Source organism: Amblyraja radiata, chromosome 31 (genome assembly GCF_010909765.2).
Source record: "Amblyraja radiata isolate CabotCenter1 chromosome 31, sAmbRad1.1.pri, whole genome shotgun sequence".
In the NCBI taxonomy this organism is placed as follows: domain Eukaryota; kingdom Metazoa; phylum Chordata; class Chondrichthyes; order Rajiformes; family Rajidae; genus Amblyraja; species Amblyraja radiata.
In genome coordinates, this window is record NC_045986.1 from 610,980 (window position 1) to 683,068 (window position 72,089).

The 72,089-nt window shown below is 48.5% G+C and overlaps 1 long non-coding RNA gene across 1 annotated transcript; it reads right to left on the reverse strand.

Moving 5' to 3' along the window:
• Positions 1–35,551: 35,551 nt before the first annotated feature.
• LOC116990582 lies at positions 35,552–46,436 on the reverse strand. The gene is made up of 3 exons (XR_004416576.1): positions 46,321–46,436; positions 42,530–42,534; positions 35,552–35,562 (listed from the first exon to the last, which is right to left on the reverse strand). It is a non-coding gene; the product is annotated as an uncharacterized LOC116990582 (long non-coding RNA).
• Between the last annotated feature and the right edge of the window lie 25,653 nt (positions 46,437–72,089).

The window sequence follows — 72,089 nt, forward strand, 5'->3', positions numbered from 1 at the left end:
GAATTTATGGTTTACATCAGTGTAATAGTCATACAGAACAGACAGGGGTCAGCAGGCCTAAAACACAGAATTCAGGGTCTACCCTACAGATGGTCGTCTCTGTATTATAACACACTTACTATCATACTTGATGTATACTAAGATCATCAGAGGGGAGGAATGTCACTTTAATCAGCTACTAACAGCCATTTAAAACAGTGACAGTCCAGACCATCTCTGGATGGCTAAAACAAGTCCTAAATGGGCTGGAGTGGGAACTAGCATTTCAAATCTCACTCCACCAGGGCTGCAGCTACATTAGCAGCTATGAAGTTGGACGTACCAATGGACCAAATCCTCAAGACAGCAGGATGGCCAACGGAGGAATTTTCCAACGACTTTATAACAAACCAGTCATTGAACCTGAAACATTTACAGAAACAAATTTAAGTTCTGTAATATAATAGACCCATAAATAGGGGCAATAATTGGTGTTCATAATTTTACTGTTGGATTTCAATATCGTATTGATGTCTAATGTTGTTAACTCTCTCTCCCCAAAGATCAAGGCAGATGTGATGCATGGACTCGTTCCACGGCATGAAATCACAGAGCTTTAAAATCTTCACGTAGTCACTCACGTGACTCCGAAGTAAAATAGTAAGATTAAACGAGAACCTACCAGTTTGAAGTTTGATCCTTATTTTATGAGGAGGAACGTTGAGAGACTACGTGCCCTCCGCTCCCACCCTTGATCATAGTCTGAACTGGTATCTGTTGTCTAATCTTACTATGTTTAGTCATTATAGTTATCTGTGATTCCACACTGCTGCTTTGAAGAATGACACGCATGCGTCGTAAGCGGGTTCTTCACGTAGTCCCTCAACGTTCCTCCTCATAAAATAAGGATCAAACTTCAAACTGGTAAGTTCTCGTTTAATCTTACTATTCTATACTCCTTTGCGCCTATACTCAACTGCTCTTGTAATAAAGGCCAGCATGCCATTCACTTTCTTCACTGCGTGATATACCTGAATGCTTACTTTCATTGACTGAGGAACATGGACCCTAAAATATCGTGTACTTCCCCCTTTCCCAACGTGATACCATTTAGATAATAATGTACCTTCCTGTTTTTTCTATCAATGCACTTACAGTTAGATATACAGTATATTAGTAACGAATAAAATCCGCCAAGCCTTACGCAGCAAGCTCGGGACTGAGGACAGTCCTGACCCCGAGATGGATAACAGGAGAAAATCCGTAATTTTACTCTTCAGAATATCCGAAAACATTATATTATTTTGGTTTAACTTCACGATACATTACTTGTATTTCAGAATTACTAAGACTCTTTCTTAGACAGGTCATGGCGACCCGATTTTCATCCCTGAGGAATCCGGATATATGTTTTTGCTTCTGAGCTGTTGCACAAATACATTAAATAATTACGTGTCCCGGAGGTAATTACGGGAAGAGATAACGACAATGCTTACATTTCAGGCACATCTGATTGATAAATATGTCCACAGGTAGATGGAAAATCATTCAATTATATTTTATCGACACACGTATCTAAGTACAGTGAAATTATTTGTTTTGCATAAGACCCGGACAATCTAACAATAGGTCGAATTTTTGTATATCGACGTGGCACAGTTGCGTTCTTTCACCGTTGCATGATGAGTCTGACCACTCCAACGCAGATCGTTCTGCAATTTGATGCCAAGATACTTGATTTGTTTGGATTCTTCAAGGGTGGCACAAAGTCCATTGTAAGATGTTTCGCATGGATTCCTCTTTCTGGTGACACGCATGGTTTAACATTTGGAAGGGTTGTACTGCATGCCCCATTGTTGTGATCACTCAACCATGGTATGGAGATCCTTTTGAAGAGCTTCTTCATCATAATGACTTAATTGGACGGTACAGCGAACAATCATCAGCGAATAGTCTGGTCGTACTTGTGACTTTTTCATGGATGACATTTAGTTTAAACAAAAACAGATGTGGGCCAGATACTGTGTCCTAAGGTGTACCACTCAACACAGGATGCCAATTGGAGCTCTTTCCGTTCACGCACACGCGCTGAAGACATTTTGTCAGGAAACTGAAAATCCATCGGTCCGTGTTAGATTAGATTAGATTAGATTAGATCCTTTATTTGGCATTCAGACCTTTCGGTATGAACGCAATGTCGTTGCCTGCAGCCATGCATATAATAATAAACAACAAAACACAAAATAAACACAAATTAACATCCACCACAGCGAGTTCACCAGGCACTTCCTCACTGTGATGGAGGCAAAAGTCTTAAAGCAACTGTCTCTTCCCACCTCATTCTACCTCTGCGCTGAGGCGGTATATTGTTACCCCACCGGGCGATGGTAGTCAGTCCCGCGGCTCAACCGAGATCCGCGAACGGGCCGGTTGACGCTCCGCGGCCCGGGGTGGTCGATGCTGCCGCCCTCCAGTCCAGCGGACGCAGCTGTTGCCGCGGGAGCACCGGAAAACTGGCACCAGCCTGTGACCTGCGAGCCCCGGATTCAGGTCGCCGCCGCTAGAACGCCAGAACGCCGCCTCAGCCATCGGAGCGCCGTCTCAGCCCCGAGCCGGGCCGCCCTCACCGGAGTACCGTCTCAGCACCGCGCCGGGTCGCCCTCACCGGAGCACCGTCTCAGCCCCGGGTCGTGCCGTTGCCACTGGAACGTCGGAACGCCGCTGCAGCTCCGAAGACGGCCAGCCTCACGTTGGTAAGTCCTGGCTGGCTCTGCTACCGGAGCCTCGAGGTCGGTCGCAGTTGGAGACCGCCAGCTCCGCCATTAGGTCTCAGCGAAGACGGAGGCAGAGAAGGGGGATACGACGAAGGATTCCCCCGAAGGAAGAGACAGAAAAACGTGTCTCACCCCCCCCCCCCAACACGCACACACACACACACACATAACACAACCTGATAACCAAAATGTAACTAAAACAAGACAAAAAAAACAACAACAAAAAAGTAAAGACCGACGGACTGCAGGCGAGCCGCAGCCGTTCAACAGCGCCGTCACTTCCGGATTGTTGGAAAGAATACCATAGAAGTCAAGCTTCCGAAGCAGTCTCTGGTGTGGGATGACATCAAATGCTTTAGAAAAGTCCAGAACTATTAATCCGCGATGACGTTATTATCAAGGTGCTTAGCCATGTCATTTGTCGTCGGGATAAGCAGAGACTCACATGATCTATGCCTCTTAAATGCATGTTGGTTGTCAGCAAGAATGTTATGTTTGCTCACGTGTCTCATCAGATTACTATCGATTAAATGCTCCAGCAATTTGCAGCAAGTACTTGTTAATGCAACAGGACGACAATTCGCTGGGTTGGTGGTTGAACCCTTCTTAAAGAGAGGAGTGATGTTAGCCTCCCTCCAATCCAGCGGAACATCACCTGAGTCAAGCGATTGTTGGAAAATGAACTGCAAAACTGGAGCCAGTTCTTCGGCCGCGATCTTGATTCTGTATCTGATCTGGTTCAATTGCTTTTGTTGTATTGATGCTGAGCAATATCTTCTTGACACCTTCAATCTACCTTCAACCAACCTAAATGTGCTGTCAGTATGGAGTTTGCAGGTTAATTGGATTGGTATCATTGTCATTGTAAATTGTCCCTAGTGTGAGTAGGACAGTGTGAATGTGCGTGGGTCGCTGGACGGCGCGGAATCAGTAAGCCGGATGGCCTGTTTCTGGGCTGTATCTCTCAACTAAATTAAACTAAACTAAACTAAACTAATCTAAACAAAACTAAACTAAACTGATATATAAGCACTATCATAGATAAGTCCAAAAGTGCAACGATTACATAGAAACATAGAAATTAGGTGCAGGTGTAGGCCATTCGGCCCTTGTAGCCTGCACCGCCATTCAATATGATCATGGCTGATCATCCAACTCAGTATCCTGTACCTGCCTTCTCTCCATACCCCCTGATCCATTTAGCCACAAGGGCTACATCTAACTCCCTCTTAAATATAGCCAATGAACTGGCTTCAACTACCTTCTGTGGCAGAGAATTCCAGAAATTCACCACTCTCTGTGTGAAAAATATTTTTCTCATCTCGGTCCTTAAAGATTTCCCCCTTATCCTTAAACTGTGACCCCTTGTTCTGGACTTCCCAACATCGGGAACAATCTTCCTGCATCTAGCCTGTCCAACCTCTTAAGCATTGTGTAAGTTTCTATAAGATTGTTGTATGATTGTGGATTTCACCGAGGCAGTACACAAAGAGTCGCCAAGTTTTTGACGCCAACGACGTTTCAAAGTCCTTAGCAGCACAGTCTTATCTTGGCTTTAAAGTACAGTTGTCCTGGAGGCACCGACACTCTCATCCGTCGGGTATAATTTTGAAATCGGCCCTTTGTTCACCGTCCGCCGCCGTCGCCGACTCCTTCGACCCTCCTCATCTGTTCCCGGTCTTCGGGGTCGAGCAGGAGACGAGCCTCGGAGATCTCCAGGCGGCTCCCCTCTTCCGCAGCGGCCCAGCCAAGCCTGCTGTATTACGGCACCGGGCCTGTAGTCGCTGGAATTTATAATGAGGGAAGACCTCATTGAAACGTACCGAATCATGAAATACTTGGATAGAGTGCTTGTGGAGAGGATGTTTCCACCAGTGGGAGAACCTAGGAATAGAGGACATACCCTCATATTTGACGGACGTTCCTTTCGGAAGGAGATGAGATGGAATTTATTTAGTTAGAGTGTGGTTAATCTGTGGAATTCTTTGCCAAAGAAGGCTGTGGAGGACGTCAATGGATATTTCTAAGGCAGAGATAGATGGATTCTAGTATGAGTGTCAAGGATTATGTGGAGAAGTTGGAGAATCTGGTTAGGAGGGAGAGATATATCAATCATGATTGAATACGAAGTCGACTTCATGAGCCGATTAGCCTAATTTTGTTCCTATCACTTCTGATCTTATGACCTGTCGGGATATGGCGAGGCTTGCTGGCAAAACAATTCAATTTTAACAAAACAACGTTGAAGTAAATTATTAAAACGCAATCGAACTCTCGTATCATTTTGGTGGATATTGCACGACAGCTTCAGTGCCGTTTCCCTACCATTATCCATCTGATCTATACAATGTGCATAATATATCGCAATTATAGATTGTACAATGATCCTGATACAAGTATGGGACATTATGAGAAACATATATTCGGTGGCTTGTTAGAACGGATATTCCCCTAGGGCACAAATGTCAAAGACATTTTACTTTAATGTCAGATGGGGAAAGTTGAAATGATGTATGAGGGGAAGATTTGTTACACAGGAAGTAATGTGTGCCTGGAACACACTGCCAGGGGTTGTGGTGGAAGCAGATGCATCGTTATAGGGGCTTTAAGATAAACATATCCATACGCAGGGCATAGTGGGATGTGGATCACGTGCCGGTAGATTGGAATAGTCGCAATTGGTATTATGTTCAGCAGAGACATTGTGGGCCAAATGGCATGTTCTTGCGCTGTACCATTTCATGGTCTATGAAGGATGATAGATATTTGGAATAAATTATTTAATGTGTTGGATGCGAGGGATAGAAGGAGAGCGCTATTCTTTGGAGGCGCTGGTGCCAGCAGCCTCCACCTACAGTCCGGTATCTTTTTGTTTTTTTGTTTATTTAGTTATGTAAAAGTGTGTTTTTGTGTGGGTTTTTTGTGTTTTTATGTGGGGGAAGAGGGTACGGCGCGGGGGATACCGTCATTCAGCCGCATCCTGGTGAAGACGCGACTATTATTCGAGTCGCGTCCTCCCCCCCCCCCCCCCCCCCCCCTCAGCGGCCTACCTACTGGATTGGCGTGGCCTTTCCTGCCGGGATCGACCAGAGCTCCAGCAGCGGCGGGACATCGCTGATACATCGCGGGGCTGGCGATGCCTTACCGGGGATCGCCGTCTGGAGTCCGGAGTGCTGGACCTGTGGCACCGACATCATGGAGCTGCGGTTTGCGGAGCTCCCGACGCGGGCGGCGCTGATGGACAGCGCGGGGTCCTGCGACTCTGCCCGGCTCGGCCTGTGGACTCGGGAGCTGCGGACTCCGGCTGCGGGAGGCGGCTGATCAGGAGGTCCGGGCCGCTGAGGAGGATGTTCACCGTCAGGGTTCGGCGTCGGCGTTCCACCAGCCCGGCGTGAGGGCCTGAACATCGGGCCACCCAGGGCGGCGACTGCGGGTGCTAGGAAGGCCTCGACCACGAGTGAACATCTGGGAAGTACGGAGTGGAGGCTGGCTGGACTATGGTGCCTTCCTCACTTTGGTGCCACTGTGTTATCTTGTGTCGTGGACTTTCACTGTTTGTGCTTTTTTTTAAATTCTATTTTATTTTTAATATGTTTTATTATTTATTATTTTTTATTTATTTTTATTTTTATGATACTGCTTGTAAGGGAAATTCATTTCGTTGTCTCTAACTGAGACAATGACAATAAATTTGAATACAATACAAGAATACAATACAATAAGGGGTGATCTTATAGAGATGTACAATATCAGGAGAGGAATAGCTCCGGTAGACGGATAGAATAGCTTGTCCAATGTGCGGGAATGGAGAACCAGAAGACAAATGTTCAAGGTGAAGGGCGAATGATTTAGAAATATGAAGACTAATGTTTCTCACAAATTGTGATGGGTGTATGGAGCGAGCTGCAGAGGAGGTAAATGAAGCACGGACTATAGCAGCGTCCATGAAACAATTGGCGCATGGACAGGACAGGTTCGAAAGTAATTGGGCCAAACACAGACAGAAGGGATTAGCGTAGATGGGGCATATTGGTCGGTGTGGACAAATTGGTCCGAAGGGCTTTTGTTCCACGTCGTATGACTCTACGATTTTATAACTCGCAGGTTTGGTCATATTTAGAATCGCTGCAGACTTGGCTTGGCTCTTCCTGTCCACCACGAATTTCGTGTTTCTGAGGAAAGGGGAATTGAATGTTCTGCGTATCATCGATTTACACAGCCACCTCCCGCCACCAGGTCAGTGGCGGCATCACGTTCGTTCAAAGTTGGATCCAGGTTTAGACATATTTCATCGTCCATTTTCGGGTTGATTGCCCCTTGAAATAACAAAGTTGTATTGTGCATGTATCAAGTGCCAACAAACTGAACAATTCGTAGTTGTGGGAATTTTGGCTCTCCCAATTTGATTGTGTAAACGGGCAGAACTGTCGACACTAATTATTCAATCCATTGTTATCAACGGGGATTTTATGAGAGATATATAAACTGCTTTCCAGATCATACAGTTTCCAGAATCTTTCCAGATTCCAACTTTCGGATACCGCCTCCTACTTACCCCTGGACCATGACCCCACTGACTAGCACCAGGCCACGATCTCTAGCACCGTCACTTACTTCATCAACTGCGGCTCCCTGCCCCCCCCCCCCCCCCCCCCCCCCAAGCCTCCAACCTCATCGTTCCCCAGCCCCGCACGGCCACGTCCAGTCACTCTACACCTCCATCCCCCACCAGGATGGTCTCAAAGCCCTCCGGTTCTTCCTCGACCGGAGAACCAACCAATCCCCGTCTACAGATATCTCCTCCGCCTAGCGGAGTTGGTCTTTCAATAACTTTTCGTTTGACTCCTCCCATTTCCTCCAAATAAAAGGCGTAGCTATGGGCACGCGCATGGGCCCCAGCTACGCCTGCCTCTTTGTAGGGTACGTCGAACAATCCTTGTTTGATACGTACCAGGCCCCCATCCCCGACTACCTCCGCTACATCGACGACTGCTTTGGTGCTACCACCTGCACCCGCACAAAACTCACTAACTTCATCAACTTCGCCACTAAATTCAATCCGACACTCAAATGCACCTGGACCATTTCCGACCCTTCCCTATCATTTCTTGACCGCACCATCTCCATCGCAGGTGATAGACTTTTGACCGACATCCACTATAAACCTACTGACTCCCATTGTTATCTTGACTACTCTTCCTCCCAACCCGCTTCCTGTAAGGACTCCATCCCCTACTCCCAATTCCTCCGTCTACGCCGCATCTGCTCCCAGGAAGAGGTGTTCCACACCAGGGCATCTGAAATGCCCTCATTCTTCAGGGAACGGGTGATCCCCTCCCCTACCATAGACAAGGCTCTCACCAGGGTCTCTTCAATACCCCGCAACACGGCTCTCTCTCCCCATCCCCCCACTCGGAACAAGGGCTGAGTCCCCCTAGACCTCACCTTGCACCCCACTAGCCGTCACATACAACAGATAGTCATCCATCAGTTTCGCCCCCTCAAAAGCGACCCCACCACTCGCCACATCTTTCCATCTCCCCCATGTCTGCTTTCCGCAAAGACCGCTCCCTCCGTAACTCCCTGGTCAATTATTATCTTCTCTCCCGCACCACCCCCTCCCCGGGCACGTTCCCTTGTAACCGCAAGAGATGCTACACTTTTCGCTTTACCTCCCCCCTCGACTCCATTCAAGGACCCAAGCAATCGTTCCAGGTGCGACAGGGGTTTACATGCACCACCTCCAATCTCATATATTGCATCCACTGATCTAGATGTCAGCTGATCTACATCCGTGAGACCAAGCGTAGGCTTGGCGATCGTTTCGCCGAACACCGCTCGGTCCGACTAACCAACCTGATCTCCCTGTGGCTCAGCACTTCAACTCCCCCTCCCATTCCGAATCAGAGCCTTGCGGCACTACACTCGCCACTGCATACCATTCTGAAAACTATCCGTTCACTCCTACTTTTTGCTTCCGGTCTGCCAACCAATTTTCTATCCATGTCAACACTCTACCCCCAATACCATGTGCTCTAATTTTAATCACCACTCCCGTGCGGGACCTTATCAAAGGCTTTCTGAAAGTCTAGATACACTACATCCCCTGGCACCCCTTCATCCATTTTAATTGTCACCGGAGGGGGGGATCACCCTGGGGTGGGGGTTGGGGGTCCGATGGCGGTGCATCGAGGTCAGTGATTCTGGGTGGGCGGAGGGATCACCCTGTCGCACACCTACGCTCCACCCGACCCACAGCCGGTCACACGGCCGCACGGGTGAGATGAGGCGGAGGGTGGCCGTGGAAGAGTGGGGACTGTCCCGAAGAATGCGCACCTACGGCAGCTTACAACTTGGTGCTTGGGTTCAGATTGCCCAGTCAGCTATGGCGTGTGCGGGAAAATGTCACCAAACCCTTCCGCGATGGAGACGGAGCGGAGAGAAGGGGGAGAGAGGGAAGTGAAAGATAAAGAGAGATGGGGAGAGAGAGAAGGGAGTGAGAGGCGGGATAGAGTGAGGAGAGGGATAGAGAGGAAGAGAGAGAGAAGGGGGAAAGGAAGAAGGGAGAGAGGGGGAGAGAGAGAGAGTGAGAGAGAAGGGAGAAAGAGAAGGAAGAGAAAGGGGGGAACATGGAAACATAGAAATAGGTGCAGGAGGAAGCCATTCGGCCCTTCCAGCCAGCACCGCCATTCATTGTGATCATGACTGATCGTCCCAAATCAAAAAGAGAGAGAGGGGGAGAGAGGGAAGAGGTAGAGGGAAGGGGGAAACGTTAGGGTGGGCGTCATTTCTCCCCATATCCCTTGATTCCACCAGCCCCTGGAGCCCTATCTAACTGTCTGTTAAAACCATCCAGTGACTTGGCCTCCACTGCCCTCTGTGGCAGGGATATCCACAAATTCACAACTCTCTGTGTGAAAGGGGTTTTTTCTCACCTCAGTCTTAAATGCCTTCCACTTTATTCTAAGAATGTGACCCCTGGTTCTGGACTCGCCCAACATTGGAAACATTTTACTGCGTCTAGCTTATCAGTATCAGTATTTCTTTAATATCATTTCATTGAGTACTTTTCATTGAGTACTCCCTTCATCCATTTGACTTGTCACATCCTCAGAAAAATCCAGAAGATTAGTCAAGCATTATTTCCCTTTCATAAATCCATGTTGACTTGGACTAATCCTTTTATTGCTATCCAAATGCCCCATTAATACCTCTTTAATAATTGACCTGCATCTTTCCCATCGAACGAAGCCAGGCTAACTGGTCTGTAATTCCTCGTTTTATCTCTCGCTCCTTACTTGAAAAGTGGGATAACATTAGCTAAGCTCCAATCCACAAGAACTGATCCCGAATCTATTGAGCATTGGAAAATGATCACCAAAGCGTCCACTATTTCTAGAGCCACCTCCCTGAGGACCCTGGGATGCAGACCATCAGGTCCAGGGGATTTATCATCCTTCAGTCCCATTAGCCTATCCAATACTATTTCTCGCCTGATGAAGATTTCTTTCAGTTCCTCCACCTACTTAGATCCTCTGTCCTCCAGTACATCTGAGAGATTGTTTGTGTCTTCCTTAGCAAAGACAGATCCGAAGTACCTGTTCAATTCTTCTGCCATGTCCTTGTTGCCCATAATAATTTCATCCGTGTCTGTCTTCAAGGGACCCACATTTGACTTTGCTACTGTTTTCCCTTAACATATCTAAAAAAGCTTTTACTGTCCTTCTATATATTCCTGGCCAGCTTCCCTTCGCACTTAATCTTGTCAGCCCATATTCCCCGTTTTATTTCCTTCTGTTGTCCTATGAAAATGTCCCAATTCTCTGGCTTCCGGCTACCCTTTGCTGTGTTATGCAACTTCTCTTTTATTTTTATGCTATCCCTAACTTCTCTTGTCAGCCTCCCACTCCCCTGAGAATTGTTCTTCTTTTTTGGAATGATATGATTCTGCGTCTTCCGGATTATTCCCAGAAATTCCTGTCATTGCTGTTCCACCGTCATTCCTGCTAGGATCCCTTTCCAGTTTGCCATGGCCAGCTCCTCTCTCGTGCCTTCATAGTCCACGTTGTTCAACTGCATCACTGACATTTAACCTTCTCGTTTTCAAATTGCAGATTAAAACGAATCATATTATGATCACTACTCAAAGCGGTACCTTTACCTTGAGTTCTCTTATCATATCTGGTTCATTGGTCAACACTAGGGAGAGAGAGAAGAGGGGAGAGAGAAGGGGGAGACATGAGGGTGGGGGTCATTTTCCCACACAAGCCATAGGTAACCGGGCAATCTGAACCCAAGTACCAAGTTGTAAGCGGCCGAAGCTGCGCATTCCTCTGGACAGCCCCCACTCTTCCACGGCCGCCCACCCATGTTCTTCCCACCACCGTGATGTGATTGACATGGGGGTCCGGACCAATCGCTGACAAGTCCCGCCCCCGGCAACGTCATGTCCGTTATTTGGCTTTTCTGTTGAGCGGCATTCGGTTCGCTGGCCTGTAGACGACGCGTAGGCTGTGGGCCGATGAGCTTTATTCCAGTGTTTCGTGACCCAAGTCACAGAACTACATGACATTTTCACATATTGTGTAAAAATGTTATATAAATCACCCCTGAAACTCATCATGAACGAGACTTGCACCTTTTAATTAAATTAGAGAAAACCCGGAAAAATGTCGGGTATTGTTAGTCCAATCAAATTACGTTTAATATTGAGTTATATGCCAGTTGTCCAATCACGCGTTTTACTTCAGGCTAGCACACAACATGGCTGAGAGGAATTCACTGATGCCTGTTTTATTGGAGATTCCGATGAAGGTTCTTTCTAGTTCTGTGGAATACATGTCGTGGAAAGTTGCAGCAGGTTAATTGAATTTATTGAGAAAAGCATTAGGAAGGCTGAAGAATGTGCTGCTAAGTGGATAGAAGAGGAAGACAGTCTTGAAAGCAAAGTCGATGCTGAGGTGCTGCAATCAAACTTCGTGCATCAACTGGAACTGCAAGGTAAAATCTAAAGTCTGAATTAATGAAAATCTATCTGTATGGACTTTAATTAATTTAATTGCACCCTTTCATAATGCGAAAATGAGATTTGGAAGCTGTACATTCACTCATTCATTCATTCACTCATTCATTCACCACCTCGCGCATTCACTCATTCACTCACTCATTCACTCATCCACTCACTCATTCACTCACTCATTCACTCATCCACTCACTCATTCACTCACTTATTCACTCATTCACTCACTCATTCATTCACTCACTCATTCATTCACCTATTCACTCACTCATTCATTCATTCACTCATTCATTCACTCACTCATTCACTCACTCACTCACTCACTCACTCACTCACTCACTCACTCACTCACTCACTCACTCACTCACTCACTCACTCACTCACTCGCTCACTCACTCGCTCACTCACTCACTCACTCACTCACTCACTCACTCACGCACTCACTCACTCACTCACTCACACACTCACTCACTCACTCACTCACTCACTCACTCACTCACTCAATCATTCATTCACTCATTCACTCACTCATTCATTCACTCATTCACTCACTCATTCATTCACTCACTCATCCATCTATTCATTCATTCATTCATTCATTCATTCATTCATTCATTCATTCATTCATTCATTCATTCATTCATTCATTCATTCTTTCATTCACTCACTGATTCATGACGTTGATGGCCTAAACTATGTGCATCCATAAGAAAGTAAATTAAACATTATCACTAATGCCAGCTTATTGTAGTCTAATAAGTCTTTAACATCTAATCTCGGAGCTGCCTGCGATAACTTACCGGGAAAAAGTGCTCTGACCGCGGGGCCTAGGTACTTAATATAGTGAAGCCGCGGTCTCAATTAAGAAGCGGCCGATTCGCGTACGCGGTAGCGCGGGGTGTGTTTGGATCATCTCCGCAGGCGGGGGGGGGGGGGGGGGGGTGAGGCTGTACATAGTGCTGTCCGCAGCAGCCAAGTTCCAGGCCCCGACCACGGGAGAAAAACGGATGGATATTGATCGCACTTTATAGGCTTTCATTGGAGTGAGAAATGGTCAGAAATGGTTGATGTTTCTGTAGAAATGAATTGGTGTATGTGAACTTGAAGTAATTTTTCTATGGTAGTAACCTATTGTTATATATCTTTAACATTAAGAAGAGGTTGAAATGTTATGAATTGAAGTCCATGTAGACCTAGGTACTATGAGATGTTTCTTTCTCTAGATTTCTGCAGCCTCTGCTCCAGTGTCATTAAAAAATCACACTCACAATCATATTCATCATATTATTTTTCTATAATATAATTACACTTAATTATATATGATTACTGTCATATTTACAAGTTATATATATATATTGGTATAATAATATATAGTTTAAATGGACTGCAACACGGAAATAGGCTGCCCATGGAATAATATAGGCATTGGCCACTAGATGACGCTTACTTTCCCGATCTCATTTTCTAATTAGTTTAATTAATTAATGTGCAACGTTTGGCAATTATAAGTTATGACATCCTTCTGAATTATATGTCATCTAAATCTGTAGAAAATGTCATGTAGTTCGGTGACTTGGGTCACGAAACCCGATTTCCAGACACATTTTTGATGCTCGGCCCATATCCTAGCGACCTTTCGGGTAGGTGGCGGTTCGGCCGAGCGGCCATTCGATGAGTTTAATTTTAGCCGACGCAGCCTTTCGGTTAGTTGGCTGTTAGGTGTCCTGCCCTTTCGGTTAGTTTGCATTGATACGTCCGACCCTTTCGATTAGTTGGCGTCTCGGCTTCGTTTCAATTCGGTTATTTGGCATTTCGGCTTTGTTTCCATTCGGTTACTTGGCTTCCACTTATATGCTTCGGCTTCTCGACCGTCCGCGCCACGTCCAGGTACCTAATTTTAAACTGTTGCTCCTGGTTCAGGACCCCCCCCAACATCGTGAACATATTTCCTGCCTCTAGCATGTCCAAACCAATAATCCTATATGTTTCAAAAATATCCACTCTCACCCTTCTAAATTGCACAATATACAAGCCCTGCCGCTCCATTCTCTCAGCATATGACAGTCCCGCAATCACGGGAATTAACCTTGTGAACCTTCGCTGAACTTGCTCAATAGCAAGAATGTCTTTCCTCAAATATTGTAGACCAAACCTGCATACAATATTACAGGTGTGGCCTCACCAGCCGATTCTATACTCCTTTGCGCCTATACTCAACTGCTCTTGTAATAAAGGCCAGCATGCCATTCACTTTCTTCACTGCGTGATATACCTGAATGCTTACTTTCATTGACTGAGGAACATGGACCCTAAAATACCGTGTACTTCCCCCTTTCCCAACGTGACACCATTTAGATAATAATGTACCTTCCTGTTTTTTCTATCAATGCACTTACAGTTAGATATACAGTATATTAGTAACGAATAAAATCCGCCAAGCCTTACGCAGCAAGCTCGGGACTGAGGACAGTCCTGACCCCGAGATGGATAACAGGAGAAAATCCGTAATTTTACTCTTCAGAATATCCGAAAACATTATATTATTTTGGTTTAACTTCACGATACTTTACTTGTATTTCAGAATTACTAAGACACTTTCTTACACAGGTCATGGCGACCCGATTTTCATCCCTGAGGAATCCGGATATATGTTTTTGCTTCTGAGCTGTTGCACAAATACATTAAATAATTACGTGTCCCGGAGGTAATTACGGGAAGAGATAACGACAACGCTTAAATTTCAGGCACATCTGATTGATAAATATGTCCACAGGTAGATGGAAAATCATTCAATTATATTTTATCGACATACGTACCTAAGTACAGTGAAATTATTGATTTGCATAAAACTCGGAAAATCTAACAATAGGTCGAATTTTTGTATATCGACGTGGCACAGTTGCTTTCTTTCAGCTCCAGAGACCCAGGTTCCATCCTGACTACGTGTTTCTTTGTTTCTTGGTCCTCCAAGATATTCCAAATGGAATTGAAACTCGAGGTGGTGGAGGGAGGACTTAAGCCAGAAAGGATTTGGGGGAAGAAAGAGCCACATTAAATTTAGTTGCATCTGGTTAGGTAACTATGGTAGGGTTAAGCCTATTCCATGCTTTATTTGGGCGGTGGAAGAATGAGTGTCTGTACACATCTGCTTAGCAACAGGTATCTCAAATTGGATCGAATGCCCTCGTCTGCTCCTAATTGGTTTGTGTTTTGTGTAGGTTTTGTAATCTATGTCGAGCTGACCATTTAACATTTTGTAAAAACAGGTCAAACGGTGAGCTTCAGATCTGTATTGGAGAGGATTCCACACCAGTGAATTCAGAAGGTTGGTAACACTCGCTTCTCTCTCATAGGGATTAGTAACAAATCGAGCTGCCTGTCTTAGGATACGTTCGATGGAAGAAATGTTTTATTTGTGTATGGGTACCATGCTGCAACTGCGTAGTCCTAATGAGGTCTAACGAGGGTGAAGTATAGTTTCCGCTTGACAGAAGATGAACAATGATGGAAGTTACGTCTCCGAAAATTTAGGACACCTGTTGCCTTCACCGTTGCATGATGAGTCTGACCACTCCAACGCAGATCGTTCTGCAATTTGATGCCAAGATACTTGATTTGTTTGGATTCTTCAAGGGTGGCACCGAGTCTATTGTAAGATGTTTCGCATGGATTCCTCTTTCTGGTGACACGCATGGTTTAACATTTGGAAGGGTTGAACTGCATGCCCCATTGTTGTGATCACTCAACCATGGTATGGAGATCCTTTTGAAGAGCACCTTCATCATCATGACTTAATTGGACGGTACAGCAAACAATCATCAGCGAATAGTCTGGTCGTACTTGTGACTTTTTCATGGATGACATTTAGTTTAAGCAAAAACAGATGTGGGCCAGGTACTGTGTCCTAAGTTGTACCACTCAACACATGATGCCAATTGGAGCTCTTTCCGTTCACGCACACGCGCTGAAGACATTTTGTCAGGAAACTGAAAATCCATCGGTCCGTGTTAGGTTAGATTAGATTAGATTAGATCCTTTATTTGTCATTCAGACCTTTCGGTCTGAACGCAATGTCGTTGCCTGCAGCCATGCATATAATAATAAAAAACAAAACACAAAATAAACACAAATTAACATCCACCACAGCGAGTTCACCAGGCACTTCCTCACTGTGATGGAGGCAAAAGTCTTAAAGTCACTGTCTCTTCCCACCTCATTCTCCCTCTGCACTGAGGCGGTATATTGATACCCCACCGGGCGATGGTAGTCAGTCCCGCGGCTCAACCGAGCTCCGCGAACGGGCCGGTTGAAGCTCCGCGGCCATGGGTGGTCGATGCTGCCGCCCTCCAGTCCAGCGGACGCAGCTGTTGCCGCGGGAGCTCCGGAAAACTGGCACCAGCCTGTGACCTGCGAGCCCCGGATTCAGGTCGCCGCCGCTAGAACGCCAGAACGCCGCCTCAGCCACCGCAGCGCCGTCTCAGCCCCGAGCCGGGCCGCCCTCACCGGAGTACCGTCTCAGCCCCGCGCCGGGTCGCCCTCACCGGAGCACCGTCTCAGCCCCGGGTCGTGCCGTTGCCACTGGAACGTCGGAACGCCGCTGCAGCTCCGAAGACGGCCAGCCTCACGTTGGTAAGTCCTGGCTGGTTCTGCTACCGGAGCCTCGAGGTCGGTCGCAGTTGGAGACCGCCATCTCCGCCATTAGGCCTCAGCGAAGACGGAGGCAGAGAAGGGGGATACGACGAAGGATTCCCCCGAAGGAAGAGACAGAAAAACGTGTTTCAAAGTTTCCCACACACACACACACACACACACACATAACACAACTTGATAACCAAAATGTAACTAAAACAAGACAAAAAAAACAACAACAAAGTAAAGACCGACGGACTGCAGGCGAGCCGCAGCCGTTCAACAGCGCCGTCACTTCCGGAGTGTTGGAAAGAATACCATAGAAGTCAAGCTTCCGAAGCAGTCTCTGGTGTGGGATGACATCAAATGCTTTAGAAAAGTCCAGAACTATTAATCCGCGATTACGTTATTATCAAGGTGCTTAGCCATGTCATTTGTCGTCGGGATAAGCAGAGACTCACATGATCTATGCCTCTTAAATGCATGTTGGTTGTCAGCAAGAATGTTATGTTTGCTCACGTGTCTCATCAGATTACTATCGATTAAATGCTCCACCAATTTGCAGCAAGTACTTGTTAATGCAACAGGACGACAATTCGCTGGGTTGGTGGTTGAACCCTTCATAAAGAGAGGAGTGATGTTAGCCTCCCTCCAATCCAGCGTAACATCGCCTGAATCAAGCGATTGTTGGAAAATGAACTGCAAAACTGGAGCCAGTTCTTCGGCCGCGATCTTGATTCTGTATCTGATCTGGTTCAATTGCTTTTGTTGTATTGATGCTGAGCAATAACTTCTTGACACCTTCAATCTACCTCCAACCAACCTAAATGTGCTGTCTGTATGGAGTTTGCAGGATAATTGGATTTGTATCCAACATGGATACAACAAGGTTGTCAACAAAATAGAGAGAGTACAGAGGAGATTTACTAGAATGTTGCCTGGGTTTCAACAACTAAGTTACAGAGATAGGTTAAATAAGTTAGGTCTTTATTCTCTGGAGCGCAGATGGTTAAGGGGGGACTCGATAGAGGTCTTTAAAATGATGAGAGGGATAGACAGAGTTGATGTGATCAAGCTTTTCCCTTTGAGAATAGGGCAGATTCAAACAAGAGGACATGACTTCAGAATTAAGGGACAGAAGTTTAGGGGTAACATGAGGGGGAACTTCTTTACTCAGAGAGTAGTAGCGGTGTGGAATGAGCTTCCAGTGGAAGTGGTAGCGGCAGGTTCGTTGGTATCATTTAAAAATAAATTGGGTAGGCATATGGATGAGAAGGGAATGGAGGGTTATGGTATGAGTGCAGGCAGGTGGAACTAAGGGAAAAAAGTTGTTCGGCACGGACTTGTAGGGCCGAGATGGCCTGTTTCCGTGCTGTAATTGTTATATGGTTATATGGTTATATGGTATCATTGTCATTGTAAATTGTCCCTAGTGTGAGTAGGACAGTGTGAATGTGCGTGGGTCGCTGGACGGCGCGGAATCAGTAAGCCGGATGGCCTGTTTCTGGGCTGTATCTCTCAACTAAATTAAACTAAACTAAACTAAACTAATCTAAACAAAACTAAACTAAACTGATATATAAGCACTATCATAGATAAGTCCAAAAGTGCAACGATTGCATAGAAACATAGAAATTAGGTGCAGGAGTAGGCCATTCGGCCTTTGTAGCCTGCACGGCCATTCAATATGATCATGGCTGATCATCCAACTCAGTATCATGTACCCGCCTTCTCTCCATACCCCCTGATCCCTTTAGCCACAAGGGCTACATCTAACTCCCTCTTAAATATAGCCAATGAACTGGCTTCAACTACCTTCTGTGGCAGATAATTCCAGAAATTCACCACTCTCTGTGTGCAAAATGTTTTTCTCATCTCGGTCCTTAAAGATTTCCCCCTTATCCTAAAACTGTGACCGCTTGTTCTGGACTTCCCAACATCGGGAACAATCTTCCTGCATCTAGCCTGTCCAACCTCTTAAGCATTGTGTAAGTTTATATAAGATTGTTGTATAATTGTGGATTTCACCGAGGCAGTACACAAAGAGTCGCCAGGTTTTTGACGCCAACAACGTTTCAAAGTCCTTAACAGTACAGTCTTATCTTGGTTTTAAAGTACAGTTGTCCTGGAGCCACCGATACTCTCATCCGTCGGGTATCATTTTGAAATCGGCCCTTTGTTCACCGTCCGCCGCCGTCGCCGACTCCTTCGACCCTCCTCATCTGTTCCCGGGTCGAGCAGGAGACGAGCCTCGGAGATCTCCAGGCGGCTCCCCTCTTCCGCAGCGGCCCAGCCAAGCCTGCTGTATTACGGCACCGGGCCTGTAGTCGCTGGAATTTAGAATGAGGGAAGACCTCATTGAAACGGACCGAATCATGAAATACTTGGATAGAGTGCTTGTGGAGAGGATGTTTCCACCAGTGGGAGAACCTAGGAATAGAGGACATACCCTCATATTTGACGGACGTTCCTTTCGGAAGGAGATGAGATGGAATTTCTTTAGTTAGAGTGTGGTTAATCTGTGGAATTCTTTGCCAAAGAAGGCTGTGGAGGACGTCAATGGATATGTTTAAGGTAGAGATAAATGGATTCTAGTATGAGTATCAAGGATTATGTGGAGAAGTTGGAGAACCTGGTTAGGAGGGAGAGATATATCAATCATGATTGAATAATGGAGTCGACTTCATGAGCCGATTAGCCTAATGTTGTTCCTATCACTTCTGATCTTATGACCTGTCGGGATATGGCGAGGCTTGCTGGCAAAACAATTCAATTTTAACAAACAACGTTGAAGTAAATTATTAAAACGCAATCGAACTCTCATATCATTTTGGTGGATATTGCACGACAGCTTCAGTGCCGTTTCCCTACCATTATCCATCTAATCTATAAAATGTGCATAATATATCGCAATTGTAGATTGTACAATGAACCTGATACAAGTATGGGACATTATGAGAAACATATATACGGTGGCTTGTTAGAACGGATATTCCCCTAGGGCACAAATGTCAAATACATTTTACTTTAATGTTAGATGGGGATAGTTTAAATGATGTATGAGGGGAAGCTTTGTTACACAGGAAGTAATGTGTGCCTGGAACACACTGCCAGGGGTTGTGGTGGAAGCAGATGCATCGTTATAGGGGCTTTAAGATAAACACACCCATACGCAGGGTATAGTGGGATGTGGATCACGTGCCGGTAGATTGGAATAGTCGCAATTGGTGTTATGTTCAGCAGAGACATTGTGGGCCAAATGGCATGTTCTTGCGCTGTACCATTTCATGGTCTATGAAGGATGATAGATATTTGGAATAAATTATTTAATGTGTTGGATGCGAGGGAAAGAAGGAGAGCGCTATTCTTTGGAGTACGGGGGGATAAGGGGTGATCTTATAGAGATGTACAATATCAGGAGAGGAATAGATCCGGTAGACGGATAGAATAGCATGCCCAATGTGCGGGAATGGAGAACCAGAAGACAAATGTTCAAGGTGAAGGGCGAATGATTTAGAAATATGAAGACTAATGTTTCTCACAAATTGTGATGGGTGTATGGAGCGAGCTGCAGAGGAGGTAAATGAAGCACGGACTATAGCAGCGTCCATGAAACAATTGGTGCATGGACAGGACAGGTTCGAAAGTAATTGGGCCAAACACAGACAGAAGGGATTAGCGTAGATGGGGCATATTGGTCGGTGAGGACAAATTGGACCGAAGGGCTTTTGTTCCACGTCGTATGACTCTACGATTTTATAACTCGCTGGTTTGGTCATATTTAGAATCGCTGCAGACTTGACTTGCCTCTTCCTGTCCACCACGAATTTCGTGTTTCTGAGGAAAGGGGAATTGAATGTTCTGCGTATCATCGATCTTCACAACGACCTCCCGCCACCAGGTCAGTGGCGGCATCACGTTCGTTCAAAGTTGGATCCAGGTTTAGACATATTTCATCGTCCATTTTCGGGATGATTGCCCCTTGAAATAACAAAGTTGTATTGTGCATGTATCAAGTGCCAACAAACTGAACAATTCGTAGTTGTGGGAATATTAGCTCTCCCAATTTGATTGTGTAAACGGGTAGAACTGTCGACACTAATTATTCAATCCATTGTTATCAACGGGGATTTTATGAGAGATATATAAACTGCTTTCCAGATCATACAGTTTCCAGAATCTTTCCAGATTCCAAATTTCGGATACCGCCTCCTACTTACCCCTGGACCATGACCCCACTGACTAGCACCAGGCCACGATCTATAGCACCATCACTTACTTCATCAACTGCGGCTCCCTGCCCCCCCCCCCCAAGCCTCCAACCTCATCGTTCCCCAGCCCCGCACGGCCATGTCCAGTCACTCTACACCTCCATCCCCCACCAGGATGGTCTCAAAGCCCCCCGGTTCTTCCTCGACCGGAGAACCAACCAATCCCCGTCTACAGATATCTCCTCCGCCTAGCGGAGTTGGTCTTTCAATAACTTTTCGTTTGACTCCTCCCATTTCCTCCAAATAAAAGGCGTAGCTATGGGCACGCGCATGGGCCCCTGCTACGCCTGCCTCTTTGTAGGGTACGTCGAACAATCCTTGTTTGATACGTACCAGGCCCCCATCCCCGACTACCTCCGCTACATCGACGACTGCTTTGGTGCTACCACCTGCACCCGCACAAAACTCACTAACTTCATCAACTTCGCCACTAACTTCCATCCGACACTCAAATGCACCTGGACCATTTCCGACCCTTCCCTATCATTTCTTGACCGCACCATCTCCATCGCAGGTGATAGACTTTTGACCGACATCCACTATAAACCTACTGACTCCCATGGTTATCCTGACTACTCTTCCTCCCAACCCGCTTCCTGTAAGGACTCCATCCCCTACTCCCAATTCCTCCGTCTACGCCGCATCTGCTCCCAGGAAGAGGTGTTCCACACCAGGGCATCTGAAATGTCCTCATTCTTCAGGGAACGGGGGATCCCCTCCCCTACCATAGACGAGGCTCTCACCAGGGTCTCTTCAATACCCCGCAACACGGCTCTCTCTCCCCATCCCCCCACTCGGAACAAGGGCTGAGTCCCCCTAGACCTCACCTTGCACCCCACTAGCCGTCACAATCAACAGATAGTCATCCATCAGTTTCGCCGCCTCAAAAGTGACCCCACCACTCGCCACAGCTTCCCATCTCCGCCCATGTCTGCTTTCCGCAAAGACCGCTCCCTCCGTAACTCCCTGGTCAATTATGCTCTTCTCTCCCGCACCACCTCCTCCCCGGGCACGTTCTCTTGTAACCGCAAGAGATGCTACACTTTTCGCTTTACCTCCCCCCTCGACTCCATTCAAGGACCCAAGCAATCGTTCCAGGTGCGACAGGGGTTTACCTGCACCACCTCCAATCTCATCTATTGCATCCACTGATCTAGATGTCAGCTGATCTACATCCGTGAGACCAAGCGTAGGCTTGGCGATCGTTTCACCGAACACCGCTCGGTCCGCATTAACCAACCTGATCTCCCTGTGGCTCAGCACTTCAACTCCCCCTCCCATTCCGAATCAGACCTTTCTGGCCTGGGCCTCCTCCATTGCCAGAGGGAGCACCACCGGAAACTGGAGGAGCAGCACTTCATATTCCGCTTGGGCAGTCTGCATCCCGGTGGCCTGAACATTGACTTCTCCAATTTCCGGTAGCACTTGCTGTCCGCTCCGCTTCTCAGCTCTCCCTCAGCCCTCTGGCTCTTCCCCTTCCTTTCTTCTTCCCGCCCCCCCCCCCCCCCCCCCCCCACCCCTACCCTGCATTAGTCTGAAGAAGGATTTCGGCCCGAAACGTTGCCTATTTCCTTCGCTCCATACGTGTTGCCGCACCCGCTGAGTTTCTCCAGCAATTGTGTCTACCTTCCAGATCATACATGCAGGCAGAAGAACTGTAATACAGTTAAAGATGCATGAGCCCCCTAGTGGCCCAGTGTATGCAATATATTATCCGATCTTGGCCGCTCATGGTAATATACCATGTTGTATAAACTTATGCGATCTTGATCTTTAATCTGAGTGTCTGGACAGATAATTGCATATATTATGTGAAATGCCAAGGAATTTATTTTCTAATTAAGAGAATATTGGATTAAGGAAATTGCAAAATCTTCCCAGATTTGTATTACGATGCAAGGATTATAACGTTCATTGGGTGGGATGTTTGCGCAAGTCCGAATTATGATATTGTGGTGCGTAGGTCTCCAAACGAAAGAGAGGAGTCAGGTATTTCGAGCGGCACCTTTATTTGTGTTCCTCCCGGTTGTAGGGAAGTCCACGAGAGAAAGATGGCACCCAAACCCTTGCCTTTAAACCCTCTGGTTAAGGGCCGCCTCTGAACTGAACCATTCCCGTGCCGAGTATTTTGCAGTTAGGATGGCCCGACCCTTGGGAGCCGCCACAGGACTGCCCACAGAACCCGAGGCACGAAACGCACCGGCGGGCGCACGACCCGGCCGGTCCGCGTGCGGAAGTCAGCTGATCGTGGGGCTGGCGGATGCATAGGTGGAGGGACAGGTGGAGGAACAGGTCGAGGGGCCGGCGGGAAGACAGGTGGAGTTACAGGCGGAGGGAGCCGTGAAGGGGGGCGCCCTCGACGCCGAGGTTGGGCAACCAGCACCGGCTGGTCAATGTCCAGGTGTGCCGGCTTCAACCGGTCAATCAACACGGCCTCCGGCCGGCCCCCCATGTCCAGCACAAAGGTCGTCTGCCCGTGTTCCAGCACCCGGAACGGGCCCTCGTACGGCCTCTGTAGTGGCGTCCGGTGAGCATCGCGGCGCAGGAAAACGTATGGGCAGTCCTGGAGGGCTGATGGCACGTGCGGGCGAAATGTCCCATGGCGGGACGTTGGAACGGGTACGAGCCTGCCAACTCGCTCGTGAAGGCGCTTTAAGGTCCATGAGGGCGTTCCCTGCTGCCCAGGCGCCGACGGCATGAACTCCCCGGGCATCGTGAGTGGCGACCCGTATACGAGCTCCGCTGATGACGAGGCCAAGTCCTCTTTAGGAGCAGTCCGGATGCCCAGCATGACCCACGGCAACTCGTCCATCCTGTCCGGGATGGAGAGTCGGGCCTTCAGCGCTGCCTTGAGCTGCCGGTGGAACCTCTCCACCAGACCGTTAGCTTGCGGGTGATAAGCCGTGGTGTGGTGCAGCCGCACCCCCAGCAAGCGAGCCATGGCCGACCACAGCTCGGAGGTGAACTGTGGCCCCCGGTCCGAGGAGATGTGCGCCCGCACCCCAAAGCTAGCAATCCAGTGTGCGGACAACGCACGAGCGCACGTGGCCATTGACGTGTAGGCCAAGAGTATGGCATCCGGCCACTGCGTGAAGCGGTCCACCATCGTGAAGAGGTGGGTGATGCCCCGGGACGGCGGAAGAGGCCCCACAATGTCCACGTGGAGGTCGAATCGCCGGTGAGGTAGACCGAACTACCGGAGGGGCGCCCGGACTTGGCGCTGGATCTTTGCCGTCTGGCACGGAATGCAGGTGCGAGCCCAGTGGCCAACCTGCTTGAGCAGATCGTGCCGCATGAAACGAGCGGCCACTAGTGCCGTCGCCGCCCGGATGGATGGGTGAGAGTCCGTGGATAACCTCGAAAACCCTCCGGCGCCGGGCGGCAGGGACGATGGGGCGCGGCTGACCGGACGACACATTGCACAGGATCGTCGCTCCTCCAGGACCGAGAGGGACATCCTCGTGGCGAAGGCCGGAGATGGCAGTCCGGTAGGTGGGCATCTCACCGTCCGTGAGCTGCGCCTCCGCCAGGGCAGAATAGTCAATACCGGGCGCCACCTCGAGACGCCGTACGCGGGCCCGTTCCGGGTTGCGTGTTCGAATCACGTCGGGGTCACCAATGTGTTGCGTAGGACTCGAAACGAAAGAGAGGAGTCAAGTATTTCGAAAGGCATCTTTATTTGTGTTCTTCCCGGTTGTAGGGAAGTCCACGAGAGAAAGATGGCACCCAAACACTTGCCTTTATACCCTCTGGTTAAGGGCCGCCTCTGGACTGAACCATTCCCGTGCCGAGGGGTTTGACAGTTAGGATGGCCCGACCCTTGGGTGACGCCACAATATATTCATTTTATTGGCTTCCTATATTTAAAATCCAAGAGTGTTTAACATTATTTCCGATTTCGCACGTGGTGGGGGGATTGAATGGAGGGTTCCGTGGGGAAGGGAAACTAGAAGGGAGGGAATAATTTAAAAGTAAGAGTTTTTCAAATGAAAGGCGTCACGGTGGCGCAGCGGTAAAGTTGCTGCCTTAGAGCGCTTGACTCTCGGGTTCGATCCTGACTACAGGTGCTGACTGTACGGAGTTTGTACTTTCTCCCGTGACCTGCGTGAATTTTCTCCGATTTCTTCCCACACTCCAAAGACTTGTATTTGGAGGAAATGGGAGGAGTCGAACGTGACGTTATTGAGGGTAAGGTCCAGCTCCGATAGGCGGAGGAGAGTGTCAGTGGCTGGGTGTAGGTTGCTTCTCTGGTTGAGGAAGAACCGGAGGGCTTTGAGACCATCCTGGTGGGGAATGGAGGTGTAGAGTGACCGGACGTCCATGGTGAAGATGTGGGGGTGAGGGCCTAGAGAATGGAATGCGCGGAGACGACGGAGAGTGTCTGAGGTGTCTTGAACATAGCTAGGGAGGGATTTAAACAAGGGGGATAGGATGGAGTCAAGGTATTTGGAAATGAGTTCGGTGGGGCACGAACAGGCAGAGACAATGGGTCTTCCGGGACAGTCAGGTTTGTGGATTTTGGGGAGAAGGTAAAATCGGGCCGTGCGGGGATGGGGAACGATGAGGTTGGAGGCTCGGTCGGGTAGGGCATTGGAGTTGATGAAGTCGGTGATGGTGCTGGAGATGATGGCCTGGTGCTCGTCAGTGGGGTCACATTCGACTCCTCCCATTCCCTCCAAATACAAGGAGTAGCTATGTGCACACGCACGGGCCCCAGCTCTGCCTGCCTATTTGTCGGTTACGTCGAGCAATCCTTGTTCAATACATACCAGGCCCCCATCCCCGACCTCTACCTCCGCTACATCGACGACTGCTTTGGTGCCACCTCCTGCACCCGCACACAACTGACTGACGTCATCCACTTCATCACTAACTTCCATCCGGCACTCAAATACACCTGGACCATTTACGACACTTCCCTACCATTCCTTGACCTCACTATCTCCATTGCATGTGATAGACTTCTGACCGACATCCACTATAAACCCACTGAGTCCCATGGCTATCTGGACTACACTTCTACACACCCTGCTTCCTGTAAGGACTCCATCTCCTACTCCCAATTCCTCCGCCTACGCCGCATCTGCTCCACGGATGAGGCCTTCCACACCAGGACATCTGAAATGTCCTAATTATTCAGGGAACAGGGGTTCCCCTCCTCCACCATAGATGAGGCTCGCACCAGGGACTCTTCCATACCCGGCAACACTGCTCTCTCTGCCGATCCCCCCACTCGCAACAAGGGCAGAGTCCCCCTAGTCCTCACCCTTCACCCCACCAGCCGTCACATACAAAAAGTAATCCTCCGTCAGTTTCGCCACCTCCAACGTGACCCCACCACTCGCCACATCTTCCCATCTCCCCCCATATCTGCCTTCCGCAAAGACCGCTCCCTCCATAACTCCCTTGTCAATTCTTCCCTTCCCTCTCGTACCACCCCCTCCCCGGGCACTTTCCCTTGCAACCGAAAGAGATGCAACACTTGTCACTTTACCTCCCCCCTCGAATCCGTTCAAGTGCCCAAGCAGTCGTTCCAGGTGCGACAGAGGTTTACCTGCATCTCCTCCAACCTCATCTATTGCATCCGCTGCTCTAGCTGTCAGCAGATCTATATCGGTGAGACAAAGCGGAGGTAGGGCGATCGTTTCGCCGAACACCTCCGCTCGGTCCGCAATAACAAAGCTGACCTCCCGGTGGCTCAGCACTTCAACTCCCACTCCCACTCCGTCTCCGACCTCTCTGTCCTGAGTCTCCTCCATGGCCACAGCGAGCGACACCGGAAATTGGAGGAACAGCACCTCATATTCCGCTTGGGGAGTCTGCATCTGGGCATGAACATCGAATTCTGCCAATGTTGTTAGTCCTTGCTATATCCTCCTCTTCCTCAGTCCCCCTGCTGTCTCCTCCCATCCCCCAGCCTTCGGGCTCCTCCTCCTTTTCCTTTCTTGTCCCCGCCCCCCCCCCCCACCCCACCCCCAATCAGTCTGAAGAAGGGTTTCGGCCGGCAACGTTGCCTATTTCCTTCGCTCCATAGATGCTGCTGCACCCGCTGAGTTTATCCAGCTTTATTGTGTACCTTCGATATTTCAGCATCTGCAGTTCCTTCTTAAACATGTTTGTAGACTAATTGGCTTCGGTAAAATTGTAAATTAGCCCGAGTCCGTAGGACAGTGTTAGTGTGCGGAGATTGCTGGGCAACGTGGACTCGGTGGGCCGAATGGCCAATTTTCGCGATGTATCTCTAAACTGAATAAACAAAACTAAATATTTTCTCTCAATGCGTGGAGAATATTTAAAGGCAATTCTGCATCTCAAACGACATTTTAGGGTGTGGGAACGTCGAATATTTTGCAACCGACAGCTAAGGATACTGAGGACAGTGATCGACTAAGCATGGTATAGGTCCGAGTTCTTGCTCCATCGACTCGTATCCAACCTTTGTCTCATGTTGTCTTTCTCCGTTCCGTTTGAGTCATTGGGACGGGGTTCTTCAATCACCCATACATAAATTGATGGAAATGTATCAAAGTCAATAAATTACATTGTTCACAGGTAAATATTGAAATTAATCAGGACTTTTATGCTGTAATGCAAAAGGGAATTACTGTAGAGAGCGTCTACAGGCAGCAGTTTGACATACGACTTTGTGGACACATTATTCCTTCCACTCATTACCTCAAGTAATACCCTTGCACCCCCTCTCTCTCCATTCCTCCCACCAAAGTCGCTGTACTAGCTTCAACGTCGTCTTGTTGAGTATCATTGATCGTAACTCGATTTCACCTAGATCAAAGCTAACAATCAATGGGCCGTCTCCTTTATCATCGTTACTAATTTTTGCATCTATTTCATTCATTGTTCTTTATCTCTCGATAACACCGTCTACATCTCTCGTTTCCCTTTCTCCTGACTCTCAATCTGAACAAGTGTCTCGGCCTTATGGGTAAAGCATTGTAAAAACAGACAGGAGAGTAGGAAGTGGTGACGTTTGGGGTCGGAACACTTCTTCAGACGAAGTCGGAGACTGAAGAAAGTCCTCGACCACAAATGTAACAATGTCCTTCTCTCCAGTGATGCTGCCTGTCCCACTGAGTTGCTCCAGCATTTTGTGTCTATCATCGGTTTAAGCCAGCATCTGCAGTTCCTTCCGACGCAACCCGTAACAACAACTTGTGTTTGCTTCTACATTCCGCACAGTTAATATCGTGGCTATTTTGATCCTGTCGCGGGGGAAGTGTGGTCTTTCCAGGTGCATCACCCATTACTTCGTGGCCATGGCGGCGTCCGATCTTACCGTGGTCAACACCGTTCTACTCCATCGTATCGCGGGTATTTACTTCCCCGGGAGTTACCTGTCGCTCACCTGGGTCTGTCGGATCAAGGATGGACTATGCATTCAGGGACACGTCGGTCTGGTTGAACGTTGCCTTCACCTTCGATCGTTTTGTCGCCATCTGTGTCAGAACCTGAAAACCAAATACTGCACCAAAAGAATTTCAGCTTATATTGTGGGCACCGTGGCAGCGTTGGGTTGTTTGAAAAACATCCCCTGGTATTTTTTCTACGAGCCTCTTTATTTCAGAATCAACCTGCCCTGGTACTGCCGTGGAAGGTCAGATTTTCACAACTCACCCTTGTGGGAAGCTTTTACAGACCTCGACTGCATCATCTCGCCGTTATTTCCCTTGTTTGTAATTTTGCTGCTGAATGCGCTGACCGTAAGGCACCTCGTCGTGGCCAGCAGAGTCCGCAATACGTTGGGGGATAATGCTCGCGTGGAAAATTCCCCTGACCCTGAAATGGAAAACCTGAGGAAGTCCATCATTCTGCTCTTCAGTATATCCGGCAGCTTCATATTGCTATGGCTCATGTTCACGGTCAATTACATGTACTTTCGGATTACTGAGACGTATTATTACTCTGGATATAACGACCCGTTGTTTATCCTCAAAAAGACAGGTTACATGCTTCTTCTTCTGAGTTGTTGCACTAACACATTAATTTATGCGGTGATCTAAAGCAAATTCAGAGACGATTTTAAGACGATGGTAACATCTCCAGTGCAGCAGATCGTTAAATGTGTACGCAGGTAGTCTAGTTAGCGACTTGTTCTCGTTAAATCCTATTTGTACTAGAATAATCAATAGAAAGACGAGATGACATTGTAGCTTGAGACCGGTACGCCGACTTCGTAAGGCCATGTAGAATAAGCATCCAAAATGGCATCTCCGTAACCATTTCCTAATGAAGTTCCAAATTTGAAGGTGAATAACCGCAACGAGTAAGCTGCACAACAATATAGCACTGCAAGGTGGCGCTGCGGTAGAGTTGATACCTAACAGCGCGAGGGACCCGTGGCTTCAGTAAAATTGTAGATTGTCCCTCTTGTGTGTAGGACAGTGTTCGTGTGCGGAGTGTTCGCTGGTCGGAGCGAACTCTGTGGGCCGAGGGGCCAGTTTCCGCGCTGTATCTCTAAACAAAACGAAAATTGAATATCCGCTCGTTCATTTACTTATCATAAAATCCCACCGAATACTCTACTGGCCAGTGTATCAAAGTGTAGGAATGAAATATTCAAATTTTCAGGAAAATATCGCATTTCTGGGATACCAATGTTAAACACATACAGTATGTTCTAAAAATGCGGTTGGAAACTGGCAGTCAATAAAGTTATGCTTTCTTACTGCCCCGAAAGTTGACGTCGCGGTAAATTATTATGCTTTCTCCACATGGGAACCGCATGAAGTTTCCCTGAGATCTTCAGTTTCGTACCGCACTCCAACGACGTACAGCTATGTAGGTAAATTGGCTTGGTGAATGTAAACAATGCACCTAGTGTGTGTAGAATAGTAGGATACGGGGATCGCTGGACTGCGGTGGGCCGAAGGGCCTGTTTCCGTATTGCAACTCTAAACTAAACTCAACTAGTCAGCGAAGCATCACTCCTTGACGAGCTCAATGCGTTTTACGCACGCTTTGATAGGGAGAACACTGATGTGCCTTCCCAAGCCTGGACCAGCGCCTGGACCTGATGGCATACCCGTTCGTGTTCTAAAAACCTGTGCGGACCAACTGGCTGCAGTTTTTACGGATATTTTCAACCTCTCACTTCTGAGATCTGAGGTTCCACCTGCTTCAAAAGGACATCAATAATACCGGTGTTCAAGAAGAGCAAGGTGACGTGCCTCAATTACCATCGACCAATGGCACTAACGTTTGTGGTGCTGAAGTGATTTGAGAGGTTGATTATGGCGCAGATCAACTCCTACCTTGACAAGAACCTCGATCCACTGCAGTTCGCTTACCGCCATATCAGATCAACGGTGGATGCGAATTCACTGGCTCTCCATCCGCTCTAGACCACTTAGACAATAAAAACGCATATTTCATGCTGTTATTCATTGATTACAGCTCGGCATTTAACACAATCATCCCCTCCAAGCTGGTTACCAAACTCGCAGAACTGGGTCTCTGCGGCGCATCCCACTGCAATTGGATCCTCGACTTCCTCATTCACAGACCGCATTCTGTCCTTATTGGTGGAAATGTGTCATACTCGATAAAAAATCAGCACGGGAGTTCCTCAAGGCAGAGTGCTCAGCCCCCTGGTGTACTCACTCTATACTCATGACTGCATAGATTTATATTCAGATTCAGATTCAGATTCAACTTTAATTGTCATTGTCAGTGTGCAGTACATAGATAACGAAATGCAGTTAGCATCTCCCTGGAAGAGCGGCATAGAGTAAGATTTCAATAAATAAATCTATTTACATGCATACAGTCATAGTGTTTTTCCTGTGGGAGGAACGTCCGGAAGGGGGGGGGGGGGTGATGGGCAGTCACCGAGGTACATTGTTGAGTAGTGTGACAGCCGCAGGGAAGAAGCTGTTCCTGGACTTGCTGGTCCGGCTACGGAGAGACCTGTAGCGCCTCCCGGATGGTAGGAGGGTAAACAGCCCATGGTTAGGGTGAGAGCAGTCCTTGGCGATGCTGAGCACACTTCGCAGACAACGCTTGCTTTGGACAGACTCAATGGAGGGGAGCGAGGAACCGGTGATGCGTTGGGCAATTTTCCCCACCCTCTGCAATGCTTTCTGGTCGGAGACAGAGCAGTTGCCATACTATACTGTGATACAGTTGGTAAAGATGCTCTCGATGGTGCAGCGGTAGATGTTCACCAGAATCTGATGAGACAGATTCTTTAGTCTCTTCGGGAAGAAGAGACGCTGGTGATCCTTCTTGACCAGAGTTGAGGTATTGTGGGTCCAGGAGAGGTCATCGGAGATGTTGACCCCCAGGAAGCTGAAGCTGGAAACACATTCCACCTCCGTCCCGTTGATGTGGATATGGGTGTGCGTGCCGCCCCTCGACTTCCTGAAGTCACCAATGAGCTCCTTGGTCCTCTTGGAGTTAAGGGCCAGGTTGTTGTCAGCGCACCATGCTGCTAGGTGCTGGACCTCCTCCCTATAGGCCGACTCGTCGTTGTTGCTGATGAGGCCAATCACCGTTGTATCATCTGCATACTTGATGATGGTGTTGGTACCATGTACAGGTGTGCAGTCGTAGGTGAAGAGGGAGTAGAGGAGGGGGCGCAGCACATAGCCCTGTGGAACGCCGGTGTTCAGGATGAGTGTTGAAGAGGTGTGCTTGTCTAACCTAACAGACTGGGGTTTGTTAGTTAGAAAGTCCAGTATCCAATTGCAGAGGGAGGGGTCGATGCCCAGGTTACCGAGTTTGGTGATCAGTTTAGAGGGTATAATGGTGTTGAATGCTGAGCTGTAATCGATGAACAGCATTCTTACGTAAGTGTCTCTGTTGTCGAGGTGGGAGAGGGCGGAGTGATGTTCCGTTGAGATGGCATCCTCCGTACTCCTGTTCTTGCGGTAGGCAAACTGATAGGGATCCAATGTGGGGGATAGGCAGCCTTTGAGGTGTGCTAGGACCAGCCTCTCGAAGCATTTTGTGATGATGGGAGTATGTACAACTGGGCGGAAGTCGTTGAGGCTTGCCGCAGTGGAGTGTTTTGGCTCCGGCTCGATGGAGGTGGTTTTAAGGCACGTGGGGACAACTGCTTGGGCAAGTGACAGGTTGAAGATGTCAGTCCAGACGTCTGTCAGCTGCGCAGCACAGGCCCTGAGGACGCGCCCGGGGACGCCGTCAGAGCCAGCAGCCTTACGTGCATTAGTCCTACTCAGTGCTGTAGATCAGTGCATGCTCCTTTAACATAGTGACCTCACCACTACTAACCACTCCCCATTGTCTCTTGTATAATTGTAGCTTCCCCACCTCCAGCTCGCTCTCTAGCTCCAGTGATGACCACGGATAGCTAGGGCATAGTGTGTGTAGTGCATATAATAAAGTTATGTAGTAAAATACTTTGTGTGTCAAGCAAGTACTTTTTACATGGTGTCAGCGCGGTAGACTTGCGTCTCCTGTTCATCGGCTTTATTTTATTATTTGCTTATCCCAGTTGTGTCCCCACCTCAACATTTTTACTATGTCCAACTCGTGTCGTCGTCCCGACACGCTCGTTTTTGACACGGACATCGTGCACCACTGGACTGTCTTCCAGCGCGACTACGAACACTATATTGCGATCGCTCATCCTGGTGCTACTCCTGCGGTACAGGCTCACACACTCCTCAACCTGGCTGGTCCGGAGGCAATGGAACATTATGCCTCGTTCGAGTTCGCCCCTCCGGAAGACCGCAACGACCCGGTATGTCTCATAGCCAAATTCACTGCCCTCTGCGATATACCCACCAATAGCATTATCGAGCGTTTTAAGTTATTCCAAAGGCGTCAGACTCCCGGTGAGCACATTGGCGCTTTCATTGCCTCTTTGCGACATATGGCTCGGCGGTGCCGCCTTGAAGCGATAACACCGGACGAAATGATCAGGGACGTCCTGGTCAACGGTCTCCTAAACTCTAAGCTGCGTGACGAGCTCCTGATGAAGCCTGATCTAACGCTAAGGGATGCCATGCATGCCGCTCGCATGGCCTCTGCTGTTGGCTCCGTATCTCAACCGGTGTCCCAGGACATCAATTTCACCGGTACTGCTGGCCGCCGGCGGATCAATTGCCCGCCACGCCAGTGCACCGCCTCTGCACCCGCTAAGGTCACCCTCGTCGCTGCCCAAATTGCAATTTCTCTTCCCACCAGTTCAACGTTTGCCCAGCGCAGGGTAAAACTTGTAATTCCTGCGGGAAGCTGAACCACTTTTCTGCAGCATGTCGATCGCGTGGGAAACCTGTCCCTGCTCCTAGAAGGAGTCTAAACAACCTTGTGGACTGTGATAGCGCGCCTGGTTCCCAGTACCAGACAGATGGACTCCCTGACTCTGATACGAGTTCCTCCCATGGTGATTCAACTGTGTTTTCGCTTTTGGGTGCACCTGCATTGATAACAGATCCCTCTGTACATGTTACTGTGAATGGACACTCCTTCCCTGCGAAGGTCGATACTGGTGCTTTTGCCAATGTTATGTCTGTTAGCCTCTTCAAGCAGATAAGCTCGGGGGAGAGGGTGACTGCGATGAGTCCCGCCTTCATGCCTATGGGGGAGGTATTCTGGTCGCTGTGGGGAAGGCCACGGTTATCTGTACAGTTCTTCAGACCTCTCGGCCCCTCACTTTTCTGCTGCTGGCATCTGAAAACGTCACCCTGCTGGGCGCCCGTGCATGCCAGGACTTTGGTTTGGTCTCTTTCCACCACGACATCCACCTGGTGCAGGCTCCCATGGACCCCCTGAGCGAGTATCCCGACCATTTTGATGACGTTCTGGGCAAACTGCCCTGTGCCTACAAAATCGTTGTTGACCCGGGGGTCAACCCGGTGATTAGACCGGCCCACCGTGTGTCTTTTGCCATGAAGGGCCGCGTGGAGTCCACACTGCGTGACATGGTGGCCATGGGCATCCTCAAGGAGGTGAGCGCTCCCACCCAGTGGGTCTCCACCATGGTCGTCGCTGCCAAGAAGGACGCGAGCGAGATCAGGATCTGCATCAACCCGAAAGACCTGCTATCAAACGCCCGCACTACCCCATGCGGACGGTGGAGGACGTCGCTGCACAGGTCGGTCCGGCCACAGTCTTCTCGGTCCTAGATGCCAATAGCTCCTTCTGGCAGATCCCTCTGGATGAACGTTCCTCCTTCCTGACCACCTTTAGCACACCGTTCGGCAGGTTCCGTTTTCTCCGCATGCCTTTTGGGATCAACTCAGCAAGCAAGGTTTTCCAGCGCACCATGGAACAGCTGTTTGCCGGGTTGCCGTGCGCTATCATTGTGGATGACATCCTGGTGTACGGGAGGGACGTCGCTGAGCACGACCTGCACCTCCGCCAAGTCCTGGACAGGGCTCGTGAGATCAATCTCAAACTCAACCCGAAGAAGTGTCGGTTCCGCGTTCAGGAAGTCACTTACGTAGGCCACGTTTTCACGGCGGGGAGTCTAAAGCCAGACCCCCAGAAGACGGCCGCGGTCACCGAAATGCCCGCTCCCACCGACGTGCCCGGCCTGCAGCGCTTTCTGGGCATGGTCAACTACCTGGGGAAGTTCATACCCGACCTCAGCGAACTGAGTGCCCCCCTGAGGGAGCTGACCAAGAAGGACAATGCCTGGGTCTGGCTCCCGCACTACCAGTCGGCTTTCGTGGCCCTGAAGTCCAAGCTCGCACGCACCCCGACTCTCAAGTTCTTTGACCTAAACAGGCCAATCGTCCTCACCTGCGATGCATCTCGGTTCGGCCTCGGTGCCGCCTGCCTGCAGCTCTATGACGATCGGCAGCTGCCTGTTTCCTATGCCTCTCGTACCATGACCCCTGCTCGAAAGTTTCAACAACTAAGTTACAGAGATAGGTTGAATAAGTTAGGTCTTTATTCTCTGGAGCGCAGAAGGTTAAGGGGGGACTTGATAGAGGTCTTTAAAATGATGAGAGGGATAGACAGAGTTGATGTGATCAAGCTTTTCCCTTTGAGAATAGGGAAGATTCAAACAAGAGGACATGACTTCAGAATTAAGGGACAGAAGTTTAGGGGGTAACATGAGGGGGAAATTCTTTACTCAGAGAGTGGTAGCGTTGTGGAATGAGCTTCCAGTGGAAGTGGTGGCGGCAGGTTCGTTGGTATCATTTAAGAATAAATTGGATAGGCATATGGATGAGAAGGGAATGGAGGGTTATGGTATGAGTGCAGGCAGGTGGGACTAAGGGAAAAAAATTGTTCGGCGCGGACTTGTAGGGCCGAGATGGCCTGTTTCCGTGCTGTAATTGTTATATGGTTATATGGTTATATGGAAAAGGAGCTCCTTGCCGTGGTGTTCGCATGCTCCAAATTCAAGGACTACATTCTGGGCAACTCCTTCACCATTGAAACTGACCACCAGCCGCTGGTCTCTATCTTGAACACGCCTATCATGTGGCCTCTTCACGTTTGCAGCGAATGATGCTGCAGCTCCAGCGTTTCACATTCGAAATTGGGTACCGCAAGGGCAAGGAAATGTTCGTGGCCGACACATTGTCCCGTGCGCCGCTCACTTCCGTTGCCCGCCATCCATACGAATCGTCTGACCTGATGGTACTGAACGTTAACATTGTTCCCTCTTGGCAGATGCAGTCCCTGGTCAAGCACACTGCCGCTGATCCTGCCCTGCAACAGCTTGAGGGCGTCATCCGCCGTGGCTGGCCTAACCGACGCTCTTCCCTTCCGGCTGGTGCCGTGCCCTACTTCCTGGTTCGGGACGAATTGGTGCTACACAACGGCGTGGTGGTGAAGGGTCGCAAGGTCGTGGTGCCGGCCGCGCTGCGGGATCATTACTTTCAAACCGCCCACAACGGCCACCCCGGGGTTGAGGCCACTTTGTCCCAGGCCCAAGCCCAGTTTTACTGGCCTGGCATGGTTCAGGGCATTCGGGACAGGGTATCAGCCTGTGCTGCCTGCAACAGTCTCCTGCCTCATCAACAGCGCCAACCTCTCATGCAGCAGCCGGCTCCCGAGTTGCCGTGGATGGCTGTCGCCACTGACATATTCGAATGGCGTGGCAAACACTTCCTGGTCCTGGTGGACTCCTACTCCAGCTGGTTCGAGGTGGACCAGCTGCCGTCCCTCACGTCTGCTGCCGTCATCGGGAAGCTTCGCCGCCACTTTTCGACCTTTGGGTCCCCGGTGACTCTCCAATCCGACAACGGCAGCCAGTTTACCAGCGCAGAGTTCGGCGCCTTCGCCACCCGATGGAACATTCGCCACATCACCAGCAGCCCCGAGTACCCGCAAAGCAATGGCCTTGCGGAGCGCGCTGTCCGCAGCGCCAAGGAGCTGCTGCAACATTGTAGGCTTGCTCATTCGGACTTCTACCTTGCCCTCCTCAACCTCCGCAACATTTCCCGGGACCCCGCACACGGTTCGCCTGCCCAGCGCCTCATGTCCCTCACCACTCGACCCCCTCTCCCGGTCTCTCAGCAATCCCTAAAGCCCGCGGTACGCAGCCCTGCCGCTGTCAAGGAGCGCATCATCGAGAAGCAGGTCATCCAGAAGCGCTCCTTTGACAAGTCATCCCGTCTCCTCCCCCGTCTGTTCCCAGGCCAGGTTGTCCGGATGAAGTCCACCTCCGGTCATCACCGGCTGGCCGTTGTCGTTGGCAATGCTGACTCTCCCCGGTCATACCTGGTTGACTACGAGGGCACCGTGTACCGTCGGACACGCCAGCACCTGCTGCTTGTCAACGAGCCTGCTCCGCCTCCCGCCGACCCGTTTTCGCCGCCTCTCCCTTCCCCACTGCCCGAAACTCCTCCTGCCCCTGTCACTCCTCGCATGCCCCGGACACTGCCCTCTCAGCTCTCTGTGCCCCGCACACGCCAGCCTCCTTCTCCTGCCTCACCTGCAGGTGTACCTGTTTCGCCCCCCCCCCACCCCCCTTCTCCTCCTTCCCCTGGGCGCTCTTCACCCGGATCTCCCATCTCTGTCCCTGCCCCCGTACCTGCAGCTCCTGCGGTTGAAGGGGAAGGCGGGTTGCGCACCCGCTCTGGGCGGTTGGTCAAGCAGCCTGTCCGGTACGGAGTGTGCGAGTAGTATGTATCATGATATATTCTAACTGTTCCCTGCTTATGGTCTGATTCTAGCGTATGAGCCGTGGTCGCTTTTGTTTCCAAGAGGAAGGATGTAGATCAGTGCATGCTCCTTTAACATAGTGACCTCACCACTACTAACCACTCCCCATTGTCTCTTGTATAATTGTAGCTTTCCCACCTCCAGCTCGCTCTCTAGCTCCAGTGATGACCACGGACAGCTAGGGCATAGTGTGTGTAGTGCATATAATAAAGTTATGTAGTAAAATACTTTGTGTGTCAAGCAAGTCCTTTTTACAAGTGCCAAGTCCACGTCGTCGGGGGTGAGTGTGAAGGGTTGGTGATCAGCAGGGAGCACAGCCTTGATGGCTGTCTCTAGATTGTCCCTGTCGAAGCGGCCATAGAAGTGGTTAAGCTCCTCAAGGACGGAGGCGTCGCTGGATGTGGGGGTGGTGTTGGTGGGTCTATAGTCGGTGATGGCCTGGATGCCTTGCCACATGCGTCGGGGGTCGGAGTTGTTGTTGAAGTGGTCCTCAATCCTAAGCTTATGGCAGTGCTTGGCCTTCTTGATGCCCCTCTTCAGGTTAGCCTTGGATGAACTGTAGGCTCGAGCATCGCCTGACCTGAAAGCAGTGTCCCGTGCTTTCAGCAGTAGCCTGACCTCGCTGTTCATAGTCGGATATAGTGCGAACTCCAACACGTTCGCCGACGACACCACTGTTGTGGGACGAATCACTGATGGGGACGAGTCAGAGTATAGAAGTGAGATCGTCGATTGACCAAATGGTGCCAGCACATTAACCTGGCCCTCAACGCCAGCAAAACCAAGGAACTGATTGTGGACTTTGGAAGGGGTAGGATAGGGACCCATAGTTCCATTTATATCAATGATGGAAAGGGTGAATAACTTCAAATTCCTGGGCATGCATATTTCCGAAGATATTTCCTGGTCCCAGCACATTCATGCAATTATAAAGAATGCATATCAGTGCCTCTACTTCCTGAGAAGATTACGGAGAGTCGGTATGTCAAAGAGGACACTCTCGAACTTCCACAGGTGCACAGTAAAGAACATGCTGACTGGTTGCATCGTGGCTTGGTTGGGCAACTTGAGCGTTCCGGAGCGGAAGATAACGCAGAAAGTTGTGACCACTGCGAAGTCCATCACCGGAGCTGACTTCCCCAACATTGAATGGGTCTATCGCAGTCGCTGCCTCAAAAAAGGCTGCCAACGTCATCAAGGACGCGCACCATCATGGCAATGCGCTCATATCTCCGCTACCATCGGGTAGAAGGTACAGGATCCTGAAATATGTTACGTCCAGGTTCAGGAACGACTCCTTCCCCACAGCCATCGGGGTATTTTACTTCGGAGTCACGTGAGTGACTACGTGAGAAGGCCGTCTCCACACATGCGCGTCATTACGTCTGACGCGTTGCGCAACGACTGACTGGCAGGCGCGTTGCTCCTTCCAACGGTAAGTTTTAAAACGCTCAGGTAAGTGTTTATAACTTATCTGAGGTCGTTTCTCCCGGTTCAGGGTTTTGCGCTTACCTTTCAGCATCGTACTTCGGGAGAACATGTCCAAGGTAAAGAGGCGCGCCACGTCGAAACCGGCTACGGAAGACCGCGGGCTGCTGCAAAATTCCACTTCCGTGTCGCTGGCAGAGGAGCCAGCGGCTACAGATTTGGTGCTGCCAGAAAGCACCTTGGCAACTCCGCGGGGGAGGAAAGCCACCAGAAAGTCTGTGAGGGCCTGGACTCGGATGAGTCGGGCCAGGAGGTGGAAATTACCCCTCCTTCTATGGGCAGTGTTATTGGCAGTCTGACCCACATGGAGAACCTGGTGGAGATGTTGCTCCAAAGAGATATGCTCCAAAGGAGTGAGCAATCGGAGCCCGGGGATTACAGAGAACCCCAGGCAATGGCACCTGTGTCAGGGCTGCGGAATATCTCCCTCTCTGATGAAGGGAGGGTACGAGGCCAGTATTATACTGACCCAGAGTATGAAGGCACACTTGGGCAGCATGCTTCATGGCACGAGCGGCAAACATCGGATGTACCCCCTATGGCATCCCGATTTGCTATACCTGCCCTAGCAGGGGAGTCACTGGAAGAAGAGCTCGCCATGAGCATAAATTATCTGGCCTCCCATCAACCCCAAGACCAAACTATGGAGGAAACTACTGCCAAATATAATACTCCACTGAACTGTGCCTCACTACGTGTCTCACTTGTAAACCAATCTATCTGGGGATACATTGGAGGGGGCGTCAGAGCCCAAGAAGTTAAAATTCAAAAAAATCTCAGGCTATTTGCCTCGGGCATGACGGCCTTTGCCAGGTCAGTGGATAGGATGCCCCTCTCTGATACCTAGCAGGACGCGATGGCATTAATGTACAATGCACATTTTGAAATCAATTGCCTCAGGAAGAATGCCATCCATCCTGCTCTAAACCGAAATTTGCTGGGCTATGCAAGCCGGGAAATGTCCAACCCCCAAACCTCCTGTTCGGAGAAGACCTGTCTAAACAGGTAAAGGAGCTGGAGGAGGAGGCTAAAACGGTCGGTCTTGTTAATGCACCTCCCAAGGTATCATCTTTCCGGCGACAGTACCCCTACCATTCTCTCCACACCAGACGGTTCGCCGGATATGGTGGACGTGGTTCCGAGCAACAGGCACAAAAGCCTTCTTTAGGGCAGGGCACAAGCCGGGCCATGTTCAAGATGCGGGGATGGCGTCCTCCAACAGCCCTACCCCCCAGACCTCGGGGGCAGAAGCAGAGACCATGCCGCCGGTAACCACTAAGGTAAGTGAGCCTGCGATTGATCAGTTACAGGTTGGGGGGAGATTACAATTGTTCTTACGTGAATGGCATTGGATAACGTCTGACCCGTTTATATTGCACAGTATCCAAGGTTTCCAAATTGAGTTCATTTCTGACTCGCCTCCACCCACTCAGCATACACCTAGCCCACGTTTGTGTATTCACAACAGGAGTGTATGAGTGCACAATGAGTAATTGAGTCGTTGCTCAAGAAAGGGGTAATTGAGAGGTCGTGAGCCTCACCAGTTTGTGTCCAACATATTTACTAGGCAAAAGAAGGATGGAGGATTTCGAATTATCCTTGATTTAACTGAGCTTAACAACATTGTGCAGTATAAACACTTTAAAATGGAAACTTATGTCACTGCCAGTCATGAAGATCACAGGAGATGTTTGAAGTTTAACAGGGTGGAGCAGTTGTGGCAGTTTAAAGCATTGCCTAGTGTTTAACCTCAGCTCCTAGACTATTCATTAAATTGCTAAAACCAGTCCTGGAGCTACTCAGGGCACAGAATCATATAGTCATGGCATATTTGGACGACATCTTAGTCATTGGCAGGACTTTGGAATTAGCTGAATTATCTGTGTCAGCTTCAAAACTCATTGTTTGAGAAGCTGGGGTTCTTAATCCATCCAGTTAAGTCTAAGTTAGTACCATCTACGATGTTTGACTATTTGGGATTCGCCATTAACTCAGTACACATGTCAGTGACTCTGCCTCGGGGCAAGCAATTAGTTAATTGAAGCCTGCAGGAAACTCATGGTTCATAATCAACCTTCTATTAGACACGTGGCTAGTATAATTGGAAAATTAGTGGCTGCTTTCCTAGCTGCTCAGTTCAGGCATTTGCACTACCAAAACTTACAGCGTGCAAAGGAACAGGCACTCAAGCTTCATAGAGGTCGCTTCGATAGACCCATGCAATTACCAGCTGAAGCCCTGGCTAAGTTACAATGGTGGGTTACCAATATTCAGTGTTGTTCTAGTACTAGTTTAGTCGATACAACATCAATTATCCTGCTGATTGATGCAAGTGCGCTAGGTTGGGGACCTACCGACACCGTCTCGAGCTGCGGTGGCAGATGGGATCTGCAGGAATCATCGATGCTTCAGTCACACGGTATTAACTACTTAGAGTTGTTGGGAGCACTCTATGGGTTAAAGGCTTTTTGTACCAACATGCATCATGTGCATGTCCAACTTCAGATCGACAACACTACAGCAGTAGCGTACATTAATCACATGGGTGGAAGTAAGTCTGTATCCTGTGATAAATTGTCTAATCTCATCTGGCACTGGTGTATTGCGAGAAACATCTGGGTTTCAGCTATCTACTTACCAGGTAGATATAACACGGTGGCAGACACCAAGTCACGAGAGTTCAATGACAACAAAGAATGGATGTTGAATCACAAACTGTTTAATGACATTGTCCTTCGTTATGGTGTACCGACCATTGATCTGTTTGCATCCAGGCGTAATCATCAGTTACCAATTTATGTGTCATGGAAGCCAGACCCAGGGGCAGTAGCAGTAGCTGCATTCTCGCTACACTGGGGTGGGAAATTCTTGTATGTTTTTCCCCCATTCTGCCTCATTAGTCGATGTTTGGCCAAAATCAAGCACGACTCCGCCTCTGGCAGACTGGCCTACCTAGCATTGGTTCCCACTGGTTCTAGCTTTAATTACACAGCCTTTTATGGCTGTGCTCAAGAGCAGAACTCTTCTGGCACACCCGGTGACAGGGGAGAGCCACCCTCTTCATGACCGTATACATTTATTGGTTTGCAGATTCTGAGGAGACAGTTCCTGGGGCTCGGGCTTTCAGAGCGTGCGATATATGTCATCACTGCGGCCTGGAGGAAGAGCACCCAGAAACAGTACATCGCTCACATAAGGAAATGGGAGATGTACTGTTCCCGCTCTAATATTTCATATGACACGGCTTCTTATCACGGACGTTTTGGAGTTTCTTTTCGTCACTTTTCCATGATCACAAGCTCAGTTAGAGTGCCATTAACAGTGCCAGGAGCGCTTTGTCATCCTATTTACGGCTGGGGTCAGGGGACCACAGGGTAGGATCTCACCCTTTAATAACAAAGATTATGAAGGGCATGTTTAACTCCACTCCCCCTAGGCCCAGGTATTCACAAATATGGGATGTGAGCGTGGTTCTCACGCTGCTCTGTCAGTGGGCACCAGCTTCATCTTTGTCTGCACCATCTTACACTTAAAGTAGTCATGCTCGTAGCGCTGGCCTCAGCACAACGGGTCCAGACATTACATAGACTGGACATTATGGGCACATCTTATAATAACATCACCTTTTTTGTTCATGACCTCATTAAGCAGAGCAGGCCAGGGATGTTGGGGCCCAAATTTAGTTTTATGGCATACCCCTCAGATCCGCGATTGTGTGTGGTGTCACACATACTTCAATTCATAAAGGTCACTAAGAGCCTGAGCGGCTCGGAACTCTCCTTCGTTGTTAGTTATGCCAAACCTCATAAAAAGGTTACGGTGCAGACCATCGATAGATGGATTAAACAGGTTCTGGCGATTTCAGGAGTGGACACTGACACTTTTAAAACCCATTCCACCAGGAACGGGATATGGACGTCCCTCTCGAGCACTTTCTAGCGGCTGCGGGATGGTCTAATGAGCGGACGTACCAAAGGTTTTATAACAAGGCTATAGCCAGACCGGGGATTTTTGCTGATTCTGTTTTAAATTCGGTTTCACAGTTTCCCCCTGGGTGAGAGGGGTCACTCTTATTTTTCTTTTGTTATTAAAGCATCAGTATTGTTTAACCATGTCATGTTTGAATCATTATTGTTTTCTCACTCGTCCTGGTCTATTGATGCAGTTGTGAGGCGTGGACTCGTTCCTCGGCATGAAATCACAGAGCTTCAAAATCTTCACGTAGTCACATGTGACTCCGAAGTAAAATAGTAACATTAAACGAGAACTTACCAGTTTGAAGTTTGATCTTTAGTTTACGAGGAGTTACGATGGGTGATTACGTGTCGTCCGCTCCCGACCCTCGCAACATACATATCTTTCTGTAAGTGCTAGTCAACCCTAATCTTACTATTTTAGTTCAACAACTCTTCTCTGTGATTTCACACCGCTGCTTTGAAGATTGGCGCGCATGCGTGGTGACGGCCTTCTTCAAGTAATCACTCATCGTAATTCCTCATAAAATAAAGATCAAACTTCAAAACTGGTAAGTTCTCGTTTAATCTTCGTATTAAACTCGCCAACAAACGGACTCTGAACTGTAACAGTCTATTGCACTGTCTCTGTTTATGTATGTGTATATTGAACTGAACTGTTCTGTATTTATGGTAACATTATTCTGTTGTGCTGCAGCAATCATGAATTTCAATGTCCTATCTGGGACACATGACAATAAACTCTCTTGACTTTACTTGACTTGATTATAAGAGGATGTGGCAAGAGAAGCGGCGGTCTGGGCGAGAAGAGTTGAGCGAACTTTGGAGTTAGGTCGAGAGTGGACTCTCGGATAAACGGAAGGAGGTGGCGACGGGAAAATGTGACACCTAATGGAATCACGTTGAATGCGATGTGAATGTTGGAGAATAATATGTTGGATAGGTAGACAATGGGTGCAAATGCTCTGAACTAGTGCGACTCTATTCTTGTTTAAGAAGCAACTGCAGGTGCTGGAAAATCTAAGGTAAACAAAAATGCTGGAGAAACTCAGCGTGTGAGACAGCATCTATGGAGCGCAGGAAATAGGCAACGTTTCGGGTCGAAACTTAAACTGAAGAAGGGTTTCGGGTCTGAAGAAGGATCCGACCCGTAACGTTGCCTATTTCCATCGCTCCATTGATGCTGCTTCACCCGCTGAGTTTCTCCAGGACTCTGTCGTTGTACCGTTTGTGGTACGTGGTTAGGGGTTGGGGGGTCCATCCATAAAGAGGAGAGAGGACACCTCGGATTTCCCAGAGTATAAATCTTCATCTTGGAAGCTGATGCGGTTGAGAAGGAAAAATGGAGTTGATGGGATGGAGTCCTTGCAAGAAGTAGGGTGGGAAGAGATGTTGTCAAGCGAGTTATGAGAGTCAGCGGGTATGCAGTAGATGCCAGCCGATAGTCTATATTCTCTGGTGGACACAGTGTGATCGAGAAATGGAAGAGAGGTTTAGTTCAGATTAGATTTAATTTAGAGATACAGCGCGGAAACAGGCCCTTCGGCCCACCGAGACCGCTCCGGCCAGCGAACCCCACACACTAGCAGTATTTTACACACACGAGTGACAATGTTAACATTTATACCGAAGCTAATTAACCTATAAACATGTCATTCTTTGGAGTGTGAGAGGAAATCCACACGGTGGGCCGAAATGCCTGTTTCCGCGCTGCATATCTAAACTAATCTAAACAAAACAAAACTACACGTCTCTGTACTTTGACTGGATCGCTTCGTTCCTCTAATTCTGATAATGTATCCGTTATGTGGACTATCTCCACGTATTTTTGCTTTTGCCTTCAGATTCCCTGAATGTGCAGCATTCCTTTTGCCTATCGTCATCCTCATCTTCATGCGAATTTGACACTGAATAGAGTTTTACTACCCGTTCTATATTTAAGATGGGATGGTGTAGCTATAAAGCTCCAGATACCCAAATTCCATCCAGAATACGGGAGCTTAACTGCACGGAGCTTGCACAACCTCCCCGTGACCTGCGTGGATTTTCTCCGAGATCTTCAGCTTCCTCCCGCACCTCAAAGACCTACAGGTTTATAGGTTAATTGGCTTGGTATAATAAGCGAGTTCGGTATTCCGACTGCGCATGCCTAGGTCATAGGTTACTAGCTATGCACAGACTCGGCAATGGTGGTGCTGCATTGTGTGCAGGGTTGCGCTTCTTCCGTGGTCGGGATCGAGCCCGGCTCTCCGTCGCTGTGGGTGCTCTTGAGTTGCTGCTGGGCCGTCCCCGTCCCCTAACCCTGTATCCCGTCCCTGCGCGGATGTGGCCCGGGCGTCCCTGCGCTGGCGAGGCGGCCCCGGACTTGCAGCCGGCGCTGCAGCCGCTGGCTCCAGCTCGGTTCTGCTTGCCCCGCCGGGTTGACCGGCAGCCATCCACCTCCACGCCCTTCCTCTCAGTCCGACACAGATATCCTGGTGAAGATGGGCAGCCGCTGGCCCTGCTCGCGGGTAGGCTCGTGCCGGCCATGCGCAGGCGGGGCGGCCGCTGGACCTGCTGCTGCTGTTGGTGTTGGTGGACCTGGCGGCAGCAGCAATCTCCTCCACCTCCCTTGCCAGCCCCAATCCCAGTGTACGGGCCAGCTACAACTCCAGGTCGGAGCTGAAGGCCGCTCACAGCGCGGCCCAGTCGAGCGCCTGGCCGGAGGAGGCCGAGCCCAGGGAAGCGCTCTGGCACCTGCGAGGCCGGGGCCCTCGCTCCTCCTCGGGTACCGTAGGGGCAGAAGCCGGCGGTGCGGCAAGGTACGGCTTGTATTTGCGGTGGCGGCTGATGGGGCGCAGCTCGGCCAGGCCGCGGGCGAACTGGCACTTGTCGCCGTAGCGGCCCATCGAGGAACGGGTTCGTCTGGAGTTGCAGCGGGGTTGGTCGGGGCTTCTTCTCCGCGCTGGCTGTGGGCCTGGGTCCGCTGGTGTCGTTGGACGGGTCTGTCGGTTGGCCCGGCGGGAGAGACGGAGGTGAGCTGCGATTGGCGCATCTCCGCTGTGGCTGTGGGCCTGGGGGCCGGAGTCTCCGGCCGCCCCCCGGACGGGGATGGGACGCTCGAGTTGGGGGACGACGGAGGGGGACCGGGGACGGTCCAATGGTGGTTCGGCAGCGCTTGCGTCGCCGGGGACACGGGTTCGATCCTGGCTGCGGATGAGGCGCGGTTCTGTGTGCGTGCAGCTGTCGATAGTCTTTCAGTCTCCCCCACTCCACCCCCCCCCCCCTCGCCCGCAACCCGGTCTTCCTCCGGCCCCGGTCTTCCCTCCCCCCCCCGTCCCCCCCCCCCTCCCCCCGCCCCCCCGGTCTTCTCCACCCCGATCTGCCCCCCACCGGTCTCCCCCCCTCAGCCGGCTAACCTCCCCGGTTTCCAAATCTTATCTGCACCCTCTATCTGCCCCCTGACAAATACAAACTTGAAAAAAGACAAATAATCGGACACAAACTATTCTCAATGAATCTACAGCTTCGTTTGACTTTTATTTATAGCGTTTTAACTTTGACAAATCTCATGATTCCTTACGTTTTTCGGAATACCGAACAAGCTTATTGAAAATTGTCACCAGCGTGTGCAGAGCATAGCTTATGTGCGGGGATCGCTAGATGGTACAGCCGAAGGGCCTGTTTCCGCGCTGTATCTCTAAACTATACTTAACTGAAATCATTGTTCGAAGCCTTTCAATAATGCCCCGTTGTCTTTCCTCACCACGCGATCGTCTGAGACCCTTGATGATTGTCCTTGCCCTTCCACATGGTCTGGCAATAATCTCGTCCGAGAAATAATGACATTGCCCTGCTTTTTACAATGCATCCATCTCTTGTATTTTGCATGGGGATCGTTTACATTTTAAGCGATTGTGAGTTTCCGCTTTATTCACCTTATCGAAAGTATGAACTACGTCTGAATACTTCCCACTGATCTAGAAAGGCGCTGGGTGTACACCCCATCCTCTTCATCCCTTTTCACACTACCTTGCTGAATGATTTCAGCTTTTATGCAGGTTTCCAGTGTTGCCAGTTGATATGTATTTTCCCGGCACTGTGACGCAGCGGGTAGACTTGCTTCCTCGCAGCGCCAGAGATCCGGGTTCGATCCTGACCACGCGTCCTGTCAGTGTGGAGTTTGTACGTTCTCTATGTGACCTGCGTGGGTGTTCTTTGAGTGGTCTGTTTCAGCTACAGCACAAGTGCTCTGTTTTCCTCCCACAACCCCAAAGACGTAGGGCTTTGTAGGCCTAAAATGTCCCTAGGCTGTAGGATGGTGCTTGTGTATGGGGTGATCACTGGTCCGCGTGTACTCGGCGGGCCGATGGACCTGTTTCCACGCCGTATCTCTAAAGTTTAACGTATAAAGATTTTCAGTGAATTACACTTGCCTATTCTCGAGCTTACAATCTCAGAAACGTCCAGAAAATTACTGAAATGTAGTAACATTCTTGTGTAGATGTTCGTTTAATTCGAAAATGCCGTTTAATTAACGGCCGATGTTCGTTTAATTCAAAGGTAGACACAACATTCGAGAGTAACATAGCGAGACAGGCAGCTTGTATGGACTGAAGGAATGGGAACATTCTTATCATGTTATCTTCATACGGACATTGAGTGCTTCCTTATTAAACAATTCCCACACATACACAACTTTTGATGATCGCCTCTTTAATGTCCATCGTCAGTAGGTTTATGATTGTAGCGGAGTCAACAATGACTTCATTTATTTTGGACTTCATTTGACGGTTTCCGAGGTGGCTAATGTGATTCGTGTGGACATATTTACAGATGGGCAATGTGGTGACCGCTGGGAGAGATGCTAAGCAATCGTGATCCGGTCTCCTCCCGTCGCCGCTTACGTACAAATGCATCATCTAATGTTTGCCATAGAGCCATAAAGTCAGTGATGACGGAAAGTGACCCCTCGGCCCAACTTACCCATGCCGACCATGCTGCTCCATGTACACAAGCGCCACCTGCCCGAGTTTGGTCCATATCCCTACAAACGATTCCTGTCAATATATCTGCCAAATGTGCAGGGAGCAATTGAAGATGCTGTTTTAAACCGAAGATAGACACAAAGTGCTGTAGTAACTCAGCTGGAAAAGCAGCATCGCTGGAGAGAAGGAATTGATGACTTTTCGGGTCGATGCCCTTCTTCGGACTGAGAGTCGGGGGATAGGGCAACGAGATTTAACAAATGTCCTTTAAATGTTGTCAGAGTGTGTCCCTCAACTACCCACTCTGGCAGCTCATTCCATATACCCACCACACACTGCGAAAAAGTTGCCCCTCAGATTAGTGATAACATCTTTCCGCTCTCACCGTCAACACATTGCCTAGAGTGTGCATTCAGCCAATCCATTCCAATCGTGATCTTATACACCCCTATAAGATCCTGCGCTCCAGACAATTAAGTCCTAACTTGCACAACCTGCCCCTATGGCTTAGACCCTCAGGTCATGGCAAGAACCACCTGAACATTATTAGGAGTGGTATGTCTGATCGATCGAATCATTCAAGTTTTAACCTCCCTCGACTTATTTTCAACGAGCTGTCTTTTCATAATCATTAGCATATAAGCGGAACGCAATCAAATGTTATCGCAACGTGTGTAATTGAAAGCAATCAAATGTTATCGCAACGTGTGCAATTGAAAGTCCCAGATGCTGACAAACATACTTTAGTCGTTCTTGCTGAAGCCCTCTTTGTTTAGAAAATATAACAGTACAGAACGACAACGGGCCTTTCGCCCCATAATGTCCACGCTGAACAGGATGTCCAGTTGGAGTAATCTTCCCTGCCTGCACGTATTCCATACACATATATTCCCTGCATATTCATGTGCCTATCTAAAAAGAAAACGTTTAAATGCCACGCTCGTATCTGCGCCCACCTGCACCCCCGGACTCACAGTGTCCAGGTACAGGCAATGTTCCATATGGCTTTAAATAGACAGGAGGAGGGCCTTATAGAAATATAGAGAATAGAGAAAGATTTGGATAGAGTGAATGTGGAGAGGATGTTTCCACTAGTGGGAGAATCTAGGTCATAGCATCTAGAATTAAATTACACACTTTTAAGAAGTCGACGAGCGCCGATGTTCAAGAGTTGACACCTGGTACAGCGGATCCAGTAGATTAGGTTGGACGATGTGCAAGTGAATCTCTGCCTTACCTGAACAGGCGTTCGGTATGGAGTCGAGGGAGGAGGGAAAGGGGCATGTGTTGCATCTCATTCCATTGCAGGGGAACGTACTTGATGGTTTGGGTGGGTGGGAAGGGACGAGTTGACCAGGAAGTTACGGAGGAAACTGTCTCTACGGAAACAGAAGGTGGTGGAGATGGGAAGATGTGGCCAGTGGTGGGATCCTGTTGGACGTTGTTAAAATGTTGGAGGATTATATACTGAAGAAATAATGAAGGATTTCGCCTGACCCCCACGTATCTGATTCCATAAACCTGCGAGGAATGGCACAAACCCGGTGTAATTTAGATGACGCCGTTTTCACTCAATAGAAACAGAAAATAGGTGCAGGGGTAGGCAATTCAGCCCTTCGAGCCTGCACCGCCATTCAATATGATCATGGCTGATCATCCAGTATCCTGTACCTGCCTTCTCTCCATACCTCCTGATCCCTTTAGCCACAAGGGCCACATCTAACTCCCTCTTAAATATAGCCAATGAACTGGCCCCAACTACCTTCTGTGGCAGAGCATTCCAGAGACTCGCTACTCTCTGTGTGAAATATGTTTTTCTCATCTCGGTCCTAAAGGATTTCCCCTTTATCCGTAAACTGTGACCACTTGTCCTGGACTTCCCCAACATCGGGAACAATCTTCCTGCATCTAGCCTGTCCAACCCCTTAAGAATTTTGTAAGTATCTATAAGATCCCCCCTCAATCTTCTAAATTCTAGCGAGTGCAAGCCGAGTCTATTCAGTCTTTCTTCATATGAAAGTCCTGACATCCCAGGAATCACTCTGGTGAACCTTCTCTGTCTCCCTCTAAGGCAAGAATGTCTTTCCTCAGATTTGGAGACCAAAACCGTACACAATACTCCAGGTGTGGTCTCACCAATACCCTGTACAACTGCAGTAGAACCTCCCTGCTCCTATACTCAAATCATTTTGCTATGAATGCTAGCATACCATTCGCTTTTTTCACTGCCTGCTGCACCTGCATGCCTACTCTCAATGACTGGTGTACCATGACACCCAGGTCTCGTTGCATCTCCCCTTTTCCTAATCGGCCTCCATTTAGACAATAGTCTACTTTCCTGTTTTTGCCACCAAAGTGGATATCCTCACATTTATCCACATTATACTGCATCTGCCATGCATTTTCCCACTCACCCAGCCTTTCCAAGTCACCTTGCAGCCTCCTAGCATCCTCCTCACAGCTAACACTGCACCCCAGCTTCGTGTCAGCCGCAAACTTGGAGATGTTGCATTCAATTCCCTCGTCCAAATCACTAATATATATTGTAAATAGCTGGGGTCCCAGCACTGAGCCTTGCGGTACCCCACTAGTCACTCCCTGCCATTCTGAAAAGGACCCGATTACTCCTACTCTTTGCTTCCTGTTTGCTAGCCAGTTCTCCATCCACATCAATACTGAACCTCCATTACCGTGTGCTTTAAGTTTGTATACTAATCTCTTATGTGGGACCTTGTCGAAAGCCTTCTGAAAGTCCAGATATAACACATCCACCGGTTCTCCCTTATCCACTCTACTAGTTACATCCTCGAAAAATGCTATAAGATTCGTCAGACATGATTTACGTTTCGTAAATCCGTGCGGACTTTGTCCAATGATTTCAGCACTTTCCAAATTTGCTGCTATCCCATCTTTAATAACTGACTCTAGCTGTAAATTAATGTAAATTACCGGGAGCTGTTCCACAAACAGCTGACATGGTAGCAGCAGCGGGTCTCGGAGTGTGGGAGGAAAGCGATGACCTCGGAGAAAACCCACACGGTCACGGGGAGAACTTACAAACTCCGTACGGACAAGCAGCCGTAGTCGGGATCGAATCCGCGTCTCTGGCGCTGCAAGCGCTGCAAGGCAGTAACTCAACCACTGCGCCACCGTTCCGCCAAGATCTTGTTATTGTTGTTGTTATTGTTTCACTGAATCTATGTGTTGTTATCTATTTATCTATTAATTTTTCCTCCGAAGTTACGTCCTTAAATTTCATTTACACACGCTGGATGTAAAATAAAAACTTTATAGGGCCTACGGTGCCCAATGAGTCCGTCAGGCGGAACAGGCCGTGTCCGCATACAATCCAAAGCCCGTAAGCATACTTCAAGCCTCTATACTCTTCGGCGGGAGATTAGTCTGGTGTAAATTCACTTTAAATTATTTACAGTTTATCGATCTGGATTGAAGGCCTGATGCCTGGGGCTCAGTTTCTGCCTTACAGCGCTTGCATCGCCAGAGATACTGGTTCGATCCCGACTACCGGTGTTTATCCGTACGGAGTTTGTACGTTCTCCCCGTGACCGTGTGGGTTTTCTCTGAGATCATCGCTTTCCTCCCACACTCCGAAGACTTACAGATTTACGGGTAAATTGGCTTGGTATAAGTACAAATTGTCCCCAGTGTGTATAGGACTGAGTTCATGTGCGAGGATCGCTGGTCGGTGTGGACTCGGTGGGCCGAAGGGTCGGTTTCCGCACTGTATCTCTAAACAAATCGAGACCGAGTACACTGGCAGAATTGCTGAATAGCAAATACTGGAACCAAAACGTCACGTTGCGTCTATCTTCGATGTAACCCAGCATCTGTAGGTCATTGTACATAAAAGAACAGCAGATGCTGGCTTAAATTGAAGATAGGCACAAAATCCTGGAGTAACTCAGCGGGGCAGGCAGCATTTCTGGAGAGAAGGAATGGATGACGTTCAGACTTTGCAACTGTTTGCAATAACAATTAGTCGTGACGTTGTCAAACGGCGTCCCTTGAGATTGACTCCATCTATATATTGAGTCTTTCGGCGAATAACACCGCCGTTGTAAGGGCGGGAACTCGCTGGACGGGAAATGCATGAGCCTGTTACAGGTCCCGTTTATGCCATTTACTATCCTGTCCTTGCCGCTTTCGGTGTTCCAGGTAAGCCTCTGCGTAACTTTGCATCAAAACCTGCGTTACATTTTATCAATTGTCCTGCCGCGGTTGTATACATCTAAGAGACACAAAAACCCGGAGGAACTCAGCGGGGCAGGGCAGCATCTCTGGAGAGAAGGAATGGGCGACATGGCGGGCCGAGACCCTTCTTCAGATTGGGGATCACTAGAAAGGTAAACGAGAAATATATACGATGATATAGAGAGATATAGAACAAATGATGGAAAGATATGCAATAAAGTAACGATGATAAGAGAAACAGGCCGTTGTTAGCTCTTCGTTGGGCGAGGACGAGAAGCCGGTGCGACTTGTATGGGGGAGGAACGGAGAGAGAGGAAATGATGCGGTTACTTGAACTTAGAGAAATCAATATTCATTCCACTGGGTTATAACCTGCAGATGCGAAGAAAAACGTTCAGATGCTGGTTTTAATTGAACGTAGTCACAAAATGCTGGAGAAACACAGCGGGACAGGCAGCATCTCTGGAGGGAAGGAATAGTTGACGTTTTGTGTCGAGACCCTTCTTTAGCCTGATCATTTTCTAGCATTACATTTGGACTCACAATACAACTTACAAGCTTAACCGTAAAATGAGATTTAATATATAAAATAAAAAACCATTAGCATTCTGTGGATAATATTCAGTTTGAAGAAGGGACTCGACCCGAAACGTCACCCATTCCTTCTCTCCAGAGATGTCGTCTGTCCCGCTGAGTTACAGCAGCATTTTGTGTCTGCCCGCGAAATATGAGATGCCGTTTCTCCAATTTGCGTTTAGCCTCACTGACAATGGAGGAGTCCTAAGACGCAAAGGTCAGTGCATGAATTAAAAGGGGAACTAAAGTGTTTAGCAACCGGTAAACTAACCATCACCAGTCTAGTTGATTTAATCAATGGTACTGTGGTCCCCCTCGAACTTGCTTTCCATTGAATATTATTACATTCCTCATGTTCCACATTATTGTTTTTGATTAATTATAGTCATAGAGGCCCTTTGGCCCACCTTTCCCACACCGGTCTACATGTCCAAGCTACACTAGACCCAAAAGCCTTCGTTTGATCCATATCCATCAAAACCAGTCCTATCCACGTACCCGTCTAACTGTGTCTTAAACGTCGGGATAGTCCCAGCCTCAGCCACCTAACCAAGCAGCTTGTTCCGTAGATCCTCCAACCTTGGTGCGAAGAAGTTACCCCTCAGATCCCAATTACATAATTTCCCTTCCTTAAACACGTGTCCTCTGGTCGTCGATTCCTCTACTCTGAGCAAGAGATTCTGTGCATCTATCCGATCTATTCCTCTCATGAGGAATGAGGAATTATCTGAAATGTTATCTTCAGAATGCTAATGGCTTTTTCTTTTTTGTACCAAATCTTATTTTACAGTTTAGCTTGTAAGTCATATTGCGAGTCCAAAAGTAAATCTAGGTCGCAATCTAATGCTTTAGAGACCTCTGGATGACCCAATGTGATACACCCTTTGGAGAAAAGCTGTTAAAAGTGTATAGTTTATTTCTTTCCACTCACAGTTTCCAAAATACTTAGATCGGCCGTTCTAATGAACCTCCAGAGAGTACAAGCCAAGCTGCTCCACTCTCTCAGCATATGACGGACCCGCCATCCCGAGAATTAACCTTGTAAACCTATGCTGCACTGCCTCAATAGCAAGAATGTCCTTCCTCAAATTAGGGGGCCATAACTGCACACAATACTCCAGGTGTGGTCTCAATAGGGCTCTGTACAACTGCAGAATGACCTCTTTGCTCCTATATTCGATTACTCGTGTTATAAAGGCCAACGTGCCATTTGCTTTCTACCCTGCCTGCTGTACCTGCATGCTTACTTTCGTAGACTGATGTACAAGGACCCCAGATCCCGTTGTACTTCCCCTTTTCCCAACTTGACGCCATGTAGATAGTAACCTGTGTTCCTGTTTTAGCTAGCAAAGTGGATAACCCCACATTTATCCGCATTAAACTTCATCTGCCATGCATCTGCCCACTCCCCCGACCTGTCCAAGTCATCCTGCTTTCTCATAACATCTACTTCCCAGTTCACACTGCCACCCACCTTTGTGTCATCTGCAAATTTGCTAATGTTCAATTGATATATATTGTAAATAGCTGTGGTCCCAGCACCGAGCCTTTTGTCCCCCACTAGTCACTGCCTACTCTTTGTTTCCTGTCTGTCAACCAATTTTCTATCCATGTCAGCACTCTACCCCCAATCCCATGTGCCCTAATTTTGCCCACTAATCTCCTATGTGGGACCTTATCAAATGCTTTCTGAAAGTCCAGGTACACAACATCCACTGGGTCTCCCTTGTCCATTTTCCTAATTACATCTTCAAAAAATTCCAAAAGATTAGTCAAGCATGATTTCCCCATCGTAAATCCATGCAGACTCGGACCGATCCTGTTACTGCTATCCAAATGTTCGGCTATCTCATCTTTTACAATTGACTCCAGCATCTTCCCCACCACCGATGTCAGGCTAACTGGTCTATATTTTCCCGTGTTCTCTCTCCCGCCTTTCTTAAAAAGTGGGATATCATTAGCTACCCTCAAATCCACAGGAATCCGAGTCTATAGAACATTGGAAAATTATCACCATGCATCCACGATTTCTAGAGCCACTTCCTTAAGTACCCTGTGATGCAGACCATCAGGCCCTGGGGGTTTATCAGCCTTCAGTCCCATCAGTCTATCCAACACCATTTCCTGCCTAATGTGGATTTCCTTCAGTTCCTCTGTCACCCCAGATCATCTGGCCACTACTATATCAGTACGATTGTTTGTGTCCTCCTTAGTGAAGACAGATCCAGAGTACCTGTTCATCTACCATTCCATTGTTCTCCATAATAAATTCACATTTTTCGGTCTTCAAAGGTCTAACTAAGTTCTTAACCATTTTTTCCTCTTCACATACCTAAAGACACTTTTACTATCCTGCGTTATATTCTTGGCTAGCTTACCTTCGTACCTCATCTTTTCTCCCCGTATTGTCTTTTTGGTTATCTTCTGTTGCTCTTTAAACATTACCCAATCCGCTTGCTGCCCGCTCATCTTTGCTACGTTGTACTTCTTCGCTTTAATTTATATACTGTCCCTCATGTCCCTTCTCAGCCACGGTCGTCCCTTTCTCATCTTGGAATCGTTCTCCCTCCTCCGAGTGAACTGATCCTGCACCTTCTGTGCTATTCCTAGAAACACCTGCCATTTTTGTTCCACTGTCGTCCCTGCTAGGGTATCTTTACAGTCAACCTTGGCCAGCTCCTCCCTCATGGCCCCATAGTCACCTTTACTCAACTGCAAAACTGACACCTCCGATCTACCCATTTCCCCTCTGCAATTGTAGATTAAACCTGACCATGTTATGGACACTGTCTCCTAATGGTTCATCGAGGTCCTTCATCAAATCCGGTACATTACATAACACTATATCCGGAATTGCCTTATCCCTGGTAGGCTCCAATACAAGCTGTTCTAAGAATCCATCACGAAGGCGCGCTACAAACTCCCTTTCTTGGGGGTCCAGTAACAACCTGATTTTCCCAGGCTACCCGCACGTTGAAATCACCCATAATAACCACACCATTACTTTTGCTACATGCCAATGTTAACTCCTGATTCAACTTGCCCACTATGTTCAGGTTACTGATTTGGGGGCCTGTAGATTAGTCCCATTACGGTATTTTTACCCTTACAATTCCTTTGTTCTATCCTTACTGACTCCACATCCCCTGTTTAAATGTCCTCCCTTGAAAGGGACTGAATTTCATTCCTCACCAACAGGGCAACCCCACCCCCTCTGCCTCCCTGTCTGTATTTTCGATAGGAGGTATACCCTTGCATATTCAGTTCCCAGCCCTGGCCCTCTTGCAGCCATGTCTCAGTAATTCCCACAACATCATATTTGCCAGCTTCTAACTGAGCCTCAAGCTCGTCCACTTTATTCCTAAAACTTCGCGCATTCATATAGAGCACCTTGACCTCCATATTAACTTTCCCCCCCTCGCAATTGGCCCTAACCTTACTCTGTTGTCTATCCTCGAGCTTTCCTTCTCATTAATTCTATAATATTTTGTAATTTTTCCTGTAGCCACTTCCCCTTCAACACCCTTTATACTCCCAATTTGTCAATCCCTCCCCCCCCCCCTCCCCACTATTTAGTTTAAAGGCACACGTGTAGCCCTAGCAAACCTGCCTGCCAGAATGTCGGTCCCCCTCCAGTTACGGTGTGGCCCGCCAATTTTGAACAGGTCACCCATATCCCAGAATACATCCCAGTGGTCTATACATCTAAATCATTGCTCCCTGCTCCAGCCCATCAGCCGCACATTCAGATCCGCTATCTCCCTGTTCTGTTCACACTGGCACGAGGCACTGGAAGCAATCCAAAGATAACCACCCTAGAAGTCCGGCATTTCAGCCTACACCCCAACTCTCTGAAGTCATGTTGGAGAACTTCCTTCAACTTCTTCCCGATGTCATTTTTGCCTACGTGCACAATTACTGCCGGCTGTTCACCTTCTCTCTCGAGGATGTTCTGAATTCGGCTTGTGACATCCTGAACCATGGCACCAGGGAGGCAACAGACAATCCTCGCATCTCGTCTGCCGCCACATAATCTCCTGACCACTCCTCGGACAATGGAGTCACCCACCACTAGGGCTCTGCCCGACGTCGGTCTCGCCGGTCGAGTCTTATCTCTAGGATTGGAGCCTCCGACGTGTCCGCCGCTCGGACTGGAAACATCGTCTCCCTGGACAGTTCCCAAGAGGGCGTATCTGTTTTTATTAGGCACAGCCACCCGAGTCGTCCGCATTCCACGATTTCCCCCTTTCTCTCCGTTTCACACCTTGGTTCTTCCCGTATCCTCGGCGTGACTAGCTCACTGAAGGTCCTGTCCAGGAAACTCTCGTTTTCCCGGATGGCCTTGAGGTCATCCAGCTGCTTCTCCAGTGCCCCAACATGGTCCTTTAGGAGCTGAAGCTGGACGCACTTGCCACAGTTGTAGCAGCCAGAGGCTCCATCTGTCTCCCTGGGCTCCCACATTCTGCAAGCCTCACACTGTCTCATCCGCCCCGACATGTGTTCACAGAGTTCCGTCCTCTCGAGCTTTAAGCGTAGCATCCTTGCCGAAGACTCTCGCGCCAAAGATTCACACCTTACTCACAAGGCCGCTCCCTCACTGCTGCTCCCTAAGAGCCGTCCTGCTTATATTGACTGATAAATCGCCTAATTTACCAAATTACCAATTTTCAAACCAAATTCCTCAGTTTTAAACTGTTTTCCCCTCTGACTCACTTCTAACGCTCCTCCCACTCGGGCTAGAGCCAATCGGTGCTTTTCCTGCTTCTTTTTGTTGCTGTGTCTTCAAAATCCACGGCAGCTCTGAGTGCTAGAGCACTAAAATGCATTATTATTATTATTATTATTATTATTATTATTATTATTATTATTATTATTATTATTATTATTATTATTATTATTATTATTATTATTATTATTATTATTATTATTATTATTATTATTATTATGATGATGATGATGATTATTATTATTATAAGATTATTATTATTATTATTATTATTAATACTATTATTATTAGTAGTAGTAGTAGTAGTAGTAGTAGTAGTAGTAGTAGTAGTAGTAGTAGTAGTAGTAGTAGTAGTAGTAGTAGTAGTAGTAGTAGTAGCAGTAGTAGTAGTAGTAGTAGCAGTAGTTGTAGTAATAGTAGTAGTATTATTATTATTATTAGTAGGATTACTAATTTCAGAAAGAACTATCAGGACCCGATATGATTTTGCACGTATTTTAGGGAGTAACACAATTCAGTTTAGTTTAGTTTATTCTCACGTACACAGAGGTAAAGTGAAACGCTTTTGTTCTGTGTTCACTGGTCAGCGAAAAGGTAATACGTGTTACAATCCAGCCACTCACAGTGTACAGGTACATGATGAAGGAATAACTTTAGTACGCAAGATAAAGTCTAGTGAAGTCCGATCAGGGTTAGTCCGAGGATGACCAAGGAGGTAGTCCGGAAGTGGCGGCGCTGTTGAACGGCTGCGGCTCGCCTGCAGTCCGTCTGTTTTTACTTTTTGTTGTTGTTTTTTTTGTCTTGTTTAGTTAAATGTTTGGTTATTAGGCTGTGTTAAGTGTGTGGGGGGGGGGGGGGGGGCGGGGAGACTGAAACAGGGCTTTATGTCTCTCCCTTCGGGGGAATGCGCCTTTTTCTTGTCGTACATCCCTGCTCTGCCTCCGTCTGCGCTGAGGCCTAGTGGCGGAGCTGGCGGCCTCCAACCTGCGACCGACCTCGAGGCTCCGGAGGCAGAGCCAGCCAGGACTCACCAACTGGCCGTCTTCGAGCTGTGGCGGCGTTCGGGCGCTCCAGTGGAGCGGCACGACTCGGCGCTCCGGAGCGGGGGCCGGGACGGTGCTTTGGTGAGGGCGGCCCGGCGCGGGGCTGAGACGATGCTGGCTGAGACGCTCCGGTGGCAGCGGCACGACTCGGGGCTTGGACGGCGCTCGCGTAAGGGCGGCCCGGCGCGGTGCTGAGGCGGGGCTCCGGTAGCTGTGGCGGCGTTCTGGCGGCGACGACCTGAATCCGGGGTTCGGCCGCGGGCCAGTGGACGACATCGTAGGGAGCTCGCAGGTCACAGGCTGGTGCCTGTTTTCCGGAGCTCCCGCCGCAACATCTGCGTCCGCTGGACTGGAGGGCGGCAGCTTCGACAAACTCGGGCCGCGGAGCTTGAACCGGCGCGTTCGCGGAGCTCGATGAGCCGCGGGACTGATTACCATCGCCCGGTGGGGTATCGCCCCAGCGCAGAGGGAGAAGAGGAGGGAAGAGACAGTAACCCTAAGATGTTTGCCTCCATCACAGTGAGGAGGTGCCTGGTGAACTCACTGTGGTGGATGTTAACTTGTGTTTATTGTGTGTTTTGTTGTTTATTATTAAATGTATGGCTGCAGGCAACGACATTTCGTTCAGACCGAAAGGTCTGAATGACAAATAAAGGATCTAAGTCTAAGTCTAAGTAAGGTAGATAGCGGTACAGGGCTGCTTTCTAGTTGTGGTTCAGTTGCCTGATAACAACTGGGAAACAACTGTCCCTGAATCTGGATATGCGCGTTTTCCCAATTCTGTACCTTTTGCCTCATGAGACAGGGGAGAAGAGGGGGTGATTATGGTGCAACACGTCTTTAATTTTGCTGGTACCCTTGGCGAGGCAGCATGAGGTGTAAATGGAATAGTTACGGGAGAGGACGTACAAACTATGGACATGTGCTCAGGATTGAGCCCGGGTCCCTGGCGATGGTAGGCAGCAACTCTGCCGCTGCGCCACCGCTCCGCCCAGTGGATGTGGAGAGGATGCTTCCACTAAGGGAGTGTCAAGGACCAGAGCGCATAGCATCAGAATAAAATGTCGTACCTTTTGAATTAAAATGAGGAGGAATTTATTTAGCCACGTGTGTTGGTAAAGATTGCTTCTTCTGTTAACGTTTCAAAACTAACGAAGGTGTTTTTTCCTACGTTCCTTTCAGTGAATATTGTGGCCATTGTGATCCTATCCCAGGGTAAATGCGGCCTGTCCAAGTGTATCACTTACTACCTGGTGGCCATGGCGGCGGCTGATCTGGTGGTCGTGTTTACAGGCGTGATACTGAATCGCATCGTTGATATTTACTTTCCCGGGAGTTACTTGTTGCTAACTCCGGCATGCAGAGCCAAGTCAGCTCTGGTTTATGCAACCGGAGATATTTCCGTCTGGTTGACTGTGGCCTTCACCTTTGACCGCTTTGTCGCCATCTGCTGCCGGAAGTTGAAAAACACCTATTGCACCAAGCAAACAGCAGCTGTGGTTATCGGCCTGGTGATAACTGTGAACTGTCTAAAGAACATACCTTGGTACTTCGTGTATGATCCAATATATATCGTTAACAAATTGCCGTGGTACTGCCGGATAAGGCCAGCATTTTACATTTCGCCCGCGTGGTTATCGTTCTCGTTTATGCACTGCATAGCCACACCTTTCCTGCCATTCTTCCTCATTTTGCTGCTGAATGCTCTGACAGTGAGGTACATAATTGCGGCAAGCAGAGTCCGCCGGGCGTTGAGGGGTAACCTCGCTGAAAGCAACCCAGACCCCGAGATGCAGAACAGGAAAAAGTCCATCATTTTGCTCTTCAGCATATCCGGTAACTTTATCTTGTTATGGCTGACGTACATTGTACACTATTTGTACTATCGAATTACGAATACTTATTCCTATTCCGGTTATAACGATCCGGTATTCATTCTTCAAGAAACCGGTTTTATGAAGCTGCTTTTAAGCTGCTGCTCAAATACGTTTATCTACGCAGTGACGCAGAGTAAATTTCGAGAGGAACTTATTAAAATAGTCCAATTCCCCACGAAACCATTTCTCATGTGCCTCCGAAAATAACATTACTATCCTGCTACAGAGATATGTCGACTAACTTGTTTATCATTCCATTATTTCATTACATAAGACCTGACCATCGTATCTCCGTGTTCACGAACTTCTTCATAGAACAATGAATACACAATACAGAAGCAGTACAGCCCTCCACAATGTCCGTGCCGACCATATTGCCAGTTGTTATCTGCCTGTGACTCTCAGTCTGAAGAAGCGTCTCGACCCCAAACGTCACCTATTCATTTTAGTTCAGAGATACATTGCGGAAACAGGCCCTTCGACCCACCGACTCCGCACCGACAAGCGACCCCGCAGAGTTACATTATCCAACACACTACAGCGACAATTTATTTTGTACATTGAATCATTTAGTGAAGAGCGAAAGTCTTGGATAATGTGGACGTGGAGAGGGTGTTTCCACAGTGGGAGACGTTCCATTAGGACAGTGCTGAGGAAGAATTTATTTAGTCAGTGGGTCGTGAATCTGTGGAATTATTTGCCACAGAAGGCTGTGGAGGCAAAGTCAGTGGAAATTTTTAAGATGGAAATAGATAGATTCTTGATTAGTACCGGTGTCAGATGTTATGGGGAGAAGGCAGGAGAATGGAGGTGAAAGGGAGAGATAGATCAGCCGTGATTGATAATGGGAGTACACTTGATGAGCCGCAGAAACCAATTCTGCTCCTACTTTATGGTCAACACAAAATGCTGAAGTAAATCAGCGGGACAGGTAGCAACTATGGAGAGAAATGGGTGACGTATCATGTCGAAACCCTTCTTCCATCTGGTGTCAGGGGAGGGGGCGGGTAAAAGATAGAATGTAGTCGGTGACAGTAAGACTGGTGCGTGGGAAGGGGAGGAGAGAAGAACGGTTGGGGAGAGAGAAGAAAAAGACAATAAACAGAGAATTAGAGAGGGTGGGTTTCTTAAATGTGTATATTTTAATGCTAGGAGCATTGTAAGAAAGGTGGATGAACTCAGAGCCTGGATTGACACCTGAAAGTATGATGTTGTGGCGATCAGTGAAACATGGTTGCAGGAGGGCTGTGGTTGGAAACTAAATATTCCAGGATTTCGTTGCTTCAGGTGTGATAGAATTGGAGGGGCAAGAGGTTGAGGTGTTGCATTGCTTATCAGGGAAGATATTACAGCAGTGCTTTGGCAGGATAGATTAGAGGGCTCGTCTAGGGAGTCTATTTGGGTGTAACTGAGAAATGGGAAAGGGGTAGCAACACAGATTAGGGGTGCATTATAGACCGCCAAATGGGGAGCGAGAATTGGAAGAGCAAATATGTAAGGAGGTTGCAGATATTAGTAGTAAGTACATGGTAGTGATTGTGGGAGATTTCACTTTTCCACACATAGACTGGGAAACACATTCTGTAAATGGGCTGGATGGGTTGGAGTTTGTAAAATGTGTGCAGGATATTTTTTGCAGCAATACATAGAAGTACCTACTAGAGAAGGGGCAGTGCTGGACCTCCTGTTATGAAATGAGAAGGGTCAGGTGGCAGAGGTATGCGTTGGGGAACAGTTCGGGACCAGTGATCTCAATACCATTAGTTTCAATATAATTATGGAGAGGGTCAGAACCGGACCTAGGCTTGTGATTTTTGATTGGAGAAAGGCTAACTTTGAGGAGATGCGAAAGGATTTAAAAGGCGTAAATTGGGACATTTTGTTTTATGGGAAAGATGAGGTAGAGAAATGGAGTACATTTAAAGGTGACATTTTAAGAGTACAGTCTTTATGTCCCTGTTCGGTTGAAAGGAAATAGTAAAAATTGGAAAGGGCCATGATTTTCAAGGGAAATTGGACACTTGGTTCGGAAAAAGAGGGAGATCTACAATAATTATAGGCAGCATGGAGTAAATGATGTGCTTGAGGAGTATAAAGAATGTAAAACGAATCTTAAGAAAGAAATTAGAAAAGTTAAAAGAAGATATGAGGTTGCTTTGGCAAGTAAGGTGAAAGTAAATCCATAGGGTTTCTACAGCTATAATAATAGCAAAAGGATAACGAGGGATAAAATTGGTCCATTAGAGAGTCAGAGTGGACAGCTTTCTGCAGAGCCAAAAGAGATGGGGGCGATATTGAACAATTTATTTTCTTCGGTATTCACCAAGGAGAAGGATATTGAATTATGTGAGGTAAGGGAAACAAATAGAGTAGCTATGGAAACTATGAGATTCAAAGAAGAGGAAGTACTGACACTTTTGAGAAATATAAAAGTGGATAAGTCTCCAGGTCCGGACAGGATATTCCCTAGGACATTGAGGGAAGTTAGTGTAGAAATAGCAGGGGCTGTGACAGAAATATTTCAAATGTCATTAGAAACGGGAATAGTACCGGAGGATTCTCGTACCGCGCATGTTGTTCCATTGTTTAAAAAGGGGTCTAAGAGTAAACCTAGCAATTATAGACCTGTTAGTTTGACGTCAGTGGTGGGAAAATTAATGGAAAGGATACTTAGAGATAATATATATAAACATCTGGATAAACAGGGTCTGATTAGGTACAGTCAACATGGATTTGTGCCTGGAAGGTCATGTTTGACTAATCTTCTTGAATTTTTTGAAGAGGTTACTCGGGAAATTGATGAGGGTAAAGCAGTGGATGTTGTATATATGGACTTCAGTAAGGCCTTTGACAAGGTTCCTCATGGAAGGTTGGTTAAGAAGGTTCAATGGTTGGGTATTAATGGTGGAGTAGCAAGATGGATTCAACAGTGGCTGAATGGGAGATGCCAGAGAGTAATGGTGGATGGTTGTTTGTCAGGTTGGACGCCAGTGACAAGTGGGGTTCCACAGGGATCTGTGTTGGGTCCACTGTTGTTTGTCATGTACATCAATGATCTGGATGATGGTGTGGTAAATTGGATTAGTAAGTATGCAGATGATACTAACATAGGTGGGGTTGTGGATAATGAACTAGATTTTCAAAGTCTACGGAGAGATTTATGCCAGTTGGAAGAGTGGACTGAAAGATGGTAGATGGAGTTTAATGCTGATAAGTGTGAGGTGCTACATCTTGGCAGGACAAATCAAAATAGGACGTACATGGTAAATGGTAGGGAATTGAAGAATGCAGGTGAACAGAGGGATCTGGGAATAACTGGGCACAGTTCCCTGAAAGTGGAATCTCATGTAGATAGGGTGGCAATGAAAGCTTTTGGTGTGCTGGCCTTTATAAATCAGAGCATTGAGTATAGAAGTTGGGATGTAATGTTAAAATTGTACAAGGCATTGGTGAGGCCAATTCTGGAGTATGGAGTACAATTTTGGTCGCCTAATTATAGGAAGGATGTCAACAAAATAGCGCGTGTATAGAGGAGATTTACTAGAATGTTGCCTGGGTTTCAGCAACTAAGTTACAGAGAAAGGTTGAACAAGTTAGGGCTTTATTCTTTGGAGCGCAGAAGGTTAAGGGGGGACTTGATAGATGTCTTTAAAATGATGAGAGGGATAGACAGAGTTGACGTGGATAAGCTTTTCCCACTGAGAGTAGGGAAGAATCAAACAAGAGGACATGGCTTGAGAATTAAGGGACAGAAGTTTAGGGGTAACATGAGGGGGAACTTCTTTACTCAGAGAGTGGTGGCTGTGTGGAACGAGCTTCCAGGGAAGGTGGTGGAGGCAGGTTCGTTTTTATCATTTAAAAATAAATTGGATAGTTATATGGACGGGAAAGGAATGGAGGGTTATGGTCTGAGCGCAGGTATATGGGACTAGGGGAGAATACGTGTTCGGCACGGACTCGAAGGGTCGATATGGCCTGTTTCCGTGCTGTAATTGTTATATGGTTATATGGTTATATGGAGATGGAGAGAGAGGGGAAGCATGGGCTAATTGAATTTAGAGAAGTCAATGTTCAATGATGTAAGCTACCCAAGCGAAATATGATATGTTTTTCCTCCAATTTGCGCTGGCCTCACTATGGCAACAATCAACAATCAGTTTTATTTGTCACATTGCACATATAGTGCAAGTGAAATGAATTTGCCAGCAGCGGTACAATGATAAAGAACACACAAAAACACACTAAAAATTTAACACAAACATCCACCACAGCATTCATCACTGGTGGAAGGCACAAACATTGGCCAGATCCTCCATTTTCCCCCGTGGTCGGGACCGCAACCCTCCACAGCCGTCGCTGCGGGCGCCCAGATGTGCAGACAAGGTAAAAGTCCAGGTAGGTCCTGAATCGGTGCCTCCCCACCGGAGACCGCGGCTTCAGGCTGGTGTAGGCCGCAGGCCGGCAGTCGGAGATTTAAAGTTCCCGCCGCAGCCAGAAGCACCGCAGACTGCAAGGTCGGCGATCTGGAGCTCTTCTCCAGTGAACCATGGCGAGGGACCCCGCTCCCGATGGTAGGTAAGTCCATGCCGCGCCCACGGTAGAAGTTGGCCGCGGGCCCGTAGTTGGAGCTCTTCTTCCCCCGGGTCCCCCACGATGGATCCCAGGCTGCGGACGCCGCGCCAGCTGGAGCTCTGCAGACCGCGACTTCAGGCTGCCGGCTGCCGCGAGCCAGCGAAATGGAGCGCTCCCCTCCGGCGAGCCCCGGCGAGGGCTAGCCCGCTCCATGCCGAGAGTCCACGCTGCCCCTGCCGGTGAAGCCCCGGGCGCGTCTCTGGGAAAGGCCACCCGATCCTTGCTGTTAGGCCACGGGGGAGGCGACATGGAAAAAGTCGGGATATGGGATAGAGGGGGGGGGGGGGGGGTAGATGGGGGATAGAGGGGAAAATAGGGTAGAGGGTGCAGAGTGCGGTAGAGGGGGATTGTGAGGGATAGAGGGGGAGAGATGGGGCAGAGAGGGGTAGAGTATGGTAGAGGGGGCTAGAGGAGGATAGAAGAGGGTAGAGGGGTGTAGAGGGTGATAGAGGTGGATTGAGGGGGATAAGGTAGTAGAGAGGGGGAGAGGAGGATAGATAGGACTTGAAGCGGATAGACGGGGAGAGGGGGTTATAGTAGGTAGAGGGGAAGAGGGGGATAAAGAAGGGTAGAGGGGGATAGCGGGGATAGAGGGGAGTAGAGGGGAGTAAAGGGAGTTAGAGGGGGATAGAGGGCAGGTGGGGTAGAGGGGGGTAGAATGGGGTAGAGGGGCATAGAGGGGAGTAGAGGGGGATAGTGTAGGTCAAAGGGGGTTAGAGGGTCGTAGCGGGGGACAGCGGGGGTAGAGGGGGATAGAGGTGAATTGAGGGAGATAGAGTAGTAGAGAGGGGGCAGAGGGGGATAGATTGGGGTAGTAGAGGATAGAGGGGGATAGAGGGGGTAGTGGGTGATAGATGAGGGTAGAGGGGGATAGAGGGGAGTTGATGGGGGTACAGGGGATAGGGTGGGGTAGAGTGGGGTAGAGGGGAGTAGAGGGGGAGAGGGGGTAGAGGGGGTTAGAAACATAGAAACATAGAAACATAGAAAATATGTGCAGGAGTAGGCCATTCGGCCCTTCGAGCCTGCACCGCCATTCAATATGTTCATGGTTAATCATCCAACTCAGTACCCCGTACCTCCATTCTCTCCATAACCCCTGATCCCTCGAGCCACACGGGCCATATCTAACTCCCTCTTAAATATAGCCAATGAACTGGCCTCAACTACCTTCTGTGGCAGAGAGTTTCAGAGATTCACCGCTCCCTGCGTGAAAACTGTTCTTCTCATCTCGGTTCTAAAGGATATCCCCTCTATCCTTAAGCTGTGACCCCTTGCCCTGGACTTCCCCAACATCGGGAACAATCTTCCTGCATCTAGTTAGAGTGGGCTCGAGGGGGATAGAGTGGGGTAGTGTGGAGTAGAGTGAGGTAGAGGGGGGTATTAGGGGTAGAGGTGATAGAGGGGGTTAGAGGGGGGTAGAGGGAGATAGAGGGGGATAGAGGGTGATAGAGGGTGATAGAGGAGGGAAGACGGGGTTAGATGAGGATAGAGTGGGGCAGAGGGGGGTAGAGGGGGATAGAGGGTGGGAGAGTGGGTTAGAGGGGGGTAGAGGAGGGTTGTGGGGGGTTAGCGTAGGGGTAGAGGGAGATAGAGGTGGATTGAGAGGGATTGAGTAGTAGAGAGGGGGCAGAGGGTGATAGACGGGGGAGAGGGGAGTAGAGGGGGGTACAGGGGGGTACAGGGGGGTGGAGGGTGTAGATGGGGATTGAATGGGGTAGTGGGGGATAGAGGGGAGTAGAAGGGGATAAAGTATGTTAAAGGGGGATAGAGGAGGATAGAGGGGGTAGAGGGATATAGAGGTGAATTGAGGGGGATAGAGTAGTAGAGAGGGGTTAGAGGGGGATAGAGTGGGGTAGCGAGCGATACAATGGGGCAGAGGGTGATAGAGTGGGGTAGAAAGGGATAGATGGAGCTCTGCAGACCGCGACTTCAGGCTGCCGGCTGCCGCGGGCCAGCGAAATGCAGCGCTCCACACCGGCGAGCCCCGGCGAGGGCTAGCCCGCTCCATGCCGAAAGTCCACGCTGCGCCCGCCGGTGAAGCCCCGGGCGCGACTCTGGGAAAGGCCACCCGATCCTTGCTGTTAGGCCACGGGGGAGGAGACATGGAAAAAGTCGCCTCTCCGTGGAGGAGACGACAGAAGCGGTTTCCCCCATTCCCTCCCCCCCCCCCCTCACCTCCATTCCACCCCCCCCCCCCCCCCCCACGCACGACACACAAAGAAACATTAAAAACACATTAAAAAAACGGACACGCTGCTGATAGGGCTGCCGGCTTGCAGCGCCCCCAACGACCAATGGAGGAGGCCCAGGACAGAAAAGTCGGAATGTGAAAGGAAGGGTGAGTTAAAGTTGCTGAGCAACCGGGAGATCAGGTTAACGCGGACTGAGCGGGGGTGTTCAGCGCCAGAACAGAATTTGACACCTGGAACAGCAGTACAGTAGATCAGTTGGAGGAGGTGCAAATTAACCTTTGCCTCACCTGAACAGACTGTCGGTGATCTTGGATGGAGTCGAGAGGGGGGGGGGGGGGTGTAAAGGGGCAGTTGTTGCATCTCCTGTGGTGGCAATGCAAAGTCTCTGCGGAGGGGGTGGTTTGGTTGGGAAGGGACTAGTTGACCAGGGAGGTGCGGAGGGAACGGTCTCTGCGTAAAGCAGAAAGGGGAGGAGATGGGAAGATGTGGCCAGTAATGTGATTCCGTCTGAGGTGGCGAAAGTTTTGGAGGATTATATGCTGTATAGGACGGCTGATGGTGCGGAAGGTGCAGACAAGGGGGGGCTCTGTTCTTGTTGCGAATGGGAGAGGGGGAGCAAGAGCAGAGCTGTGGGATATCGAGGAGACCCCAGTGAGAGCCTTATAACCATATAACCATATAACAATTACAACACGGAAAAGGCCATCTCGGCCCTTCTAGTCCGTGCCGAACACTTACTCTCACCTAGTCCCATCTACCTGCACTCAGACCATAACCCTCCATTCCTTTCCCGTCCATATACCTACAATAGGAGGGTAGAGGGGAATATAAAGGGGTAGAGGGGGTAGAGTGGGGCAGAAGGGGATATAAGGGGTTGGAGGGTCATAGTATGGGGTAGTGGGGATAGAGTGGGATAGAGGGGGGAGTAGTGTGGGATAGAGGGGGGTAGATGGAGATAGTATGGGGTAGAGGGGGATAGAGTGGGGTAGAGGGGGCAGAGGGGGATAGAGGAGGATATAGGGGATTGAGAGGGTTAGAGGGGGATAGAGGGGGATGGAGGGGGATAGAGGGAGGTAGAGGGTGATGGTGTGGGGTAGTGGGGGATAGAGCGGGGTAGAGGGGTATAGAGCGGGAGAGGGGGTTAGAGTGGGCTCGAGGGGTTAGTGGAATAGAGTGGGATAGTGGGTGATAGAGGGTGGTAGAGGGGATAGAATGGAGTAGAAGGGGATGGAGTGTGGTAGAGGGCGATAGATGGTGATGGGGATAGAGAGGGGTAGAGGGAGATAGAGGGGGTAGTCTGGGATAGAGAGGAGTAGAGGGGGATAGAGGGGGTAGAGGGTGATAGAGGGGGATATAGTAGGTACATGGGGACAAAGGGGGATGGGGATAGAGGGGGGGTAGATGGGGTGAGGGGGATATAGGTGGATTGAGGTTGACTGAGTGGGTTAGAGGGGGTAGAGGAGGATAGATTGGGGTAGAGGAGGGAGAGGGGGCACTGATGTGCAATGACAATAAAATAAAATATATTATTATTATTATTATTATTATTATTATTATTATTATTATTATTATTATTATTATTATTATTATTATTAAAAGGGGGTTGAGTTTCCAGAGCGGTCTTTCTCTAATGTTTAAAGGAAAGCCCAGGTCCAGTATCGCAGGCGAGTGATCTGATATTACTATAGCAGTATATTCAATTTTCTTAACCCTAGGAATTAAGGGACTGTCTATAACATAATAGTCTATTCTGGAAAAAGAATGGTGAATATGAGAAAAAAAAGAGAATTGTCTAGCGTTGTGTCCTTGGGCAAGACACTTCACCCACCTTTGCCTGTGTGTGTGGATGTAATTATGTGAAGCACTTTGGGGTCAATGCAAGTTGACTAAAAATGTGCTATATAAATAAAAGAAAAGAAAAAGAAAGCAGTTGGGTTCAAGAATCTCCAGGGGTCCACATAACCATGTTGTTGCATAAACAGTGAGAAGGTCTTTGCCATAAAAGAAGGTGTCCCATTAGAGCTAGACCTATCAAGCAGTGGATCAAGCAGCTAGACCTATCAAGCAATGGTTGGTTAAGAATGTTCAACTGTTGGGTATAAATGCAGGAGTAGCAAGATGGATTCAACAGTGGCTGAATGGGAGAAGCCAGGGGGTAATGGTGGATGGCTGTTTGTCGGGTTGGAGGCAGGTGACTAGTGGGGTGCCTCAGGGATCTGTGTTGGGTCCACTGTTGTTTGTCATGTACATCAATGATCTGGATGAAGGTGTGGTAAATTGGATTAGTAAGTATGCAGATGATACCAAGATAGGGGGTGTTGTGGATAATGAAGAGGATTTCCAAAAGTATACAGGGTGATTTCGGCCATTTGGAAGAATGGGCTGAGAGATGGCAGATGGAGTTTAATGCTGATAAATGTGAGGTGCTACACCTTGGCAGGACAAATCAAAATAGGACGTACATGGTAAATGCTAGGGAATTGAAGAATACAGTTGAACAGAGGGATCTGGGAATAACCGTGCATAGTTCATTGAAGGCGGAATCTCATATAGATAGGGTGGTAAATAGAGCTTTTTGTATGCTAGCCTTTATAAATCAGAGCATTGAGTATAGAAGCTGGGATGTAATGTTAAACTTGTACAAGGCATTGGTGAGACCAAATCTGGAGTATGGTGTACAAATAATTATAATGGTTAAGGGGGGACTTCATGGAGGTCTTTAAAATGATGCGAGGGATAGACAGAGTTGATGTGGTCAAGATTTTCCCTTTGTGAATAGGGAAGATTCAAACAAGAGGACATGACTTCAGAATTAAGGGACAGAAGTTTAGGGGTAACATGAGGGGGAACTTCTTTACTAAGAGAGTGGTAGCGGTGTGGAATGAGCTTCCAGTGGAAGTGGTGGAGGCAGGTTCGTTGGTATCATTTTAAAATAAATTGGATAGGCATATGGATGAGAAGGGAATGGAGGGTAATGGTATGAGTGCAGGCAGGTGGGACTAAGGGAAAAAAGTTGTTCGGCACGGACTTGTAGGACCGAGATGGCCTGTTTCCGTGCTGTAATTGTTATATGGTTATATGGATCAATAGCACAGTTCAGGTCTCCTGAAAAAAATTAGCTGATGCGTGTTCAGATCAGGTATTAATGACAAAACCTTATTTGCAAAGTGAACATCATCCCAATTAGGGGCATAAACATTCACTAAAACGACAGGTTTTTGAAAAAGACACCCGGAAACTATAACAAACCGGCCATTAGGGTCATTAACTACGTCGGACGGTGTAAACTGTATTATTTTGTTGATTAATATTGCCACACCCCTGGACCTGCTATTAAATCTGGAGTGAAAGATCTGACGAACCCACGTTTTACGAAGTCTATTATGATCTTGCAGTCATAAGTGATTTCCTTGTAAAAGTAGTTTATCTGTTTTTAGTTGTTTTAGGTGAGAAACAACTTTAGCTCTTTTAACATGACCATTAAGCTCCTTTACATTCCACGATATAAACCTCACAGCCTCCATCAATATCACCATTAGCCATATTTCAAAATACATGTTTAAAAAATACATACAGGGTCCGCCATCCAAAACCACGCGAAGGCTGCATGTGAGAGCCCACAATGGGGAAAAAAGAGAAGAAAAACAAAAAGAAAGAAAGTCGAGTGCATTTGTAACAATCCGTTGGTGCGAGGGGAGGAGTACCTGCGCTGTAAGTATAAAATACATCGCGGGGCTTGTTTTCACAGAGGCCCAGGGAGCCGTTGGTGCGAGGGGAGGAGTACCTGCGCTGTAAGTATAAAATACATCGCGGGGCTTGTTTTCACAGAGGCCCAGGGAGCCGTTGGTGCGAGGGGAGGAGTACCTGCGCTGTAAGTACACCAACATCGGCAACGTTCCAGAGAAGGAGTCTGGGGGAAGCCTCTGATTGGTGGAAGAGGACCGGGTTTACAATTTTACACTTCTACCTTCAGGTTAAGGATTCTGGGAGTTAAGGATTCTGGGAGTTAAGTGTACAGTATTTATTAGTATTTATTAGTAAAGTTTAAAGGATAAAGTTTTGTGTTTTTTAATATTTAATATAGTTAATTTGGGAGTAAGATATGTCAGTGGAGATGGCCCCGTAGTTTGCTCAGCCTGCAACATGTGGGAGATCAGGGATATGGTCGGTGTCCCTGGTGACTTCGTTTGCAGGAAGTGTGTACAGCTGCAGCTCCCGGCAGACCGCATTGAACGATTGGAACGCTGGATTCGTACTGGAGCATCCACGATGCTGAGAAAGCCGTGGATAGCACGTACAGCGAGTTGGTCACACCGCAGGTAAAAGGTAAGATGACAGAAAGGGAACGGGTGGCCAATAGCCAACAAAGCAGTAGACAGGTAGTGCAGGAGTCCCTGCGGTCATCTCCCTCCTAAACAGGTATACCATTTTGGATACTGTTGAGGGAGATGGCTCATCAGGGGAATGCAGCAGCAGCCAAGTTCATGGCACCATGGATGGCTCTGCGGCACATGAGGGGGGGGGGGGGGAGAGTGGAAGGGCAATAATAATAGGGGATTCAATTGTCAGGGGAATAGATAGGCGTTTCTGCGGCCGCAAACGAGACTCCAGGATGGTATGTTGCCTCCCTGGTGCAAGGGTCAGGGATGTCACTGAACGGCTGCAGAACATTCTGACGGGGGAGGGTGAACAGCCAGTTGTCGTGGTGCATATTGGCACCAACGATATAGGTAAAAAAAGGGATGAGGTCCTACAAGATGAATTTAGGGAGCTAGGAGATAAAGTTAAAAGTAGGACCTCAAAGGTAATAATCTCTAGATTACTACCAGTACCACGGGCCAGTCAGAGTAGAATTAGGAGGATATTGCAGATGAATACGTGGCTTGAAAAATGGTGCAAGGGGGAGGGATTCAAATTTTTAGGTCATTGGAACCAGTTCTGGGGGAGGTGGGATCAGTACAAACAGGACGGTCTGCACCTGGGCTGGAATGGAACCAATGTCCTTGGGGGAGTGTTTGCTAGTGCTGTCGGGGAGGATTTAATATAATGTGGCAGGGGGATGGGTACAAGAGCAGAGAGGCAGGGGGTGTAAAATGGCGGTAGAAGCAATAGGTAGCAAGGTGAAAAGTAAAAGTGGCAGGCAGACAAAACCAGAGCAAAAATCAAAAAGGGCAACTTTTCAACATAATTGTATAAGGGGTAAGAGAGTTGTAAAAACAAGCCTGAAGGCTTTGTGCCTCAATGCAAGGAGTATTCGTAATAAGGTGGATGAGTTGAACGTGCAGATAGCCATTAATGATTATGCTATAGTTGGGATCACGGATACATTGCTCCAGGGTGACTAAGGCTGGGAGCTGAACATCCAGGAATATTCAATATTCAGGAGGGATAGAGAGAAATGAAAAGGAGACGGGGTAGCGTTGCTGGTTAGGGAGGAGTTTAACGCAATGGAAAGGAAGGACATTAGTTTGGAGGATGTTGAATCGGTATGGGTAGAGCTGCGAAACACTAAGGGGCAGTAAACGTTGGTGGGTGTTGTGTACAGGCCATCTAACAGTAGTAGTGAAGTTGGAAATGGTATCAAACAGGAAATTAGACATGCGCGCGACAAAGGCAAAACAGT